Source organism: Punica granatum, chromosome 6 (genome assembly GCF_007655135.1).
Source record: "Punica granatum isolate Tunisia-2019 chromosome 6, ASM765513v2, whole genome shotgun sequence".
Taxonomy (NCBI): Eukaryota; Viridiplantae; Streptophyta; class Magnoliopsida; order Myrtales; family Lythraceae; genus Punica; species Punica granatum.
Window position 1 is genome coordinate 1396053 of NC_045132.1, and position 71024 is coordinate 1467076.

Below are 71024 nucleotides of genomic sequence, written 5' to 3' on the forward strand. Positions count from 1 at the left end.
TCAATTTCATTTCAAATAAGTCCTAGGGCATTTTCAGTAGTTTTTTTTACAAATCAGTCCCCATCTGTTATTATTTGCAAATCAGTCCCCCATCTTTCGGAATTTACAAATCAGTCCCCCATCTTTCGAAATTTACAAATCAGTCCCCCATCTCTTTAGAATTTTCAAATCAGTCCCCAAACTCTTATAATTTGCAAATCAGTCCCCAAACTTTCGGAATTTCCAAATCGGTCCCCCATCTTTTAAAATCGTTCAATTCAGTCCTCTGGACATTTTCCAAAGATATCCAATCGCTTTTCCTACTTGGATTCCCCACCGATAACGCACATGCCTCGTTTAAATAATTTTGTTTATGTAATTATGTGTATGCAACATGATAATACGTGCTCTTTGCAACATGTACTTTTCTGTTATTTGTTGTATTCATCGCGGTTCAAGCCTGAACTCATAGGAAACGATATCACGGGGTCCAACGCCCATGCACATTGAGAGCGCGCAACCCGAGTGCGGCATCGGGTCTTGCCTCGACTCAACGTCCCAATCTTAGTGATGTCTAAGTGGAAAGACAACTCGGATAGGATGAATGAGTCGTGGTCAAGACATGACCCGGGAGCTCGACCTGTCCCACGGCTGTCTCAAGAATCAAACGATTCTTCTGTTATCCGTCGGTCCGGTCGGACCCGACCACCGGCTCCATGAGCCCGCGTTGCATTATTTTCGATTTCGGTCTTTTCCAAACCATACGGTGAGCATGAGTGAAATAACGGCCGAACACGAACCAACCGGGATTCAGTCATTGTAATTTATATTTGAGAGAACAATGTAAGGGTTTTACGATGCATATTTAGTCATGTAATAATCCCGGTCGGAAAGTGGACGGTCGGTCGGAGTGTTCCTTCGAATTTACGGTGTCAAAACGCGTAAGATGAGCGGAACTTAATCATGTGGTAAATAAATAAAAGGGCAAGCCTAGCAAGCTAGAGTACCGAAAGGGCGTGTGGGATATAGGCCCACACGTAATAGAACCCCCGAATTCGGAATTTTCGGTTCCGCATGATCATTGCCTTAGCATTTAGGTGTACCCCGTACCCCTAGACCCGGGCGACTCAACGGCCCTCGACCTACGGGTCGTAAACAGTAAGTGGCGACTCCTTCTCACGTGCGTTCGTCGCGCGTCCCCGGGAAGGTGGACACTCCCAAGCCGCGTTGCAATGAGGCTTCGCGCATTGCGTGCCCCGACGAGACGAAATTCGGGTGCGCACAGCTTGGCGACTCCGCTGGGGAGATTAGAGGGTTCGGGCTCGTTCTCGCTTGCTTTGTTTGCTTGTTTATTTATCGCTTTCCGCAATTTTTCGCTTATCTACTTTACGCACTTTTATTTTCTCGCACACGCATTGCATATCATACTAGCTTATAGTTACCTATGGGTCGCGTCCCACGACCGGTAATAGGAGCATAGGTTAGATAGGGGTTCGAAGTAGGGGTACGGCGCGCAGTTCGACTGCCGCTTAGGCCTTGAAAAGAATCCCGCTCGGTTTCAAGGAATTGACACCCTTGAGTCGGGAGCCCCCATCCTTACGTAGCACGGTCCCTGTAGCACTAAAACCATGCATTCTGCAGGAGCTCCATGCCATCCTCCAACCCGGCTTCGACGAACAGTCCGTTGAGTCGGCCTGCGTGCCACTTGAGTCTTTTCTATTTCAAGAGCGATGTACCTTGTAATTTGTATTAAGCCATGGGCATTTACTTTTTCCGCACACATGCATCATCTGTTTTACAAAATTAGGGTGTCATTCATATGGATGAGTCCTAAGTCAGTCTTCATTTCGTCTTAGTAAGAGACGCCTTGCTCGGCCTCTTGTTCGTGCCTCGACAAAGTCCGTCAACACACGAGGTTCCCACCGAATCTCCACAAACCAAGACCGGCACACCTGCTAGGACACCCCCCACTTCTGGCACATCCACCATAGTCGACCTCACCAACAACAGGATCAATCACCTTCGTCGGTAAGCTGCTGAGAAAGATGTGGAACTGGTCGGCCAACCATAACCTCAGAGGGAGCTTACTCCGACCCATGCCAAACTACAAAAATGCAATCAGGAGCTCGCTTAAACTCCGAGTGTGATGGAAGACTGGATTAGGGCTTTATTTTACAAAATTTACATTGTACTTTGATCGTTTTGAGTCAATGTGAATGGCGGCATTAGTTTTGAAAAAACTCACGCATTGCATGTATCCTACTCATTTACTGTTTTGCATAACAGCTAACGTCCCACCATGCAAGTGAGTGAAGACCTTCTTCGCAGGTAGACTAATCGCGACTTTCACGGCAATGCAAGTCGTGACCCGAGGACCAATGCACCTTCCTTGGCAAAGCCAACTTCTCACTAATCTCACGCAACTAAGCGTCATCGCGTGATCGCGCACACGTCCCTTCGCGCAACTGAGTACATCCACCAGCACAACCGAGTGCGTCCTTCCGCGTCGTGCGAGCATGCTTTCACTTTACCCGTGTATACACCCCCGGCACGCTCGCACGACGCCTACCAGGCTAGTTCGATCCCCTACACTTTTGCGTTAAAATTGCGAGCATAGTTTGCTCTTTCATCGTTCTCTTTTCCCATTGCAGGAAATAACCGACAAGAAGGCAACCTGAATCCAAAACGGCCACAATCGAGACAGGAAACACTTCTCTGCTACCTCCTTGGACTCCAAACACTCAAGACCGATCCCTCCATGAAAGATCACAGGCGACAGCTCCAACTCACCCCGCATGTCCGGCGAGTCGTGCAAACCTTCGCGGAGAGCATCACCGCATGATCATATGCACATCTCTCCGCAAGGTCTGCGCATTCTCTAGCGACTAAGCGCGCCTCACACATGTCCATGCACGTTCACACCAACTCATACACGCATGCTTAACATATCAATGCATGTCTCTTGGTGTGCTCGCACGACACCTACCAGGCCCGTTCGCTTCCCTACACTCGTGCATTGAAATCTTGATCAGTTTATGCTCTTTCATTGTTTTCTTTTCCCATTGCAGGAAATTCTCAACAAGAAGACAGCCTGAATACTGGGCGACCGTAATTGAGACAACAAACGTCTCTCATCCAGCTCCTTGGGATTTCAACACTAAGTCCCCATCCTTGCTTCACAAAGCAAGACCGCAAGAAAAATCAGAGTCACCGCTTTGCAGTGCCCTGCACTGTTCCTCAGCATTGACCTTTACTTTTGCATCTCTTGCACTTTCCTATCAATCCCGCATTTATCGCATCGGGTTCCGGGCCTGCATCGGGCTCCAGCCCCGCATTTACTGCATTAGGCTTCGGCCCCGCATCGAGCTCTGGCCCTGCATCGGGCTCTAGCCTTGCATTTACTTTTGGGTTTCGGCCCTCATCAGGCTCCGGCCCCACTTTTGGGCTTTGACACCACTTTGGGTTTCGGCCCCTCGTCGGGCCTCGGTCCCGCATTTGCTGCTTTTGGGCTCCGGCCCCGCATTTACTACTTTCAGGTTTTGACACCTCGCGTTTACTGTTTTCAGGCTCATCTGAAATCCAAAATCGACTTGGATTCAAATTCATCCAAGCGATACTCCGAGGAGCAAGTCTAATCCTTCAACCGCAAAAGATCACAAGCAACATCTCCGACGAACAGAGCATGGCCCTGCCCACCCGCCGCGAAAGTCACTAGCACGGTCACATCTCCGATCGGAGAATGAATCCTGCCCACCATCCACTATGGCCATCAACTAGCCACTGGGACAACATGCACCCTTCCCTAAACTCTCTTTTACATTTATGTGCATTCCCAAACAAGCTCCCGACATGAACGAGCCCTTCACGGGCGCACTAGGATAGCCCTGAAGATGCCCTGTTGGTTCTGTCGGAATTGTTCGATTCGTCTGTCCTCATGGGATCCAGCTTCTCGAGCCTTCCCTAGGACGGCTGCGCATGCCAACCAGCAATTGGGGAAAGTACACCTATGTGGCCCCTAGCAACGGTCTGCCCACTCTGGGGTGGCGATGACTAGATCTCGAAATTGAGTGTCCCCCACGCGCGGCACCCCATGGGTCGCGCGCTGGATGAGGGAACTTTCCATGGGTCCGCCTTACATTTCTTACCACATACTTCACCGTATAATCACCTAATACATCATCTTCTTTGTCATCCTTCACAGGGGCACGCCGGCTACAGGCGAAGAGCGATACACGGGTTCGCACTTCCACGAGAACTCTTATCAGGTCTCTCTCCCTATACTTTGACAGGAAAGAGGCTTGATGTGGAAGTACCCCCTTTTAACGAAGCCTAAGACAAAAACGACTAAGTGAGCCACATGCTGTCAACCCAACCATCTCAGTCGATAGCAAGCATGGCCCCCGAAGCAAAGCACGTACGCCGACTTCAAGAGCACCTATCCTCCTAGGGGCATCCTCCACGGTCAGGAACGGCATCCGCGTTCAACACCCATGCCGGGGCAACCTCGGTCACCTGCATCCCTGGGAAAATCTTATTCTTCTTCTTAGACGATAGGGGAAATCATTTGTAAAGTTTGCAAGGACGAGCAACGCGAAGTTCGGCTTCCGAATATCCTGAAGCCAAATCTCCATGAAAGGCCGACCTTCACAAAATGGGGCAAGGCACACTAAAGCAACCACGCAATGCAAAGTCGAGGAGTCTTCAAGAAATACACGGGGCACAAAATAAACCCAGCTGCAAGGAAAAAGACACAGAGCGAAAAGAAGCGGGAAAAACCCGCCAATGAAGAGAGAGAGAAAAGACGCGGGAAAAACCCGTCAATGAACAAAACAAGGTACCGTCGAGATATAAAACTCCGGCACCGCCAATTCAAAGAAGAATCAACAAACCCCGACAAAAAGGGGAAGCAGCAAACGCAACTCCTCGACGGAGACAGAACACAACGCACTCGGAGGTCGAATTATTCGAACCCTTCGCCCTTGCAAACTCGAGAGAGAAAAGAATCGAGCCTGCTAGGTCGAAAACCCCTCGGGGCGATCTAGGCAAAAGTTAGGGCAAAAGAGAGGCACGACTGAAAATCCCGAGGCGGACAGTCTTGGCAAAAGGAGAGTTCATCCCCTTTAGGTTGAGAGGTACGGCCCCGAGGTGGGTGACCGTAGCAAAAGGAGAGTAAAACGAGAGATAAACAAAATAGTCACCTTGGGCCTTCGCACACTGCGCGGACCAGGGCTCCCCAAGGGAAATGGCCAGGTTATCTACTCCAACACGATCCCCGATCGGCTATCCTACCGAACTCAACCATCCAAGGCGGATTCTTCTTCAAGCAAAGCGGGCGACCAAGCACGCAATCCAAACAGTTCAAGACAGCCAACACTAACCGAAGGACGGAAGAGAAGGGGGTACATCTCACGGCAAGCGTGAACTCGTGTATCCTTTTAGCCTGGGGCAACGCGTTCCCCCCAAGCTTTCTCTTTTCTGTTTGTCTTTGCTTTACTCCAGAATGGGTCACAGCCACCCTTCAACAGGCTACCACAAAGCCGAAATCTCAGACATTCCTTTCTGAGGTCTAGTCATAGTATTCTGGAAATGGTCAGACCGAGCCTGATCAAATCTAGGCAAAAAAATCCCCACGCGGGTCACAAGCGCAGCCGCCCTTCGAGATCTTGACGAGAAGGGTCCTAAGTTCACAGGCGCGTCGAACAACCGATAGAGCCGCTTGGGCACCTTTGAGAACGTCTCGATATGCCCATGTAAGGCCAACAGGAGTCCCGGAGGCCTCGCATCGGGGCCTCAGAAAGCTGGACCCCCATTTGCATCCCCAAAGCAAAAACTCTTCACGAACACATCCTTTTACCTGTGCTTGTAAATTGCTAGTGATTCCATGACTTACTAATGATGCCAGGATCACAGGTACAACAAGCGCAAGAACTACGGCAGACTCTGATCCCCGGTCCAAGAGGGTACGTAGGCGCTCTCAGAGCTCGAGTCCCGCATCGCTAGACGTCGATCCCTAGCAAATGAACAACCGCCCAGCCAGTAACGAGCAACCGCCTCGCAAGCAAAGTCCCAGTGGCGAGACCGGGGCATTCCCAACAAGCAATCGCTTCAGCGGTGAGACCAGCTGCCAGCAAGAACAACAAACAATCGATCTAACAGCATGGTCGGCTTCCAGCAGATCAAACACACTGCCGTCCCAGGGGCAAAGCACCGACGAAGCAACTTCATTGCGGTAACAACGTCAGTCGACAGCAGCACCGCCTCTCAATGATAACATTCACAAGCTACTGGGGCATCCTCGATACGCATGGAACCACAAGGGACATCTCCTCCTTAACGGACTCACGATTGCCTCACACGGCCGGTCACAAACTCAAATCGAGTAGATGGTCCTCTGTGGTCACCTGATGTCACTCCCTTGCGACTTTCCCACCACGTAACAGTCGGCATCCCGCGTCGCCACACATGACTACAGTTCAACGTCAAGCGCTATCGTCTAACATGGACTCCTGCCTCCATATGCTCCATCCCCTTCCTACCAAGTTTGCATTTACTTTTTTACCGCTTTTCGGACTTCGCGTCCAGGACTTCGTGTCCACATTTATTACTCTTCGGACTTCACGTCCACATTTACTGCTTTTCGGACTTCGCGTCCAGGACTTCGTGTCCATCTTTATCGCTTTTCGGACTTCGCGTCCAGGACTTCGTGTCCATCTTTATCGCTTTTCGGACTTCGCGTCTAGGACTTCGTGTCCACATTTATTTCTTTTCGGACTTCGCGTCCAGGACTTCGTGTCCATCTTTATCGCTTTTCGGACTTCGCGTCCAGGACTTCGTGTCCACATTTATTGCTTTTCGGACTTCGCGTCCAGGACTTCGTGTCCATCTTTACTGCTTTTCGGACTTCGCGTCCAGGACTTCGTGTCCAGCTTTATCGCTTTTCGGACTTCGCGTCCAGGACTTCGTGTCCACCTTTATCGCTTTTCGGACTTCGCGTCCAGGACTTCGTGTCCATCTTTACCGCTTTTCGGACTTCGCGTCCAGGACTTCGTGTCCATCTTTACCGCTTTTCGGACTTCGCGTCCAGGACTTCGTGTCCATCTTTATCGCTTTTCGGACTTCGCGTCCAGGACTTCGTGTCCATCTTTATCGCTTTTCGGACTTCGCGTCCAGGACTTCGTGTCCACATTTACTGCTTTTTGGACTTCGCGTCCAGGACTTCGAGTCCACATTTACTGCTTTTCGGACTTCGGGTCCAGGACTTCGTGTCCACCTTTACCGCTTTTCGGACTTCGCGTCCAGGACTTCATGTCCATCTTTATTTTTTTTCGGACTTCGCGTCCAGGACTTCGTGTCCATCTTGACCACTCTTCGGACTTCGCGTCCACATTTACTGCTTTTCGGACTTCGCGTCCAGGACTTCGCGTCCATCTTTATCGCTTTTCGGACTTCGCGTCCAGGACTTCGTGTCCATCTTTATCGCTTTTCAGACTTCGCGTCTAGGATTTCGTGTCCACATTTACTGCTTTTCGAATTTCGTGTCCTTCTTTACCGCTTTTCGGACTCCGCGTCCAGGACTTCGTGTCCATCTTTACTGCTTTTCGGACTTCGTGTCCATCTTTACTGCTTTTCGGACTTCGTGTCCATCTTTACTGCTTTTCGAACTTCGTGTCCATCTTTACTGCTTTTCGGACTTCGTGTCCATCTTTACCGCTTTTCGGACTTTGTGTTCAAGACCCTGTGTCCATCTTTACTGCATTTTGGACTTCGCGTCCACATCTACTGCATTTTGTACTTCGCGTCCACATCTACTGCATTTTGGACTTCGTGTCCACATTCATTGCATTCCGGACTTCGTATCGTGTCTACTACATTCCGGACTTCGGGTCCTCATTTATTGCTTTCCGGACTTCGTGTCCACATTCATTGCATTACGAACTTCGTGTCCGAGTCTACTACATTCCGAACTTCGTGTCTGCATTCACTGCATTTTGGACTTCGCGTCCGCATCTATTGCATTTTTGACTTCGTGTCCACATTCATTACATTCCAGACTTCGTGTCCGCATTTACTACCTTTGGACTTCGTGTCTTTCAAGTATGCGTCTACATTTACTAATTTATGGTTTTTACCATTTTGCTACAGGCCTACATATTAGCACAAACAAGGAGAATGGCCAGACGATCGCCAGGACCAAACTTGGTGCTTCTCATAGTCTTTGGCTGCATCCTCCATCCGAGCATACAACCAAAGAGGGGCAAGCTGTCAGCACCTAATTTCGGTCCACCGGCTCCAAGGGGGGGCAAAATTATCATTTCCCAATTTATTACCTTTTCTAAAAAAAAAAAATTAAAAAAAAAAAATTACTGTTCCGGCCGGCCGGGCAGCCGCCTACCGGATCCGGAAATTCGGGATCTCCGCGATTTCCTCCCCGAAATCTGCGGAAATCCCGGCAAAATTGGCAATTAAAGGGAGGAGAATCCTCCTTGTTTTGGGGGCAGCTCATTTTCGGGATCTTGGGGGGAAAGAGGAGAAAAAAAGAAAACGCAACCGCCGGAAAACTCCACCGTTTTCCGGCGACCGCCACCCAACCCGATCCAAACTTGACCAAACTTCATATCCCACATGCATTCGACCCCCTGAGTCCATTTCCGGTGTTAGTTTTGCGATTTGAAGCTTCCAGCTTGCCAAACCAGCCCTGTCCAGAACCGAGTTCCATAGACATCTTCACGGTTTCCCGGGCTTCCTCGACATTTCCACCACCTCACGACTATGGCAAGTCGTGCCATCATTTCCTAAGGGTTCCTCATGACCCTCACTCTCCCCCGTGACGAGGTGGTCACGTGCCGAGAGCCGCTCAACCGCGCACCACCGCCATTTCTCTCTTTTCTCCCTTTACAGATTTTTCCAGTTTTTACCGGTTTTCTTTGCATCTCTCAGGAAAATCGACATGTCTAATCTTCATGAAACCACTGCAGGCATGATCCTCAGTCAGTTAGGGTTCTAATGCCGCCGACCTTGCCTCAAAATTCCATCGGAAGCCTCCGTGGCGACGTCCGACCCGACTTGTGCCAGTCGGGTCTGTTCCTCTGGTCGTCTTTTCTGATCCGAACTTTGAAGGGACGCACAGGTCCGCTCGGGTTGAATCTCGCTACGAGCCACCTATCACTGTGCTCCTCAGTCAGTTAGGAGTCCAATGCCGCCGACTTTGCCTCAAAATTCCATCGGGAGCCTCCGTGGCGACGTCCGACCCGACTTGTGCCAGTCGGGCCTGTCCACCCTTCCAGTCGGGTCTGTTGCTACCATTCGGGTCTGTGCAAGCCAAAAACAGCCCAAACCCGACTCGGCAACGGTCCAGCCCGACTCTTGAAGACCCTATCCCGCATCTCGGGACTAGCCCATTATTTCTCTGTTGCAGGTCCGGCCCAGTCCGCCAACTTCGGCCCATCCATCCTTCCGAAGCCCAATCTTCCATTCGGCCCAGTCCATTCCATCGGAGTTCGGCCCAATCCAGCTCAGACCGGCCCGATACTGTTCAGACCGGCCCGGTCAAACTCACCCAGCATATCTTTGACTTTTTTTTTTTATTTTTTCTTATTATTTACAGAATCACCCCTCAACTTTCCGAACTAGGTAAATTCTCAACTTAGTAGCATGATTAGGGCTCATTTCCTGAATATTATTGTTTGCTTGATGGATATGATGTGCAGTGTATGTTCTTGAGTCGCGTGGGTGATCGGATTTTTCCCGAACTCGATTTTACGAACTTTCTGTTTCGTCACATTTCAGTCCATAGGACGTATTTTATTTTTTTAAGATCTGCCCCGAATTTCAAAATCATTTTCAATCAAGCCCCGGTCACTTTATCATTTTTCAATCAGTCCTTGAATTTTCCAGAATTGTTCTAGCATTCCAAGAAACTTTCCGAGTTATTTCAGTTTAGTCCTCGGGCCTTTTTTTTATCTTTCAGATCAGTCCTGATTTTCAATTTCATTTCAAATAAGTCCTAGGGCATTTTCAGTAGTTTTTTTTACAAATCAGTCCCCATCTGTTATTATTTGCAAATCAGTCCCCCATCTTTCGGAATTTACAAATCAGTCCCCCATCTTTCGAAATTTACAAATCAGTCCCCCATCTCTTTAGAATTTTCAAATCAGTCCCCAAACTCTTATAATTTGCAAATCAGTCCCCAAACTTTCGGAATTTCCAAATCGGTCCCCCATCTTTTAAAATCGTTCAATTCAGTCCTCTGGACATTTTCCAAAGATATCCAATCGCTTTTCCTACTTGGATTCCCCACCGATAACGCACATGCCTCGTTTAAATAATTTTGTTTATGTAATTATGTGTATGCAACATGATAATACGTGCTCTTTGCAACATGTACTTTTCTGTTATTTGTTGTATTCATCGCGGTTCAAGCCTGAACTCATAGGAAACGATATCACGGGGTCCAACGCCCATGCACATTGAGAGCGCGCAACCCGAGTGCGGCATCGGGTCTTGCCTCGACTCAACGTCCCAATCTTAGTGATGTCTAAGTGGAAAGACAACTCGGATAGGATGAATGAGTCGTGGTCAAGACATGACCCGGGAGCTCGACCTGTCCCACGGCTGTCTCAAGAATCAAACGATTCTTCTGTTATCCGTCGGTCCGGTCGGACCCGACCACCGGCTCCATGAGCCCGCGTTGCATTATTTTCGATTTCGGTCTTTTCCAAACCATACGGTGAGCATGAGTGAAATAACGGCCGAACACGAACCAACCGGGATTCAGTCATTGTAATTTATATTTGAGAGAACAATGTAAGGGTTTTACGATGCATATTTAGTCATGTAATAATCCCGGTCGGAAAGTGGACGGTCGGTCGGAGTGTTCCTTCGAATTTACGGTGTCAAAACGCGTAAGATGAGCGGAACTTAATCATGTGGTAAATAAATAAAAGGGCAAGCCTAGCAAGCTAGAGTACCGAAAGGGCGTGTGGGATATAGGCCCACACGTAATAGAACCCCCGAATTCGGAATTTTCGGTTCCGCATGATCATTGCCTTAGCATTTAGGTGTACCCCGTACCCCTAGACCCGGGCGACTCAACGGCCCTCGACCTACGGGTCGTAAACAGTAAGTGGCGACTCCTTCTCACGTGCGTTCGTCGCGCGTCCCCGGGAAGGTGGACACTCCCAAGCCGCGTTGCAATGAGGCTTCGCGCATTGCGTGCCCCGACGAGACGAAATTCGGGTGCGCACAAATATCCTAACAATGAAAAAGACACCTATTCAAGTTTTCTACACATCTTATCTTATACTATTATTTAAACGAAAGTCCGATTTTGCAACTGCCGTCTTATTTATATGATGTTTTTAAAAAGTCGAGAGTATCAATTACGCTTAGTCTAAATATAATACGACTTAAAATAAAAGAGAGGAGTTGAAGAGTAATATTGTCCGCTTAATATTATTCTCCACTCTCTCTTTCATCCTATGTTCAACCTCTACTCTTTTTTTCCAAATTCCATCTTCAATTCTTAATCCTTATATTTCTTACCCTTAATTTTTTTTTTTGCTCTTCAAATTTAATCCATCATGAACATATTGAAAAAAAATCATTATAGTTGGAGCACGGTACGTGTGAATTAGGTCGTGCTCACAGGTAAATTTTTGGTATATATATAAATATACAAATAACAAAATGAATAAATGAAAAAAATAAAGAATATATATATAGACACAAGAAAAAGGAAAAATGAAATAAAATTGATAAAAGAAAGAAAAACATGAGCTTGATAGTGATCTAGAATGTCCAAGAGTTTTAGCATAGTAAAAGAAAGATATTAAACAATACCAATTAGGTATACATTAAAATTTGCTGTAAATGGGTCAATAAATGAGAAGTTCTAGAAGGTATTCAATGGATGTTTAGTGGATTGCGTTGGAGTTTAGTGGCACAAAAAGGTCGAGAGGACAAGACAAGATATATTGAGGATGGATGACCCAAATTTGCAACCAAGTCGTTCGAGTAGTGCCATGTTTGACTTTGTACAATTTTGGAAAATTTCAAAAAGAAAGGGCATATACATGCATGCATATATATGGCTTAATATGCATGTAGAGATTTTCGGGATTGGGACAGAATTGACTCGATATGATTTTCATTTTTGTGGGACAGGCCGGAGGGCATGTCTTAAAGTTGTCTTTGAACATCTCGATGGAGAATTTTGAAAGAGGATATGATTCTCTTGTTCGAAATTGGCTAGATAGAAAGAAACGAAGCATACATTAATAAGACAAAATCCATTTGCCTGCTTTTGATTTTGGACCAAAGCAATTATTTGTTTTTTGAACTATTTAGAATTTAGAAGCAATTATATTTGTTGTTCAATCCGTATTTACAGATCTGTATTTTGAATCAATAACGACATAGGTGATCTTGAAGGGGAAAAGAAAACAATATATATATATATATATATATATATATATTTGTCCTGTTTTTGACCGTGATACGATGAGCAGAATGATCTAAGAAATGAAGATGATTTTACGTAAAAGTAGCATGTCTTGTTTGATACAGTGAAATATAATATATAGAATGAAATGAGTTTAATAAAATGAAATATAACGAGCTTAAGTGAAAAATGGCAACTTTTGGATTATTTTAGGACACGCAACGAAATACAATTAAAATCTTACACCTATTTAATAAGATACCGGAGAGCTCTCGTAATGCGATATGTGATGTTCAAAGTTCATGTAATGATGTTTATATATAAATTTTGCATTTACGAATAAAATTAGACTCTACCGTGCATATGCGGTAACTATAATGATTTTTTTTTTCAATACTCTCATGGATGGATTAATTTGAAAAAGTAATAAAAAATATTAATGGTAAGAAAATTTTAAAAAAAAAGATTTGAAGATAAAATTTGAAAAAAGAAAAATAATGTGATGGAATATGGAATTGGAATGTTGATAGATGAGAGAACACAATAAGAATAGGTTGATACATGGCAGAAAAGAGAAATATGAAAAAAAAATGTTAAATAAAAATATTATTCTTTAACTCCTCTCTTTTATTTTAAATTGTATTATATTTAACCTAAAATAAGCGATACTTCCGACTATTCCACCACTCTCTATACATGAGATCGTAGCTATAAGATCGAACTTTCGCTTGCACAGTAATATAAGATAAGAAGTGTAATATATATATATATATATATATATATATATATATATCGACATACTCTTTTAATTAATAATTATAATAATGATAAGGAAAAGAGAGCAAAAATATAAATTCATTATTATATTCAGTATTTACTTTTGACTGGGGTCTCGTGAGAGAGAGAGGCCGGTCGATCGCAATTGGATAAAACCGCGTGATCTCTTTAAGCATTTTGACTGTAAAATTGTTCTTTGACCAAAGTCAACGACTTGCCCCCTCCACGTCAGCACCTACCTAAACAGGCAGTTCTGATCCTAAGCGCAAATAGAGACTTGGTGTTGATATTCAGCAAATAAAATAAAAAAAAATTGGCGTTGACATATTTATTGAATCAATCATGATATATTTTTGCCAAGAAAGAGGGGGGGGAGGGGGGGGGTTGGTTTTGTGGGATGGTGGGGTGGGGTGGGAAGGACTTGTTGAATCTACACGCTACAATGTAAGATTACCAACAAATTTCAAAATTTATTATTTCTAAATATAATAATTTTGCTAGAATTAAATAAATATATAAATAGATATTAGAATTATTATTATTTGAAAAATAATTAATTGATTTGATGGAAACAATTGCAAACACGATTAGTTTTATGTAGTTAAGCGTCACCAGTCATGGATGGAACTCATGTAACTCGTATGAATTGATTACTAATTTCTCCAAATTCGAGAGTCGAAACGTCAAAATTTAATAAAAAATTAGTCCTGTAGCCTGTGCATTGCAAGGTCATTTTCTTTTTCTAATTCTAGTTAATATTTATTAATTAAACTAATAAAATTTAATGGGACAAAAATTTAAAAACTCATTCGAAAGCGATGTCATTTTGTTGCGAGTGTGTTTTGGACACTATATAGAGGAATATCAATATCGCGAGAAAATTTTGAATGATTTTACCTCATAATGATCTGGTGAGGAAGAACCAATAAGATTACTTCAATTAAGAAGACTTACCACAATTAATTGAATGATTAACACTTATTATTTAGTTTATTGCAATTTAATTGGTTTTTCCTCATGCCATATGGCGAGGTAGGATCACCGAATAATCTATCATCCTCCTATGGAGTTAAGAGATACCAACTTAGATAACAAACAACATGCTAGACTACTGTAAACATCGAATACCTAAAATTGATTGCAACTCCTCAAGATTAAATCCCAAGAATTTGAGCTTCCATGGAAACATCAAGATAGATACAATTTTAAACTAGTTGATCCCCGCGAGTTGCGCAGTAATTTTTCATCATTTTTTACAAAATAGATAATCAACACATATGATTTACAAATGAATATAGATAGAAATATATTAAAAAAAAGGCAGTCACATAAGTAAAATCATGATAACAATAAACAAACACGTACTTTAGACATATAAAGCGAACAATATGCTTAAATAGAGACCGTAATCTTGTAACATGTATAAGTGCTTAGGAAAAAAGCATAGCAAATAGGAAGACGATGGACAAAATGAATTTTTCGGGTATTTATAGAGAACTTAGCACATTAAACTTGAAGTATATCACGTATTTCGATGAGTTCTTTCTAATTATCGAGAAAACTTTTAATTTTTCAAAAACAATTTATTATATATTATTAAATGGAAATAATCTAGATAAATTTTTAATGTTCGTTAAATATAACACCAATAAAATACAATATAAGTTCATTTGACTAAAAATGAAGATCAATTCACGTAAAGCTAAGAGTTATCAAATGAAGTGATTCGAGCAATCGATGACATATTACCAGGAGCTGAGGGTTCTTAAATAGAGCTCCCACGATTCCACTCTTCCGCTTATATATATACTATATATAGATGTCCTCTCCATCAGCCTTCTTTTTCATTCTATAAAATTTCCAAAACGATATTTCAAAAAAAAAATCTCTAAAAAATGTCTTTGATGGAACTATTTTTTTAAATTATTTAAAAAATATAAATTGATTCATTTTTTATCTTGATTATCAACATGATTTCAAGCCGAATCTAATTACCAAGAGGGTTCTATATCACATCTATCATGAAAAATATTGAGTTTTTTTTTTTGAATTATAAGATGAAGAGGAAGAAGGAAAGGTCAACTAGGTTGCGGAAATATAAAAATAAGGAATAAATTAATTAATACAATATTTTAACCAATCGAGGTAGAATATATGGTAAAAAACTGATTAAGGTAGAAATATTTAATCGATGAGAGCGAAGAGTCGGGTCGATCACAAGCAGGGGAAATTAATGCCTAAGAAGTCTATGTCAAAAATCCTCGTCACACGACTAAAATCTCTCCTTGCAGGAGAGCCAACTTTAATAACTCCTATATATATAGATAGATTGATTGATTAATCGTTTTTTCCTCCAAAAAGAAAATTGAAAAAATTATGAGTTGAACTCTTACCCTCTATGTGATGAATTATTACATATAAGTTGAATTGCTTCTGGCCAAATGGGATGAACTAATAATTTTTAAGCAATAAAATTTAGATTGCTGCTTAAATGATTATTATATCCACAAAATGAATGCAACGAAATGAAATATATTAAAATGTCGGTGATGCTGACCTCTTCAATTTGGGTGCCGACTTTTGAAAATGCCAATCAGAAATAAAAGACCCAAAACTTTTTGACTGTATTTTTGTGAAATACGACGTAGTAAATGCCAACTAATTATTTTCGACGGGGCAAAATCTAGTGATGGTCGTATTCGGTGGCAAATTATGTACCTGTAACTGCCTCTCTCTCTCTCTTTCCCTAATTACATAGTTTAATTTCTTCTTCCATTGGTTAGAGGATAAAGGATCTTTTTATCGAGGGACTGGGCTGTGCTTCCAAGACACATCTGCAAGTTCAGTTTGACTTTCGAAATAGATTCGAGACAGAAATGAAAATGACAATAGAATCAACCAAAATCAAAATCGAAACCCTGATGAAATTTAGTGATTTTTGTAGGAGGAGTATAGCGAGATTCTAATTTTTTCTTTTTTCGTTTTTTTTTTTGTGAATGCGAAACTAATGCTGCGTTTGGTTTGTAAATAACATTTTAAAATCAGATTTTGATTTTGAAAAATAGTGATATAAATGGTTATGTATAGGGCCCATCCTTTTAACTTTGTATGAGTTATGTGATTTTGATTTTGAAAAAGAGTGGTATAAATGGGGTTCATCTTTTGACTTTGTATAAGTTATTTTGTTTTGTTGTTGGTAGAATTAAGTTAAAGTAAAATTTTAAAATCTCACTTTGAATCCAAACGGAGCATAAAAATCTGTTAACAAGTTGAATAGATATTGAATAATTGAGGAGGTGTTAATTAATATCCAAAAACCGAAATGCCTTATAATAATTGAAACAAAAACTAATTTAGTTATTTATTTAAAAATAGAAAACAGATAAAAAGCAAAATATAGAACCAAAATTGTCATTGATTGTTACGAGATATTATATAAGTTTCTTTTGTGAGCTTTGTTTTGTTTAATTTACTTGTTCCTTAAAAAAATATAAATACCAACCTGGGTTGATTCAAATGATTTGACGTTTGTTCGGCTTAAGTGAAGTCTTAGATTCGAATACTTGTGAATGCAAAAAATCCACGTTGAGAGAGTTTTATCCTTTAATGGGTTGACCCGACTTAACTGGATTAGTCGGAGTCCAATTGAACTTTCGGATATGATGATTCACACAGAAAAAAATCCAAATCAATGTGAACTAGTTGAACTATTTCAACTCTTACTCTGCTTAAATAATACTTTTGATTCGAGTCTTGTTAATAGGAAAAATTATTGATCGTTGAAGTTTTACTCTATAATGTGCCGACCATATCAGAGCCAGAATTAGTCAAAGACCCATCAGACTCTTTATACCAAGTTGGGGTGCACACAAAAGGAAGTTATACCTAAGTATCTACCCCTACGAAAACCCATGTATTGGATAAGTGCTGTCATTTTGTATATATTTTTACACTATTATCGACTTATCACACTTTAAATTTGTGCAATCTATTTCTAACAAAACAAAAAAGAGTGTATTTTTTTTCCAGTAATTTTTTCAAGTCAAGTCAGTCGAGGGCCGGTAGCATCTCCATTGTTCGTCGACCATTAATATCAGATGTATGGGGATGTAAGTAAGATAGTACGTTTGTGTTGTGGGTATCCCACTTCTTCTCAAATCACATTTTAATGACACACATGTTGTATACAATGTACAGTTAGTAATTGGTCCACAGCGCTAATCTAAGATTAGAGAAAATTATACCACACAGTGCAACATTTGACATACACGTCAAATTTAATCCATCTTTTAGAATTATTTGAGAATGCCCCAAAGTTTCGATTCAAATTGTAGCCTACTGTCAATTATATATCCAAAACTGACTTTCCTTTTAAGCACCACTGTAATCCACTTAAACGAACCATGTGAATTTCCACTAAATTTTGCGCGGACAATTGACGATAAATTAGAATTGTAACGAAAACAAAATATTGAATATTTTTAGATAAATTTTAAATGATGCATTATATTTGATATAAATGATGTGAAATTTTGCAATATATAATAATGAATTATAAATTTATTATATATACCTTAGCAAGCAAGGAAGAGACATACGCCCCCATACGCATAGTTGTAGCCGACTCAGGCCAAGTTGGCTATGGCGGCGCCTACTTTTGACTGCATGCCTTCTTATATATACCCCAACAAAACCTTTTAATACAATCCTTTTGTGACCTCTCTCTCTCTCTCATCATCTTCCACACGTGACAAAATTAATTTAGCGATTCATTTCTCGTCAATTGGTTCCTTCTTCTTAATAATATCCAATTATATGTATGGATACATACACACATATATGTGTGTGTCAGCTTTGAACAATAAGGTGGCGGACCGAAGGGACAAATCAGAAGCCGACCCCGAAGAGAGCTCCGGCGACAGAGACCTCGACAGGTGGTTGTTCGGTAACTTCAGCGGCCAGCAGACTTCGCCGCCCCAGCCCGTGCAGTTCCCGTCCTTGCCAGTTCCCCAGATCGACAGAGAGAGGGAGATGTCTGCTATGGTGTCAGCCCTGACCAGGGTCGTGTCTGGCGAGAGCGCCCCGGTCGACCGGGCTGATACGAGAGAGATGGGCCGCGACGGAGGCTCTTCGTCGGGCAGCGGGGTTGGCCGGAAAAGGGCGCATGAGGATGACGATGATCAGTTGGGCGGCGTGTCGGTGCATGGCGGGGAGGGCCAGGAGGCTCTTCGAGAAGCTCCCGGTGGTGATTTCCCACGTGGAGGCTTGTCATCGTTAGCTAGTCAAAGAGGTATTCTCCATGATCTCGTAATTACTGTCCGGTCCATATTATGGTTAGTCCTTTTGCATTTTAATCCGAATAACATGTATCAAAGTTTCTTATATTGATTTTTTCTTTTTGTTAATTATAAATGTACGTACCCTGGGAAAGAAATTTTCATTTCATATGATGTGTGTGATATAAATGCATTGATCATACAAAGTATCACATATGAGAAATCAAACGGTCGTGGTAATTTTTTCCCTTCTATATGGCTGAGCTGATATCAAGTGTGAATTGATTATAATTAGAAGGTTAAAAATGTCCCATTATCCAACAAAAATAAAAAATAAAAAATCTTGATTATCTATAGAGAGGAAGGTTATCAAGACGTAATGTGAAATGGTGATTTATATCTTCATGCCTCCGTAGCTTGTAATAACATGTAGGATGTCTGATGTTGTTCATCATGGGCTAGTCACCAAGAAAATATATACTTTTAGAAAAGAGACTGAAAGTAATTTACCTCCAATATTATTGTATGTAATTCGATCCATATATTTTTGTGACGATGTTCATATTTACCTTTTCCTTTTTTTCTGGTAAAGACTTTAGAGAATTACTCAAGTTAACTGCGTGCTATATATGATTTGCCTCGCTAATCAATTCAGTCACACGCATGTATACTACGATGATCAATAAGCTAAACACATACATTAACTTAAATATTATGCGTATTATGCTTGATCTTTTGTTTTTCTTCAACATATATATCTATATATAGGTGTGTGTGTGTGTGTGTGTGTGTGTGTGTGTGTATATAACCTTTGTTTGTGTTCTCTAAATTATAAATTTTCGGCTTGGGCAGCGTTAATAATAGAAGGATCAAGTACAAGATCATCATCTGAATCTGATCCATCGCAACAAGCCTTCACACAAACGTATGAATACGCTCATCAACCCTCACTAATTAGTAATACAAACATGGATGAGCCCCGGAGAAAGTATAGAGGAGTGAGGCAAAGGCCGTGGGGCAAATGGGCGGCTGAAATCAGAGACCCTTTCAGGGCCTCTAGGGTTTGGTTGGGCACCTTCGACACTGCCGAGGCCGCTGCCCGTGCCTATGACGAGGCTGCCCTTCGGTTCCGGGGCAGCAGGGCAAAGCTCAACTTCCCGGAGAACGTCAGGCTCAGGGCCCCGCACCAGCCCCCCGAACTGATCAATCACCCCAGCGCCGCCGCCCACACGGTCAGTTCTATGCCCGGAAGCAGCGAAAGTAGTGTCAGCATTGCCTCTGTGCCCATCATTTCGACATCATCATCATTGATTCGTCAACCCATGAGTCTATCCGATCAGATGTTCTTCGCAGGCCGATCGTCTCACCAAATTCAGTCATCATTATCATCTTCCAGTAGGCCATTATTGCGGCTTCCTTCCACAGCCTCTTCTATGAGCTCATCGTCTTCTTCTCCCCTTCCGCCGCCTGCTGCCCAGTTCTTTCCAGTGCTGCGACCAGTCAGGCCCAGGCCGAGCCCGCCAAGCAGTTCTCAAACAAGTGATGAAGTATTTCCCTTGCCTCCTTGGTCAGATTCTAGCCACTATAGTTCATCATCATCTCCTTGATAGTTGTTAGGTTTTTCATTTTTTTTTTAATGTTATTCTTAGATTTTTGTCCGATGAGATCTCCTCCGCTTACCCACTGAAACCAACGATCATCTGCCAGGCGTTGATTCGGCCCCGGGCAAAAGATTGTTATTCCTAGTTTTTTCTTCCCCCCCTCGGGGGATACACATTGACTTATGATTGATGGTACACCAATGTTCTCAAATAATAACAAACTGGATGGATAAAGAAATAATTTTCTTAAAGATATATATATATATATATATATATATATGAATTAAAGTTGTTACGGTTTGAAATGTAGCATGTTTCTGGCCATGAAACAGAATGATATCCATGTTCGAAAGACCGTTTACATGCGTGATCAACCGTGCATCATCATGCCGCACTACTATTCTATTAGTATACCCTCTCCCCATCTTGAAAGAGAATAGCACAGTGGTGCACCTCTCGCTTGGTGACCAAGAGGTCTCAGGTTCGATACTCAGTGGAACTACCCGTGCCTCTTTATTAGATATTTATGATTTTTATTTCAATGCACTAGGCCAATGAGCTTTTTTTGTAACCGAAAAAAAAAAGTATATCCTCTCACCAATCCTAGGGAACAGTAAAGCTTCATAAGGTGACTTTAGGTTGAATATTTTTACATGCAATTTAGCACTATCCTGGCTTTCGTATTTAAAAGTGAAATAACAATTTATATAAGCGATCCCTAGCTTCTTCTTTTTTTTTTTGAAAAATAGATCATATTCGAAACTTAGGAAGCCTTATTATAATACATCAGTAGAGGATATGAGCAATGTAATTAGTTTGAACGGCGTCGGTCCAGCTTTGTCATATCCTCATAAAAGAATGCTAATATTATTTTAAATTGTAAAATGACATATTTTATGCATTTTTGTAAAATTCAATGGCACTCCCGCTTTGATACCATACTATTGTGCCTATAAGTAATATGGTTTATCTCCAACCTAAAAGTTCTAACTGATAAGTTGTGGAATTCAATATCATATAAATCCATTCAACTCATCTTAACTTTTAACTTTTTCATGTGGGAATCTAAATCTCAACGTCTTCTGTTAAAACTCGAAAAGATTTTCATTCTCTACTGTTGTTCTGTTAAACAAAGATGTTGTCATTTTAGAATCTGCTCGTGCGAAATTAATTTTCACAGACGATGGACATATAAGCATTCAAAATACAATAGGAATTCAAATTATACATATAGAAAGATCCCTTTAGTGCTATAAACGTTAAAATTCAAAAGAGCATACTTTGAAATGAAACCGTTAAAATTAATTTTTCCGACGAACATATGGAAGATTGCGGGAAGTGTTTTCAAAGACGAAGTATATACATGCACCTTACATAATTATTTTAGGAAAAAAAAAGTTATGACCAATTACACAGGGACTGATCGACAATGCACGTACGTTCTATGTATCGCTGCCACGATTCTCGAGAATCTGACTTCTCGGTACGATCATGATACCATCATCACATGATATGGTATTGTGGCATGCGACAATTGTCGGACACTTTAATTCCTCGCCTATTTGGTATCCACACTGATCGACGGATTCAATGTTGTGACAGAGAATAGGACATAATGGTGGTTGGCGCATTACCATTTTGCTTTAAATTAAATTACTCGAGTAGTGGGTCGCGGTTAGAGATTTTGCCATTTGCTCCTCTTATTATGGTGGCGAGTTCAAATTTCGTTAGTTATATATTCACCCAGAAGTTTTGCACATGCGAATACTGGGTTCCAGATGGCCGCTTGACCCCAGTGGAGAGGAATTGTTTCGATGTAAAAAGTTCATGGAACGCGCGCCGCACCTCTAGCTAGCAGTCTTGATCACGAAGTGCTTGGCTTTGATAAAAATGATGCATCAAATTGCTAGGTGTCTTGCCTAATAACAAATTTGTAGCAAAGACGGCCTTCGAGGTCATGGAAGATCACCGATGATAAAGATATAGCTTTCTGATATCGATGGAGGCCCGGAAGCTATGGATGTTCGGAGCATCCTCACCTCAATCAGGGCCAGAGAGCTGCCTTGACAATTGCCTTCCAAACTTCATTGAGGACTGGTTGAGCCATTGAGATCTGAATGAAGGGCCGGGCGCAATTGGAATGCTACTAATCAGCTAACATTGTAAAAGCCGGATGGCAGCTGCATGCCACTAGTCATTTAAGGTCACATCAGAGGACGGTGAGCTACCATTCGACTAAGGCCACATAGGAAGTTAGCTATTCGACAGAGACTGACGCTCCCAGTTTCAACCCAAACAGCAGCAGTACAAGACTACCCGGCCTCCCGTTCGTACAACTGAATGCAGTAATTGAATTGCCCTTTGAAATTTGATGGGGACTGTTAGTGATAGTGTCTGTTAGTGATAATCCACTTCCGTGACTAGGTGAAACTCATAATTGTCAAATGATCTGGTTTGGATAATCACTAAAGTCACACGAATCAACAGTTGCCGCATCCAAAACAACTGTCCCTAATGAAGACCAAAATTCCCCCAAAATTAGCGATTCTTGAAAGCAACAGAAGCAGTATGATGAGAAAGTTCAAAGCAAAGAATGCAGCACTTGATATCTTCATGTTACTGAGGAAATAAACCACCACCATAAATCCCCGCCTCCCATCGAAACAACTGTCTGAATAGCATACAACAGAATTTCGGAATTTTCTGACTATATATCCCAGTTCCCTAAACCCTTGAGGAAATCCGTAAAGAAACTCGAGGAGAAAGCATTAGCACATTCTTGACCGACGCCGGTTGGCGAAACGGAAAACGGATCGGTCAGTTCAGCCCACACCAGATGTCAAAGTTCGCTAACCTGCAAAGACAGCCCTAAAGCAGGTAAGCATTTTCAGTAAGGTGGCTTTCCCCCTTTCTTTTGAATAACTCGAAATGCAAAACTGGAAAGATGTTCACTCTTCCAGGAACCAAACAGTAATATAGCTTTCCTTCATTTTTATCATTGTTGAAGAACAGAAAAATGCAAAACCAGAAGATATTTTTCCAATTTTTCAACACAGAAGGGCAATCGGGATATCTGAGAAATACAAAGATGTATATTACCTGCATCTTTCCAAAGCATGCTCTAGACTCTCAAAGCAGCCTTGTGAACCATGGTCTCCTTGTGTATTTGATGGCAACTCTTCTCAACGAGGTCAAGCAACTTCTCCAAGTTCATTGCCCACGAGTTCAGAATGTCATTGCTGTCCTTTGCTGTCTGGAAAGAGATTATTCCCATCGGCCTATCAATCTTTGCCACCAAGGACTTCGAGACGACCATTTCAGAGAGATGCTTCTCAGCTTCCTGAAACAGGTAGCATGACAATAACTCAGCCAACCAAACAGTTAGCTCCAGTAAGAATATAACAATACCATCACCTACAATCTACTCAATACTGACAGAAGATACAGACTTGGAGCACTGAAAACAGGACAGGTGATAGCAGTAAGTTTCTAGAAGCCAATCATTAAATAGAACAAAAGAAACAGCAATACCAGTCCTCAATTCTGAACAGTGCATCTACACTAAAAAAAAAGATACACAAATTATCAGTAAATGGACTGTCTACAGTATTATCTACAATTCTTGATAGAGTACCACTTTCATTTTATTTTAAAAAAAAAGAAAGTAAAATGATATTAATCCCTAAGGACACGACAAGACTGGTGAAAAGAGATTAATGATATCTAATTCAAACAAAGATAATATTGACTCATGCAGGCATTTTATGAAAAAGCATTTTCTGATCCTCCTTTTCCACCTATAATATAAAAGGAATCTAAGAGATGACCTTCAATGAAAATTCAATGCTATAAAAACTCTATCTCCAAAATGAGAAACGGCGCATGATAATAAAAGCTTATATGGCAACACATGGCTCCATGACCAGCAGTCTGAATTCCCACAACAGAAATGCAAAAAGAAAATACTTAATGTGGTAGGAACCTGAATGCTAAGGCATAGCAACTCTGCAAGTCTCTTCAAGGTTATCCGCGAGTAATACTTGGAAACAACAATGATATTCTGCAAAATATTAAGAAAAAAAGAAGGATAAAAAATGATGAAATGTGATCACCCGAAACTGAAAGAAGATGAAGCTGGAACAATGAAAATTACATGTTCAATTATTCTTTGCCTGAGATCTTCTGCTGCTTTCTCACCCAACGAGCCTCCAAGCATGTTTTTCTCATTCTCGAATTCATCCTTGAAATTATCCCAAAGAGCTGTCCATTGGATAACCTCCATTGTGACCAACTGTTTCAACAACAACCTAAGGTAACACATGCAATGCAAAGAATCAGAAATGTTAACAGAAAAGACAAAATTGTTGGAGCGGAGAAGACAATTTGCTCGGACAAGTGACTTCCTACCTAAATTGAGGAATTTCTGAGAGATTTTTATCTTCAAGAGTAGCATTAAGAAGGCTTGACTGCATTGGATCATGTGGTGACAGGACAAGATACCAGCAGATTTTCCTGAGAACCTGCAATCAATTAAATATCAGGGATCAGCTGCTCGTAGATGGAAAAACCTTGTAAGTTGCTACAAACAGCATAAGAGAAGAAGCTAACTGGAATCCATTGGTCTGGGTTCTCTCTGACAGATGGAATCTCATATATTGACTTATAGCAGCGGCAAATCTCTAGATAATCGTTGTTGTGAAAATAATACCTACAGATTGAAATAACAAAATCAATCAGAAATCAAGAACCAACAATATCATGGTGAAAGGAAAATAAATACTCATTTGCACTTGCAGTGATGCTAATTAAACAAAATTCAAGGACCACTAAAGAAGCTACTGATATACGGCAAAGTAAACAAAAAGATAGCGTAGCATTAACATCTCTAAATGAAGAGATTGCATGGCCACCCACTGCTCACCGTATCATCAATTCATAGTAAATTCGCTTCAACTCCAAGAGTGACGGTATATCGGCTGGAGCTTCTTCAACAATATTTTCACCCTCTTTGGGTTTTTTTTTCTCTTTCGAAGGATCAGCATCAAACACTCTTGGACTGATCTTCCTTGAAAGGATTTGTGCACGAACATAATCCTGGCGATCTAAGCACAAACGGACCTACAAAGTTCATTGTGCACAGTAGCATGAATTAAACTTCAGATAACATTCTGAATGGAACTAACTCTATAACATTAGAAGAATGAAGAAAAGGTTTTTACTTGTTCAAGGATGAACGCAATTTTCTCTGTCTTTGCCATTGCTCCAAAAGTTTCCACCTAACCAGGGTGATGAGAAAGTCATGACGGTAGCTCTTACAAACTTCCAAATAGCATAAACAAACTTAGATCCTCCAAATAATCAACTCACAGCGATCTCTTGCATCAAATCTGCTGCTTCGGCAATCAGGCCTCGTTCTTCCTTGATTTTAGCGAGTTTCTTGATCAACCGTGCCCTCTCAATTTCAACATAAATCTACAGAAAATGAATTTAAGCATGTAACTGAGCAACTCGAGACAGATTTTACAGGCGAACCAAGTAATCAATGGGACCTATAAACTCACCTTTCCAGCAGATACAGCGTTCAATGTCTTAATGAGCTCAATACGAGTATCAAGGTCCGGAGTCTGGTCAATATATTCCATCGCTTGCTGAACCATAGCAGTCACGGCCTATATGCAAAATAAGAAATCCTAATTAACAAGAAATTCAACGTAATTACCCAGCTAAATAAGAAATTCTATGATTTTCTAGCTGAATCAATCAAATTCCCATGACTACTATTTCAGTATCACTATGACCTGAGTTAATCTTTCACAAGCACGTCCACTTACCATTCCTACTGATGCATATCAAGCAAAGTATGGCAAAAAATGGGGCAAGCAAGCACGAAAGTGTTGAAAATTGACCTGCTTGAGCTGGCCGCGTCGTTTAGATAAGAGTACAATCTGATCATTCAGGGTTTTCCAAGCCTTAGCTTCGAAGCATAGCTGCAAGATGTCCGTGACCGCCTTCTTGGTGCCGGCCACGTCGCCGGCCAATCTCATCTGCTTCTCCACATTCAGGAGCTGCTCTATCGCCGCCTCCAAATTGCCGCCGCCGTCCTGTAATTGCAGCAAAGTTTCATGGGATGAACATCGAAGCCGCGACAGTAAGCATCTAGATCTGAAGTTAGAGATGACACTCACCATAGCTGAAACAGTCAATTCGAAGGCGAGGAGGAGCGATTGGAGCTGAGAAATGAAGAAATTCTCCGATCGGGCAACGGTGGGGATCGACGAAACCCTAGAACGGAGAAGAAGAAGAAGAAGAAGAAGAAGAAATAACAGAGCGGAAGAGTAAACTGGGAGAGTTGACAGGCAGTGAACCCTTCTGCACGAAATGTGTTCTTTCTCCGCTTTCTTTACTTATGGGAAAATTAGATTTGATGCCCAAAACTTTTTAAAAATCTATATTGTCGCCGTAAGTTAAAGCTTACTTTTGTATGGTCCCTACACTTTAAATTTTGAACCAATTGAGCTCCTGCATGATCTATCAATAACCAATCCTATCCTAGCACTTTGAATTCTGCGGTTGATTTAGCCTTTCCATTGATTACTTCACCAATATGGCGTTCTTTCTAGTTGAAACAATGCTAAGAAGTAATTCATAAGATGCGTCTGCAAAGTGAGGTAAAATTTCAGAGAATAATTTGGATATTAGTTAGGGACGGACTCATGATTTGACTTAAGGGGGTGAGATCCTTAAGGTTACCAATGGTGTGATAATTTATCCTAGGTAAGTGAGCGGGTATAACGAATTTCATCAAAATTCAAATAATCATATAAAATTTTCTTAAGAGGGGAAAATTTTAGAAGGGGTGACTGCCTTCTCAATCACTAATTTTAGTGTAGTAATAAAGGACTTGATTTAATTCCAATATGAATTATTGTCTCCTCAGTTCTTGTGGCACAGTTATCGAACTCCAAGTGTTCAGTGCTCACTGCCAGTTAGCATTGCAGGAGATCGCGAGTTGAATTCCGAAAATGGTAATGCTCGTCTAGTGTCTACACCTTGACCCCTCAACTGAAGACGACATAATAATAATTAATAAATCGAAACAAATACAAACCATTTTTCTTTTGTTAACAAATATTTATTGTGGGTCATAAAAGCAAATCATAATTTGTTGAAACCATCGATATCACGAACGATCCACGTGCTAATTGTTGATAAAGAATCCCCGATTGTTGATCCAGTCACAAGCCACGAACATTTGCAACAAGGGGAACTTGGGGATGGTGTCCTTATTTTTATCTCCGACGTTCAAGTTAGATTGAATTTTATGTGCAAGGGTAAGAGTGCAAGTAGTTGATTAACCCTAAAAATATGCAAGAATCGTGTATTTATAGAGAGTTTAGAGACAGATTATGTTACTACCATGGAGATATACTCGATATATCATCCGATCCCGTGCTACGATATAATTGGAAAATGTATCTTGTAATTATCGAAATTGCCATTAATGAGTTGCCTTGTAGACATTCCCTAGTGGCGTGCCTGGCTTGGGAGGCCTTGGCTCTTGTCGCGCATGATTGGGCTTCGCTAGGCTTATCGAGCCCCATGGGATTTATGCAGTCGGGTCCCTAAAATTCGGTCCCCAACATGATTCAACCACGAGTGAAAATAATAAAGATATATAGGTAATTTTTGTGAATATCTTGAATCGAGTATGATTGGCCTGTCCCCGAGTAAATTGGGAAATTGAACTAGTTGAGGTGCACACAAGCGAGTTGGACACTTCCCAGCTACAATTTTTTTAAAAAAAAAACTTGTATAATGTCCACTGACAAATATGGGAAAAAGTATAAGGACTGAAAGGAAAAAAAGTTTTTCTTTTATTTGCTTATTATGTTTTTAATATACTAGTAATAATAGTAATAATATTAATGTTACTATTAATGATTAATGATGGACCGCAAATCAAGTCCATTGGGCCAATTTACGGCCCAACACAACTGGAATAATTTTGCCTTGGTCCGGCCCACGACCCAATGGGGCCTCAATGGAGCAGACGTACGTCTCTGGATATCTCCAGATACTTCGATGGGGCTTCTCTCTCGGGCCGGGTCCAACCTCAGCCGCCGATCGCCATGACCAAAACCCTAGGGCCCGCGCCAGGAACAAAACCCTAGATAGCTCCCTATATAACATCCACTCTCTTCCTTTCGTCCCCATGTCTCTGTCTCTCTGTCTATCTCTCTATACGCCAAGCCGCTAAGGTTGGTTTCTGATTCTGCTCTTACTCGGATGCCGGTAAGATCGTAGGTGGATGTTGTTCTGTGAACATGATCAGCTCTCGTGAATGCTTGATGTGTTTAGTTGTAATCTCTGCTTAGCTTTGCAATTGCGTCTAGTTTGATGGGATTGATGTTTCTGCTTTGAATTGAATTGTTTTAAGCAGTGAATGAATTCCATGTGAGATCGGTCGATCTTGTTTGTGTGTGCACGGGACTATACGTCTGCCCCCTGAGCAGTTTTGAGTATGGAGTTGCTCTAGGGATGAACAAGTCCCTCACATGGAACTCCCAATCCATCTGCCTCACTTTGTCAGCAGTTATTTTTCACTCTCTTGCTGATCATTAGCCGATGGAATATCCTTTGGCTCTCTAAATTTAATCTTTCACTCTCTCGATCTTGTTTTCGATTGTTGTTGCTTTGATCGGTTGGTGATGATAAATCCAAAGGCTTGTTTCTCACAAACATTCGCAGTGGCCGCCTGAGAGCTTTCGCCTTTCGCCGGGCTTGAGAGCTCGTGCTGCTCTTATCCTTCCTTGGATGTCTGAAACCTCAGCTTTGTACCGCAAAAGCGCCTTCAAAATTTCAGCTTTGTGAATCCCTTTTATGAAATTTTGAATTTTTTTCTGACCTATTTGTCCTCGCAGTGGCTGCCTAAGTGCTTTCGCCGGGCTTGAGAGCTAATGCTGCTCATATCCTTCCTTGGATGTCTAAGACATCAATTCCCTGGTCTTAAAATGTTAATTTTGAAACCAGCTACCCGTTTTTTAATTGTCAGAAGATTTTCATATTTTTTTGGTCATTGAAGTTCATATTCCATTCTTCATTGAACTATGTCACCTTTTTTACTGTATATATATATATATAAATAATTCTAACGTTACATTCTAAATGATATTCGTCTGTTTTATTTGCAATGATCACTGTCGATGATGATAAATCCAAAGGCTTGGTTCTCATGAACATTTGCAGTGGCCGCCTAAGAGCTTTCGCCTTTCGCCGGGCTTGAGAGCTAGTGCTGCTTTTATCCTTCCTTGGATGTCTGAGATATGAAGACCCTGGTCTTATAATAAGTATTTTTTAAACCACCCATCCAATTTCTTGGTTCAGTTGTCATATTTTTTTTTAGAAGATTTTGGATCCCTTTCTTCATTTGTGCTGCCTCCTTTTGGAGTTTTTGGGATGGGCTTACCTCTTGTCTGCCCTGTTAAATTTAAATTGAATTTGAATTTTTGAGTTCAGTTTGGATATTTTCTAAATGATAGATGTTCTTTTTTGTGGTATGTGTAATCATTTTTTATGATGATAAATCCAAAGGCATTTTCTCATAAATATTTGCATTGCTTGCCTATTAGAGCATCTCCAATGGTGGTAAATTGGGTCCCAATTTTGGGTGGGACCCATCAGATGAGATTGTTCCATTTTTCATTGGAGTGAAGCAGAAAATTGTGACTGGTCTCAATTTAGAGGGGACCCTTTTTTTTTTTGGGATGAATTGTCTTCGGGCCTATGCTTTTTTTATGTTGATTTTTTTAATAAAAGTAGTTGTGGCACGCTTTTAATAAATATTTTATTCTAAGAGCATGCCCTAACAGCTCTTTTTTTAAAAAAAAATTAACATCAAAAGGATGCTGTGTGCGCTTGACATGGATCTGTGTCGTTCCCAAAAAAAAAAGAAAGTGATTGGACCTTTCACTTTACGATCGGTCACAAATTCTCCGTCTCTTCAATGGATAATGAGGTGTCTCGCATTGGGGCTGTCCCATATTGCAGGTCCCTCCAGAATTTGGATTAGTTGAAGCGCCATTGGAGATGCTCTAAGAGCTAGTGCTACTTTTATCCTTCTTTGGATTTCTGAGATATGAATGATCCTGGTCTTATAATATGAATTTTTTAATAACTATCCATTTTCTTGGTTCCATTTTCATCCTTGTGCTTTGCGTCCTTTCAGAATTTTTGGATATATTCGGATGGAAGTATTTAGTATGTGTGTACAATCGATGTCGATGATGATAAATCCAAAGGCTTGTTTCTCATGAACATTCGCAGTGGCCGCCTAAGAGCTTTCGCCTTTCGCCGGGCTTGAGAGCTAGTGCTGCATTTATCCTTCCTTGGATGTCTGAGGCAACAATATTATTATTGTTTTTTTTAGCGAAACCTTGACTATGTCGGAAGCATGTAATGCTTATTTTCTCAAACTTGCAAATGCCTTGGACGATGGTTATGACTGAAAATACATTTTTCCCGAATTATATGTCACGATGTAATCTCTTGTGAACTTCTCATATTGCTCTGCTTCTGATGTAATGGAAGTCTCTTGATATGTTAAGGAAGTTTGTATAGCTGGCATTTCTAAGCATTGGCTTCAGTTACAAGGTGGTTTTATAACATCGCATACTGCTCTTGGTCGGTTTCCTTTTGTGATGTGCGGTTAACTCTGCATTTTGCGTGTGCTGTTATACCAGAAGTGTTTCTGATTTTGCACTGAGGTCTTGGTAGAATTTGTTGCATTGTGATGTGGCAAAGGAAACAAGAGTTTCCAGTGCACTGGATTGCAGATTAAGCAGAAGCTCCTCTGATAACTGGCAGCGGTCTCTTTGGTGTCCTTTACTCGGTGAAAATTTGTCAAGCAGCATGTGCTGTTTTCGTTGGCCCAGAAGTCGGGACTGTATTTGTTTTAAGTAATATATCTTTGGTCAGGCCTTTACTTAATGTCCATTATTGTATGATATATATATATATATATATATAGAATGAAATTAAATGAGAGAAAACTTGTCCCTGCTGAATTTCTCTTAGGTTGTCTTTTGAGGATTTTCTTTTGTCGCTGGATTTTCGTTGATGTTTAAGAGGGATTTGTTCAAGTTAAATTTTTATCACTGCAAGGGGAAATGGATTTTTTTGTGAAGTCCGTGTGTAGAAATAAAAAGGAAAGAAATTTCATTTAAGAGAAATAAATGATTAAATGATCTGATCAAATTATTGTATGGCTCGAGAGAAATTATTCTATGGATTGAGAGGAAGCATGTTGAATTAAGAGTAGACGGCAAGCGTTTTTATTATGGATATTATGAAAGGTTAAGCCAATACAATAGGACATTAAGTAAAGAAGAATTACTGTTAATCTCAAAATTTTGATTTAGAAATATCAAATTGTGTGGAATAAATATTCGTATTACTATCACTAGTTAAAAAGTTATCAGAGAATTTTTTGAATGTCCCTGCCCTAGGGGGTGTAGATGTAAATGAGACGAGATTATTTAATTACAGTTCAAGCTCAGCTCGAGCTTCCTTCTCCCTCTTATTAAGCTTGAGCTTGTTAGTTAAACGAGTCGAGCTGAGTTTCTAAATGAGCTTCTTTATTATTATTTATTTTAATCGTTTCATGTGGAAACTCTTAATAGTTTTTTCATATTGTCAAATTTAGTATTTTAATTGAATTGCATGTGATTTGAATTTGAGTAAGTTGGTATTTTTTAATTATATTTTGCATGATATTGTCTTTTTATAATTTAGGTTATATTCTTTTTTTTTTTGGAGCTTGAACTCAAATCTAAGTCTAACCCTGAGCCCGAGTCCAAGCCCAAGCCCGACTTTTCTATTAAACTTAGCCCGTTGGTCGAGCCTCACATGAGCGGAGCTCGAGCCTTTGATTTGTCCGACGAGCCAAGTTCAAACTCAAACTTTCAGGTTCAATCAAGCTCAAGTCGAAGTTTGAGTCTGGGAAAAATTTGACGAGGCAAAGCTTGAACCTTATATATTCGGGCTTGGTTCGACTCGTTTTCACCCTTACCTGACACCTACTAAAGGATCACATTTATTATAATTAGAACCAACACTCAAATTATGAATCACATCATTTGTAGTGGATCGCCGGACTTACTCCTCTCGGTTCATCAACTATTCTTGGATCTTGTTCGAGGGTTGAGCATATAAGGGCCTTCCACAAGTATGGATGGAGATCTTAAGTTCATAAGCGAAACATGGCATGACGACGCTCCAATGATACACGACCCTATAATTAAAATGATATATAGCAACAGCACGATGAAAAGCATAATTGAGAATTGATTCGTAGTCCGTTCTCTCGGATTGACCTGTGTTGGCTTTTTAATCATTTGGACTTTTTATATTGTTTTTACCTTTCCTTTGCTATGCTTGATAATCACTTGGTGGCTTACCTTACCTGATCAACACGCTCGAGCCGACTATCGACGAGCCAGATAGGCCTGGCCACGGGATCGGCAGGGATAGAATTTGGTGTTGCCGAAAATCGCTTTGGGGGAATGGATGACCTTGGGCTTGGGCTCTTATGCAGAGTTGCAGGGCTTGGGCTTGGATTTGGGCTAGCACTACAGGGCCGTTCCACGGGCGACTGCAAACGCTTGAAGAAATTCTATTATGCATTTTCGTTTTTGGATGTGCCCCACTTTGTAGTTGAAATTCCAATTAGCTTTAATTAATTGAGGTTCGGACTGCATCCACTGACGACCGTTAAGGGGTAAAACGTAAAATTTCCAACGGTGGATTTTCTCCGTTCACAATAACCGAATTCACACTTTACTTTAAGAGAGCAAGTGTCCAACTCTATGTGGATCCAACCTACATTGATAAATCCTATAGTATATATATAGTTAAAAGTATGCATAAGACATAAATTGAAAAAATTCTAGATAATTCAGGTAAACTAAATAAAATAATAAGCAAATTACTTGAGACCATATAATTGACTTGAACAAACACAAAGTCATTTACTTGAATGTACCACTTTTCAACCTAATACATTGAACCTAATCCAAGTAATTTGCTAGAACGTACCATGCATGCATATTTGTTGCTATATGATATGGCATGTGAGCAAACTTAAACTCCATAAAGAGCAGAAAGAATTGGAATTGAGAGTTGGTACGAACTCGCGATTCACGAGCAGCTCATTAGGTTTCTCTTTGAAAGTGAAACATATCAAATATATCTAAGTATCAAAATTGCTCTGTTGCATTACATGTACGTCATTTTTTTTTTCTGATTACATATGGAGGCTCACGAGCTTTGTATGATAAAAGAGAAACCCTCATAACTAATAAATGAGCACATGTGATTCCAAAAAATTATCGAACATGAAACCTCTTGATTATTAAGTAAAGGCGTACTCCGCTGCACTATGTTCTCTTTTGATGGGGTACGTATATTTAGACTTATCAAAAAGAGGTACGTCTATTTAGAGTACTATATATATGGGGTGCGCGACATAGCAAAATGTTCATATATCAATCGTCTAAGAAGTAGCAGCATGTTGCGACGACAGCTTGAGGATTTCAGTCATCGTCGTAGTCTATTGGAACAAGACGGATAAGCAAACAAAAGAAGAAACCGATCCCTAATCCCCATACGACATTGGATCGACTATATATAATCTCTTTACTATAACTTTAGATTCATATTAATTGCAGCAATCTGCAAATTCTGCAAAGCTTCTCCTCCCGTTGATATATCTTTCCCCTCCCCCAAAATCTCCAATAAAGTAAATGAACCTACTCATGTACATATTCGTACGTACGTGCATGTAACAAAATGTTCGGAGCCGAAGTTTCTACGCCTTACTCAGCGTCGGTTATGTATTGGAGGCTTTTTTCTTGCTGGAGTGTAGTCCATCGACGTGAAGTCGTCAGCATCAGGTGCGGATGCCAATCCCTCCCCTTTCTGGACAAACGTCAGCGTGCTCTTCTGTTTGATGGTTTTCTCTTCTTCAATCGGTGCCGGCACCGTTCTCAAGCTCCGAGCTGCATATACACGAAAGAGTAATAGTTAAGAATTTCAGCACTGCACGAGAGATATATAGACCAGTAAAGAAGTATATCGCGAATGGCCGTGTATCTTTACAAATTAAAGCTAAAATTCAGAACACAAAAAAGTGCTCCGTCCGCGAACACAACTAACTTTATGTAATCTGTCATACATATATTTTGTATAACTAGCTTCATTTACAAAACTATGCCGACGTTAATTTATCCAAATAGAGCTAAAAACCCATATCATATACAAGCCATAGCTATCATCACTCAAAGTGACTTACACAACGCCTACAATACATAGCACCAAAAGCACGAGACCGAGAAAGAGGAGAAGAAGTTTTATCGGGATTCAGACCCCGAGACCTGTATTATCCTCCCCAACATTCATGTTCACTGATGGAAAATACGCGCATCATATATATACAAAGCAGGTTCACGCCAATTGCATGTATATATACTTCAACTTGCATGGACACCCATATATATATGTGTGTATATGTAGATATGTATGAATGATTCGTTTGTATAAAAAAACTTAAGATAAATCCGATTATTATTACCACTAGTAGAAGCGATGAAGATGGAGCACAGGATGAGGAAGAGAAGAACAAGAAGTCTGCTTGGAACCCTTTCCATCTTCCGGGACTGCTTCAAAGTTTAAAGCTTAAGCTAGGGTTTGTACATATATATTTATCCCTTTCTGTATATTATACAAATATTTTGTGCATCTGATGGGATCTTCATGCACTTGTTTATATAGAATAGAAGAGAGGAGTGATGGGGGAAGTCAAATAATAATGCGATGACAACATAAATGTATCTGTACTGGAACTAAGCGAATGAGCCTTGGGAACGACAGCAGCGGTCAATTTTGGACAATAAATGTTGATGACAATATAATTCCTGCAAGATTTAATGTCTTATTCCGCGAGACAAATGCGTTCTCTCTGGGTCAGCATCGATGTCTCCATGGATGTCTTGGACTGATAATGATAGTCGCTCCAGGCTATTTCGAAAAGATTTTATATATAATTTAGTTCATTTGAGATCCGATCTTTTTACTTGTCCTTAAGCATCTGCTTTGTACAAACTAATTAGCCGTACGGAAGGTGTCAATCGATTGATATCGGCTCTTGAGTTATGAGGGACTCACATGGGATTAATTTCACCTAAGCTAATTTAATATGGTTATCCATACAAATGCTTAACATCCATTTTAATTCCATCTATAATTCTGATTTAACAAGGAGACGCGAACTACAGTACGGTTAAAAGTTTGTTAACTTATTCTTGGTGATGGAATTCATTTTTCTTGAAATCCTTCGAGTTTTCTTTATATATTTTTCGCCGATATATGAAGATGTCAATCCCCAGCTTTCACATTGCTCCGCGAAAAATAGATCTTACCTAGTAGCTAGGCGCCATTTTCAAATAAATTGAAAGGGGCAACCATTTGCATCATGGAAAACGTACATTGTCTACGAAATTGGATTAAATCACTTATGAACTTCTAGGGGAAATCATTAGAGAAATCATTAGATGTCCTTTGTATATAATTATGATTAGTTCTTACCAGCTCGCTGTGAAACATTATTAATTTTCTAGTAAAATGAAATAAAAATTCTAATAAGTAATAAATAGATACAACTAATTTCATTGCGAGAATTAAACATATAACTTCTTAATTAACGAGCGAGAGCATGTTAGACTCACTTTCTCGGACATCATTAATTTCTAAGTAGGTGGCTGAAACAAGATATGACGTGGATGTGTTCTGTTGGTCAATCGAGCTGTACAGAGATTCAGGGACCAGGGGACAAGCTTTCAAGCCGAAAGGATATCTGTGGGCCTCACCTCGGTCAGCTCAAACCAGTGCCTTGGGCCTGATCGGAAGCATCCTTGGCCCGGCCCATACTGCTTGGCAATTGACTTTTTTTTTAATCAGTTTTCTTGACCCGTGAGTTAAAAGAGAATTTTACTACAAATATAATTATACTTTCCCATTCAAACTTTTAATTATTTTTAGTTAAATTTTAAAAATTTAATAAAAATTAATTCTATAATATATAATATCTAATAATTTTATCTGAACTTCTTAAGGAATTGTGATTAATTCATATATTACTACTATAGCATAGAAGGAGTAGTGATGTAACTTTTCAAAAGTGTCTTTTATCTAATTCAAAATTAGTATCCCAAGTTTTGAGGATAATTTTGTAATTATTTTAATTTTGGAGAATATATCAAAATTAAAATATATTTCATGTCCAAACATATTTATGCATATATATTAAAATTACTGAGATTTTTATTTATAAATTCTCAATTTTTATTCATTTTTTATAATTTAGTCTTCTTAATCTTAATTATATATATTTACAATATTATCATTATTTATTATACTGTATTCAGTTATATGTATATAGACATATAATAGATTTACCTTTCTATCCCCGTGATAATACATTATTTACTTTTATAACTCTATTATTGGTTTGTAGTTAAACTTATTTATATATATATATATATATATATATATATATTATTGCTGTTATTATTACATCGAACTCACATTCGACTCACATAAATACCCTGCATACTCAGGAGATGAGAAGTTATTGTGTGATCCTATCTCGACACGTGGCGTGAGAAAGCACCAATCGTTACCCAAAGTCGTGCATGTTTTCTAATGAGGTGTAGTCTTCTGTATGACTGTTCGAAAATTAGAACTTGAATTTTTATCAAGGTAATCACGCCGTTCAATTATGATGTCTATCCCATTGGGTTGCCTTCTTTTTTATCTTTAAAAATTAAAACTAAAATTAAACGATTAGTGATGTCCCTTAATTTCCTTTTCTTTCTCACCCTTTATGCATGCTCCACAAACACAAATCAAGGTTCAAGCTAATTATAGCACATTATTGATTAGAGAATCATTAGGTCATAACTTAAGCACCCAATTAAGAGAAAATATCGGTATATATAGCAGCTCTATTTTGCGGGGTCAAAACCAGAACACTTTTAGTTCACCGGGTTAATGTTGTCATGTACGAAGACATATATAATTATACGCCACCTCATAAGTAAAGCACTATGAAATTCTCGAATCCTGCTCGTCAAACTAGCTATAAATGCACGTTAAATACGTCTGTTTACGATCTATATGAAGGGTTGGACCCACGATGATTTTGAGATAGATCATGACAGATACGCTTTTGCTAGGACATTCATATGAAATTTACCTTGCCGATCATGTATGCAGTGTTGATAGCTATTTGGGCCTTCGCGTGATCAGCATGACCTGACTGAGAACGTCCATTCATGCTTAATTAATAATTGGGGATTTGATTGAGTATCAATATTGTTGGGGCGATTAATGTTAATTAATTAATTAGGGAAGGGGTTTATCACTAAGATTAGATGAAGCGGACGAAGAGACAGGAGGGTGGGGCCACAATCATATGTCATATGAGGCAATGGACGATATTAGTTACGGATAATCACATGGGATGCCCCAATTAATGATCACCAAACTTATGTGGCCCTTCCCTCGTCCCTATGGATTTTACTGCATACATACTTTAAACATGATTTAATAGCTAATTAAGAAGGCTTACACATGGACATTAGTCCAACACTATACCTAACCGATCGGATGGCCCTCTTCATATTACGTCAGATATGCTTATATTTTTCTTCAGATTCACAAATATTAATAATTAAAACTTGGAAATCATTGGACAACTTATTTTATCATCTTCTTTTCCCATGTTGAAAGGATAAAAATACATCAATTTTCTCATATTTCAGAATACGATAAAATTGACGGAATAGATTGAAAGTATTGAAGTTCAAAATACGTATCAAGATGGTTCACGTTACGGTACGTTTATAGCTCGTTCTTTGGCGCCAGATTATCAAAGTTGGGTTAGAGGATGTGGTGAGGAAGGTGACCTTGCCCTAATGTAGCCAAGACATGAATGGACAGGGATCACTTTTTAAGTTACCTTCCAAAATGTTTGTTTCAAAAAGGTTCAATATTTTTCCTTCTTTTTCAATTTTGACAAGACGGACCTTAGGCCAATGGATGTTTGCTTGTGGGACTCGTGGTCCATCACGTGCCGCATCTCCTAAAAATGCATGAACATTAAACATGATGTTATGACGCGTGTACACGATTATTATCATTGAGACACATACTCATATAGTATAACTACCATTAATACAAGGGATTAGGTCTAATAGTTAAAGAAGAGCTCATGTATCCTCTCGATTCCGGGTTCAAAATCCTTTGGGGTCACTAGAGTGCGTTTGGCATGATTAACTATTCCAGGAGTTGCTGGAGATTCGCGGAGCCCCGAAGGATTAGTCGGACGAAATTTGAACACCCCGAGTTAGGAAAAAAAAATACCATTAACGCATACCTACCCTACACATGACTGACTTAACATAAATACCGCAACAACAACCTCCATTGCGTGAAAAGCTATAAAACAAGGTCTGAGATGACAGTGTGTTTGCTTATAACTTAATTGAATAAGTGCTTATAAATTAGTTACAAATCTAATCAGTTATATGAAAAAATGAATATGAGAAAGGGAGAGATGAAAGATATATATAATGGTCCCATCTACTAAATCAATAAGTAAAAACCACTCAATGAGTTAGGAAAAAAATAAGTCATTTTTTACTTATTAATACACTTTTTCATCGCAAAACATTTTTTCATTCTTATCATTCCTTTCCTTTTTTATACATTTTTTTCTTAATTAATTAAGTGTTTAATTTATCGAATACCATCGTAAAGAATCTAGTCAATTGTTTTTTACAAGACTCGGTCATTTATGTGTAGATACTAGGAAGAATAGATTTTGACTATATATTTATTTTTCGGTAGGGTATATATATTCATTTGATATGAATATGGATACTTGAATGCTGATTCAGTGCACATATTAATATTTATCTATTAGATCTATAAATGAATCAACAAAATCTTCTTATTTTCATTCGGATATTTTTAAGTTAATAATATGTGTTTCATGTGCTTTTTAGTCGAACCAATTCATTTCGCTTTGAAACTCATCATAAAATTTTAACATGCCATTGCCTTATCCGGCACAACTGAACAATTGCAGTAGTATAACCTCGAGTGGCATCGATAATCTTTTTATCGGAACTGCACGCATCACTCAAAGCATACATGTTTTACTTTACTCGATCATTGTTTTCCTTTCCAACACGTTAATCAGAAGTTTCACTTGAATTGTAGCTCATATACTTTTGACGTGCAGTTACTAGGAAACTATGTTGACACATTCATTTTGCATTCGGTTATTAACCTGTACCTCCATTTGATCAGGGAGACCTTTAATTTAGAACATACTACAATCATTAGAAAAATCAACGATGCAAAACATAATTGAAGTTTACGATTCTATTAATTTATATTTTGAGTTTAACAGAGTCCAACTCTTTCATAGGCCCATAAAAAATGTAACAACAATCATGTTTTTTTTCCCATCAAAATGCAAAACAATATAATGCAAAACAATTAAAAAGAATAAGGAAATTAAGAAGAAAATTCATAAAATGAGTCTAAAAATTGAGACAAGAATATCGTAGAAAATCAATTGGGATTATCTTTTGTAGCGTTCCGGATATCGGGGCACAGGATCACGTGAGTGTGTGTTGTTCATAAATGCTAACAAAAGTCAAGCCGGCCAACTTATTAGGAGAAAATCAACACCATCAAATCACACCAATTAATCATTTATTTATTTATTTATCTATCTTTTTGGTTGAAATTTAAGAAAATCGAAAACTCAGTTTGTTGAATTTTAGGCATTCTCGCTTTTTGGATATCCTTCTGATTTCTATTACAAAATGCATGGAGTGTTGAGCTTCGTGAAAGCTCATTTACTTTGTCTATTAAATATGGCTCTTTTTTTTTATTAAATAGCCACATAATTATTTAGTTGTGTATTCACTTTGTCTATTATGTAATTCTAATGAGAGCTAAATAATCCTTTAGCTCCGTAAATAGATGTGATCCGATTAATCTATGTCGACATTTTTTTATTTTGCGTGATTATGAATGAGATCTTTTCAATTTTAGTTATTTATTTCATTTATTGTGTTTGAGAAAAAAATTACAAGTTTCAATGGGGCACTCGAAATTTGTAGTATAATTCAAGTTCCGGATAGATTTCGATTACAGGTTCCAACATGGTAGGGTCTGTTCCAAAATTTTAGAACGTGTCCCATACAGAGTAGAATCCAAATATTGTAAAAAAGAAGGGTATCTGGACCCGTACACCTCAACAATTTACGGGTGCTAAGGTGATTCATTAGGTCGCTGCCGTACAAAATGGTTTTTTGGGAATTGGGCCTGGAGCTCTACCCGAGCCCATAAGAACAGGCCCGAGCCCATGTTCAAGCCCGAATTTGGCCGGCCCGTCCCTAGTCATCTTTCGACTCTTTCCAAAGCACCAATCCCGCGCTTTTTCTCTCTCTCGCTCTCACTCACTCACTGTCCCTCTCTCTGTGCGGCATTTCGCGTCTCTGCAATTCCGTCAATTGGCCGGATGTCTCACCCTATCGTCCTCTCCGACGACGAGGACCGGATCGTGCTCGACACCCCGCTTCCGACAACATCCAAGAAGCGGCGTACGGGGCCGGATGGGGGGCCAGACCCTCCGGTGCTGATCCTCGACGATGATCCCACACCCAAGAAGTTCGGCTCCAGCTCCACTCCCTGCTTCGTCGCCGAGACGCCGTATTCGGACATTGCTATCGTGAAATGCACGTCGAGGGTCAACTTACCCGATGATCCCCAAGCTAGGGTTTCTCCCGACCGCCCGAGGTTATCCGGTCAGTGTTTTCCTCAACTTCGCAATACGTAAATTCCTGAGCTTGATTCGAATTACTTCCATAGGGATGAGTGGCTTTATGCTGTGCAATTTCTCTCCTTGATGGAATCGAAATGAGCAGTCACTGGAAAAATTCATTGGAATTTTGTTTTTATCATTTTTTTTTGTCCCCTTCGTTGGGCTTTCTTCATCGATGATGCTATGTCTTTTTGTTCAATTATGTTCAGGAATTAGTGGAATGATATGCTTGGGTTCTGATAGTGACTCTGACGGCATTTCTGAAAGGGAAACACCGAAGAGAAATGAGGCAGCTGGGTCTGCTTCAGGCGCAGAAGAGGATGCTAGACGTGATTTTGGTTTCGCTGAGCCCACATATTCGGTCGGTCAGTAACTGTTGACTCATGAACTTTTGTTCGCTGCCTATTGTTGATTGCATGAGGGCTGACTGTGTGGTTGTCTAACTTTTAGTTGATTGTTGTCTTGCGGTTCATGAGCTGCCTGTTTTTTGAGATTATTGGAATGTGCTTTTCAGGGGATTCTGATTTATTTCATGGGTCTGGAAGCAACTTGCATCCAACATCTGTACCGGAAGATATACGACTGTATCAGGTACCTACACATTATGCATGTTGGCAGTAAATTTGATTTCTTTCTCCTCAGCGGCCTTTGCTGGCAGTTGGAAGTTTATCACTATCTAGTTGCTTCCGCTTTTAGTTGGAAGTTGATTAGGATAAGTAAATCTGCTAGACTAGGAATGAATTGCTTCTGAGTCTGATTTTATAATGGCTGAAGTGAAACTTGTTTACTCCAAAGACGATTGTAGATGTTTTTGGCTTATGCAACAGGAGAAGCGTCCCATTTCAAACGCATATTATGATGTTTGATAGTCATTCAGGTAGATCAAGATGACTCTCCTGACAAAGAAAATTTCAGCAAGGAGCAGATGGATGAGAGAGCTAAAAATAAAAGCAGACAAAAGCCATATTCTGATAAGAACGCTATTGTGGATGGAGGAGTCATGAAAAAGAAGATGACGAAAGAGGAAAGAGTTCGTGCAGCAGAAGAGAAAAAGCTCCAGAGAGAAGTAAGGATCCTCGATTCCAAAGACCCAGTTTTTAGGTCATCACAAAGCTGATTAACTGCTTCAATCCATTTGCAGCAAGAAAAGATTCGTGCAGCTGAGGAAAGGAAACTAAAGAGAGAAGTAAGGGTTCTTGACTCCGATGTTTGATTTCCTATGCTAATTAAAGAGAACTAACTTTGTAAAATCCATCATGCAGCAAAAAAAGATTCGTGCAGCAGAAGAGAAGCTAAAGAAAGAAGTAAGTATATCTGACAGTACTGTCTGTTTCTATTTTCTGTCAATTAGGAGTACCTGACTTAACTCCATGATGCAGCAAGAAAAGTTGGCTAAGAAGGCTGAAGCTGCTGACGTGAAGAAAGTTAAGCAGTGGGAAAAGGGAAAATTTGCGCTGAAATCCATTATCGCTGAGATTGATGCTAAAGTTGTTGAGCTTGGTTCAATTGGAGGTGTGACGTTAACATTATCAGCCTGCTTGTTCAGATTTTTCCTTTGTCAGATTTCCATTTTTCTTTTTATTTTCTCATTGTATTCAGATAATTAATTTCTTTTCAGGACATCTTCTAACAAGACTCTCAGAAAAAGGACTTTCATTCCGCATAAAGTCAAATCCAATTGAAAGATCAATTGTATGGACGATGTCTGTTCCTGAAGAAATTTCACAGGTAAATAGTACTAACCAGGCCTGACCTCTTACTTAACAAGTGATCACGGAACTTTTGCCGATCAGGTGTTTCATCTAATAGTCTGTCGGTGAGGGTGTGGAAGATCATCCTAGTGGTCTCATAATTATCTGTCTAGATATACATTCTTGTGTTAGAATTATCATCATCATCATCATTTCGTTTCTCAGAAGAATTGCTTTTTGGTCTTTCTGCATAACTTATTCTCAAGTTACTTTCTCCCACATGACATTTACAATTTAGTTTGTGATGTGTTTTCTGTCTCTTTGCAGCTTTCTTCAGAGGGTGCAGAAGTTTCATACATAGTGCTTGTCTATGAGGCAGAAGACTTTTGTAACCTTGTAAATGGATCTTTCTTGGAACATGTTGATGGTGTCCGTCGTCTTTATCCGTCTCACACAATATGCTATCTCACAAATAGGTTGATGGCATATATCAATAAAAGGTTGGACCTTATCATTCTTCTAAGTGATGCTTTGTGTTTTCCCTTTTTTGTTTTGAAATTTATTTTCTAAAGCCACTTTGTGCAACTTTAGGTATCTTAGGACAAATTCCACTCGTGGTGATCTGATATTAATAGATCCAATTTTCTCATTCTTTTTCATGAAGGATAGGTTTACAGGATTCTGTATATAGAACTAATTTTAACTTAGGTCCTTCTGCTTTAGGGAACAGGAACAGTACAAGAACCCGGCAAACAGTAATGGTTGGAGACGACCCCCGGTTGAGGAGGTCGAGCTGCCCATCTGTCTCTGCAATACATAAATATTATAATGTACTCTTTTAGTTGTTGTACAATCTCTTCTGGGACTACTTTCTTATGCATTTTGGAAATTTAAATTCAGGTATTGGCGAAATTAACCACGCATTTTGTTAGAGTACACTCCAGACAATGTGTAGATGAAGCTGAAGTAGCTGAGCACATTGTTGGCTTAACATCCAGTCTGGCCTCTTGCCAATTTAGGTAACTGTCTTGAGGAGACCCCATTGGCAATTAATCTGAAATTACATGTTTGATGACACTAGCAATGATCAGCACTTTTTATTGTAATTTCTAGTCAGTTGTTTGATATTAATAGTTACAATGTTAGACACCACTATAGTTTATTTGTATGACTTCTGACTTTCTGCTTTGGTCTTATAAAGACATAACAATGGCATCATTTCAAGTTTAAGGAAATCCTCTGGCCGAGAAGAAGAAAAAATCCACAAATCCATTCTTTGACCTATCAAAATTTTGAATGGTAGACTTATTACCTATTTAATGGCAGAAAGAAGTTATCACGCCTTTCAGTGAGTGCTAATGGATCTATTATCCCCAAAGATGCTGCTGATCGGAACTTAATGAAGAACAATGTCTGGTGAGTCCTTTCGGTAAAATCATTCATGATATAGTTTAACGAGCATGTTGTCATACATTTTTATGCATTCCTAACTTCCTTATATGGTCCATTATACTTGTATGGCTGTACATTTGTTAATATACACCCTATTTGGTTCATATCTGAGTCTATTGGCTGTGGATGCTGCACAATAAGTATAAACAAACCGATGCCCATATGACAGCAAATGTTTTTGTGCATTTCTTAGCTGCTATATATTTTCAAATATTTAGAATTCCAAATCCTTCTTGTCTGCAATATTCAGGTTAAGAGCTCTTGTTGCAATCCCCAAGGTACAGCCACGGTTTGCTATTGCCATATGGAAGAAGTACCCTACAATGAAATCTCTTATGCGTGTTTACATGGACCCAAATAAGTCTGTAAGTTTCTGCCTTGATAACTTTTATCGATGATGGGATCCTTATTTCCTAGTCGTTTCTCTCCGTCTGAAGCGATCCTTCTGAGATGATTGATCAGTTCTGCACCGTAAATACTGCAGGTGTATGAGAAGGAATGCTTGCTCAAGGACTTGGTGACCGAAGGATTAGTTGGGCAGGATAGAAGATTAGGTGAGGTGTGCTCGAAAAGAGTGTACAGAATACTCATGGCTCGGAGCGGCAGCATCAAAACAGATGATATAGAGGATGGTGCTGACTTTTTCAGATCCTAAGATGCATTTTTTTCCTAAACCCCGGTCTCTCCGTTGGTCTTGCTCCAATGTCAAATTTGTTGTACAAATTCAGTTACCGCATAATCTGTGTCAATTACCATATCTGGGAGCATTGAAAATGTATTTTGGAATATGGCAGTAGGACTGATCTGATCCAAAGTTATGAGTATTTTAGATGATATAACATGTGGAGCTAGCACTCGTCTTGACTTGACCGACTCGAGATGCAACTCGATTGACCGACTCTACTCTTGGTATGAGACCTTGAAATATAGCTTGTAACTGGTTGGAAGTTGTGGGGTCTGTTCATTCAATGGCGGAAGCGACTCTGTACCTGCAGATAGTGGGCGCTTTCGACACTCTGTCGTGATATCCCACGATCAATAGGGCCCAACAAGCCTCGTCCTCCTCCAATTACACCACTTGTGGAGGTGGCCACAGCTTTGTCTCCCAACTCTTTTGTGTGGATAGGTCCCCACCAGCAACATAACTATCCAGCCATTGTAATTGGACAAATTTTGTCTAGACATGGCTTTTAGGAGACCCGAGGCATGAAACAGTCAGTCATATGAGCATAGTGTAAGGATTTGAAATTTTCTAAAAGCATATTGTAATCAAAATTATGTCAATTTCTGCACAAGAATTAGTCTCAACCAGCTACAGGTCACGTCATCATCGATTCTTGAGCACCCCGGGGGCGTACTCAATCCGATGCGCGAACCATTTCAAGGGTCCCGATCATGTTCTCAGACAACGTATCCCTCTTAACACCATTGTCCCCCATTATATGTGTTATTTGCAATTGAATCCTTGACGCAGACCCTTATCTCCCCCATCATCCACCATCGTCACCACCACACACAGAGATTCCTAACACCCTCCTCTTCTATCGTTCACAAAAAGCCACAAGAAATTCAATTTCCCTTCCACTTCCTCTGTAACCAAACACGGTCACGTCAATCAATGGCCACTCATTCCGCACCATCCCCCAATACATAAGAAAGCTAGCCTCATGCTATATAACATATATAAGTTGAGATTATTGTATACGAACACGTTTCATTCCATCCCTAGCTAATTCCTAATGGAGAAGAGCAAGTCCTTTGCCGGCTACTCGAGCTCATATTCGGAGGTCAGGTTCGGCCTCGAGGACAGGTCCAAGTCATACAGCTTCAATGGGCCGAGCGATGGCCTCGATAGGCTCGGCCCGTCTGGGAACCCTGAGCACAAGAGGCAGCAGCGGGTGGCCTCGTACAACATGTACGCCGTGGAAGGCAAGCTTAAGTCGTCCCTCCGCAACAGCTTCAAGTGGATCAAGAGCAAATTCTCCGACAATTTCTACGATGTGTAAGCCTGACACCCTTCTCGGCCGATTAATTACCGGGAATTCAAAGCGCGGTAGCCAAGAAGGAAGAGCGGGCTCTCTTCGACGAGACTAATTTTCTTTCTTCGGTCTCTTTTATATGAATCGGTTAGGAAAAAGTATGTAAAAAGAAGTGTGAAATGTGAATTTAAACATCTGAATCTCGTCTCATCCCCATATATTCTTGTAAACGATAGGTTTTGCCCACTATATTAGCTAAAAACATGAATTAAGATTATGCATATATTTGCGTTGGGCTCGCACATTAGTTACTTCAAATTGATAGGTTCGTAGCTGGGAGAGTTCTGCCAATGCTCGGGGTATCATGGTTATCGAGTTCGTGATTAAAGCCACTTCCACCTAGCCTCACCTTCCGGCAAAATCACTAGAAATATGTAGGTTCACTTGCAAAGGCAGGTCCTTCAGGTTAGCCAGACTAGTCCTAGCATATAATAAGATACTACCTTTCTAGGCCACCCACTCAAGCCGAATAAATTGACGAAAATTGGAAAAATGTAAAGATAGAAAGAAATTCATTGATGAAGGGAATTCAAAAGTACAATTAACCATGTGGTAGAAAAATATTTGAAAAGTTTATGTAGAAAGCTCTCATGAAACGAACAGATGTATCTCGTCGAATAAGCTTTAGGAGTTTACTTACATACATATTTCCTTTATATAGTAGTATAAATATATAGATTTGCAAACTATGAGCTAGATTGCAAAACTATATGTACAAAAACTAAAATCAACCTCAACCCTCCATAAAAGGGGTGGGTGGTTCGATTAATTTAGCTGGGCCTTCTTCATGCTCCAAGCTGTCAAATTCGAGATGTGAACATCCTGGCACCCATTGTTGAAAGCATAGAGGTGGGCCCCATCTCTGGTTGCCAGTTTTGGGTAAACCCTAGCAGTGATGCAGCCCTTCCCTTCCCCACCAAAGCTCTCCACAATGGAGTGGTCTATCTGTTAAAAGTACAATTCAATCCACCCGTGAGAATATCCATTTGCTCAGAAGAAAATTAAACTTAGAATTTTGATGGTGATCCCTAGTTACGGTTTCTACAGACCAAACTGAGATTTAATATTTGTTTACATGAAGCGCAGTTTACCAATTTCATCATATTTTGTAATTTTTTTTCCACGACATTTTATGATCAAGCTTTTAAGCACAGCACAGATGCCGCGAGAGCATTAATAAACAACCTGGTCGAGAATACGAATTTTTGACCAGAAAGAAAGGAAGAATCGTTGTTTACAGGCCGTGTAGAACTCACCAGGGTCCTCAGAGACAACTTCTCCTTGGCAGGGTCCACATCCAGGAAAACTCCATAGTTAGTCTTATCGTTGCTATTGTCGAGGGACGACCTAAAAAAGCGTAAAAAACAGAATAATTGAATCAGAATCACGAGTAGTGTAATATGTAGTAAGGTTATATGAAACTCTGAACAAGATTTGGATCTACCCACTTTCGCAAGCATGCAGATATGTATGTATATACCTGCTTTGGTCACTGCACATGAGAACAACAAATTTGTCTTTGCCCTTAAAGATCCTAAAGAAGATGGCCGTGTACTCTTCCAAGCCCTCGGAGGCTAAGGTCTTTAGCCCAAATGGTCCGATCCCTCCTTTGACTGTTGCAACCTTTTCGGTACACAGATCTTGTGCATTCGTCCAACCGGGGTCGAATTTCTCAGCCTTATCGAGCTTTCCCACTTCGAATGACACCTCCACATCCGCCTAAACAAAGACAGTGATAAGAGGGGAAATTAATAAGATCGGGGTTAAGCCAGTGTATAGTGGCTTGGAGTCATTCCAACGACAATATGAAAAAATTTGTCTGTTGTTACAAATTAATAGTTTTACTCAGAGCAAGAGACAGAGAAGACTACCTGTGAAGCTGTCAGACCAGACACTTCAAGCTTAGTCCCTTTCTTCAGCAGCTTGTTGCACATGTCGACTTGACCAGTACGTAGCTTCTCTATTTCCGTGACCGGCCACTGCACCAGTTGCTTACCAGACTTGTGTAGCCAAATAGTTCTTGGAATCGCCTGCGGTTGAATTACAGTAAGTGCATAGAAACAAATCATGCATGTATATTATATTCCCTTCAAATATTTGATCGAACGAAACTTGGTTTAGGGTCTTTAGACTGGTTACCTGAACCCCGGCCCACCCTTTCTTGATATCATTGTCCCTGGTGGACGACTCGTTGATCCAGCCCCAGAGGACCCTCCTTTTCTTGTCACTGTCGAAGAAAGTCTTGGATGCATAGAACTTCCCATAGTCATACCTGAGGCCGGAGTCAAACTCTATCGAGCCCTTGGTGGGCACATAGACATCCTTAGTGGGGTTATATGTCCCAATTGTGTAGTACTCCTTCTTGGTGTCGTCCAAGCTTACCTTGAGCACGTGTTTCACGTGAGGTCCAGATGCCGATGTGTCAAGGCCGACGTGGCCAGAAGTGGAAACGGGGAAGAAGTCAGGGCATTCCCACATCCCGGTCTTCTTGGCACTGTGAAGAGGGCGCTTTGCTTTTTCCCAGTGAATGAAGTCCTTGCTCCTATACAAAATTGCCATTCCCTTTCTTCGCCTCTTGCTTCCGATAATTACCCTCCACATCCCGTCCGGACCCAGCCAACCTGTGGTCGGGTCCCTGAAGGAGCTTGCATTGATCTTGTTCGATGCAGTCGGGGCCATTAAAGGGTTCTTTGGAGACTTCACCCATTCCACGAGGTATGGGTCGGATAGGTCCTTGGGGAAGGCTATGTTTTGGACCTGCTGTTCCTCAGGGTTTATACCGGTGTAGAGGATCACAGGTTTACCATCAGGAAGGATCGTGGCCGATCCTGACCAGCAACCTTTTATATCGGCTGGCTGCGATGGGTAGATCGCTGGCTTGTGCGGGGTCCAGTTTACGAGGTCCTTAGACGTGGAATGAGCCCACACAATGTTGCCCCACACGGCCCCCTTGGGATTGTATTGGTAGAACAGGTGGTATAGGCCTTTATAAATCATGGGTCCTGCATATAGTCATTTGAACATAAAATGCATCATTTATTATACATATCGTAAGAGTGTCAACGTGATCTTATTTTTCCATTTCTCTCCTTTCTTTCAAGAAGAGATACGGATAGGGTTCCATATACTACGTGTGAATAGACCAATTAAAATCGAATAATTTTGTAAGATTATAACAAAACCCGTGGACTTGCAAAATTATACGTAAACCATCACCATATTATTGATAATATAACAAGAGCGTTCCAAATCAGTTGAGACATATGACATTCAAGATCTATATATAGGTGACAAAGCTCGAGATTTGGAGAAAATGTGAAGACTCACCATTAGGATCTGGGGATGCAAGAGAGCACCACACATTTCATCCCAATGCACCAAAATGGCAAGAACAAGAAGGTGGATGATCCATAGTTAGCGAAAGTTAAGGATAAAAGATGAACGAATAATAATAGCAAGAGAAAGTTGTAATGGACACAAGAAAATGAATTTACCGTTGATCCAATGCTTGGGAGGTTGAAAGTGGTAAGCAGTCCGGAAAGGTTGGTCCGCTGAAGAATTAACAGTTAATGATTCAGAGTTCTGGAGGTGTAGAAAGACCTGGTGGGACGCTTCGACTGTTCCATGTCTGATCAAACTGGAGAAGAAACAAAGACAGCACAGAAGAAGAGAAGCAGACCAAGAAGAAGAAGAAGAAATGGCCATGGAGGATCCTCTGTGATGTTTAGTCAATTAATTGGTAGAAATATCAGAGAAATAATCAATACATCAAGGGAAAAAAAAAAAAGAAGCTTTCTTCTCTTCTGTGAACAGTTTTTTATTTTTGAGCAAGAAGGTTGGGGGACGCAGAGTGTTCGGAAATGGAAGTGTTAGGTGAAGGAGAATGTTTAGGGCTCCCTATATAGTCAAAATCTCTCCGGATTATCAGACAAACGCTATCTACAATTTTTCTTTTGGATGAATATATAGATGGAAAGCTAATGAAGATCTTACCAATTTAGTCGTCTTAATTATCCTATTTTGGTAGATTATATAAGTCACTAATTCAATCCAAAATTAGCGACTCTATAACAGTACAGTGAATGATTACCGATAAGAAATTTTTGGACGTGGCTAATAAGAAACCGAGTGAATGGATAAATAACTGTAATGATTATTATATCCTTTTCATCACATTATTATGGGATAGGATCTTCTGGTTGAGAAATTTTTTTTGTAGATAGGAACAACAATCTATATATACATGAAAACAAAATCCGAACCGAATTTTTACGCCGTCACATCATAAAAAATAAGAAATGAGACTCTCTCGCTTTACCATATCATCACTTATGTATTAATTAAATTTTTTATCATTAATTATGCAATAGAATATTTATATATTATTTAAATATAACCCAACAAAATATATACAATATATTAGTTGCTATTTAGGAAATTTTTATATTGTAGCAATCGAATTGCAGTTCATATGAATCATATATATTATAGCAAAATATAGAGTTAGAAACCAATATTAACGAATATAAAGATAACGCACAATCTTGCATAATAGGAATACAACTAATTTTTATATTGGCAGCTATATATATATATATGTATATGAAGATTCATTATAGGAACTATAATGTTATTAAATTAATATCATATCTTTATAACCAATGTTTGGGAATCTAAAAAAAAAATGCTTTATTGTCTTCTGTGAATAGTTTTTTATTCTCTTTTGAACAAGAAGTTTGGGGGACGCAGAGAGTTCGGAAATGGAAGTGCTAGGTGAAGGGCTCTATATGTAGTCAATGTCTCTCCGGATTATCAGATAAACGCTATCTTACCAATTTTCTTTTGGATGAATATATAGATGGAAGGCTAATGAAGATCTCACCAAATTAATCTTCTTAATTATCTGTTTTTGGTAGATTATATAAGTCACTAATTCAATCCAAAATTAGTGCCTCTATAACAGTACAGTGAATAATACGGATGAGAAATTTTTGGACGTGGCTAATGAGAAATTGAGTGAATGAGTGTTAATCACATAAATAACTGTCATGATTATTATAAACGATAATAATCTTTATTTTATCTTTTTCATCACATTATTATGTGATAGGATCTTCTGGCTGAGAAATTTCTTTTCTAGATGGGAACAACAATATATATATATATATGAAAACAAAATCCGAACCGAATTTTCACGTCGTCACATCATAAAAAATAAGAAATGGGACTCTCTCGCTTTGTCACGTCATCACTTATGTATTAAGAAAATTTTTTTTATCATTAATTATGCAATATAATATTTAAATATTATTTAAATGTAACCCAACAAAATATATACAATATTTTAGCTGCTATTTAGGAAATTTTTATATTGTAGCAATCGAATTACAGTTCATATATATTGTAGCAAAATGTATAGTTGGAAACCAATATTAATGAATCTAAAGATAACGCACAATCTTGCATAATAGGAATACAAGTAATTTTTATATTGGCAGCTATATATATATAGATATATATATATATATATGAAGATTCATTATAGGATCTATAATGTTATTAAATTAATATCATATCTTTATAACCAATATTTGGGAAGAGAACGTTAGATACAGTTTTTTCATTCTTCCATTTAAGCATTATAGAATCAATACATTTGTGAGAAAAGAAAATCAAATTAAGCATTTCATAATTACTATTATTTCAAAATGTTTTACTAGTTCAGCTAGCAATTTTAATAATTGTTCCCAAACTTTATAAATTAAACAAAAACTCATAAAAATTAAAAGAAAATAATTTGTGCAACACATTGGCAAAAGGCTAGTATTTATATATATATATATATATATATATATATATGTGGCATTTGGTTATGGAGTGTAGTTTAACTCCATTACCTTTTCAAATATTAATGTATATATTTAAATGATGCTGTAATAATGGTAAGGAAAAAATATGTGTGAGCATTTATTATTAAATAGGAGAAAAAGATAAAGTAATAATGATTATATTGTTGAATTAATAGAAGAATGGAGTAGAGTGAGGAGAATTATTATTAAAAAATTGATTGTAATAATGATTATGAAAAAATATACGTGAGAATCTATAATTAAATAGAAGAAAAAGATAAAATAATAATGATTATGTTGTTGAATTTGAGAAAAAAAATGAAGTGTAATGAAGTTGTAATGTAGTTAAACTCTATTACCAAACGACCCGCAATGATTACAGGATGTACCTTATCACGCATAAAACACAGCTTTTCCCTTTATTTTCTTCACCATATTAATTGTTATACTTTAATTGTTATCGTTCATTTTTAAGAATTATATCAACATGCAATGTACAACTCATAATGACTTTTAAAGTATACAAAAGAAGAAGCATGAACATATGTTACATGAAGTACAACATTTTCGATCAATTTCTTTATTTTTCTTTTATTTATTCATCGATATCTTTTCATATGTGTTGCTAAACTTTGCTGCAATTTTACTACTCTAGTCTTCATCTCATTTGTAAAATATTCCGGCCTTACATGTATCAAATTCTCCCTCACCATAAAAAGCCCTTGTATTTTTTATGCCTTCTATCATTTTATATTTATTGAGATGTACTACTATATGTTTTTCGACATTCTTTTCCGTTGTCAATAATGATATTTGAAGGATAATTAATTTATAAAATACCTTATAGTTCAGGCAAGAATTAAGCTGCAAATATGTATGAAATGTACCCTATAATTACACACCAATATATATAATATATGAATATTGTGTGTTTGTTGTTTCAATAATTATAATAATTATCTACCATATAATACACGATGGTGTAGTGAGTCAGACTATTTTCACATGCAATGCACGCGATTTTTGCACTAGTATTCATAAGCATGTCCTCTATCACCTTATTATTTGGAAAAGTTAATTCAGAGATGAAGAAGAAAAAACAAGGAAAGGGAGATTGATTCACTGCAAGCTTTTAAGTAAACAATATCTCATATTTCCCGAGAAATAAATGAAAGTGGAACAGTAGCCCTAGAAAAATCATCATCCTTCCCCAACCTTCACGTAAATAATCAATTGATCTGGGCCTTGTTCATGCTCCAGCCACTGAAACTTGAGATCCGAACGGCTTCGGCTGCATTGTTGAAAACATGGAGGTGGGCACCATCACCAATTGCCATTGTGGGGTAAACTCTAGCTGTGATGCATCCCTTCCCTTCCCCACCAAAGCTCTCCACTATGGAGTGGTCTATCTGTAAAGTTCCAGACACGTGGACCGATTTGTCAAGTCCAATTTTATTTTACTACACAAAATTTTTTACCTTTCATACTTCAAATACTGTTAGCTCACGTTTGATAAATTAAGTACTTAATTAGTTAAGAAAATAAGTGTATGAGAAAATGAGAGAATTGATAAGGATGATGAGATGTATTTTAAGAGTTAAAGATACCAATAAGTGAAAAAATAACTTATTCTATTATGACAAATTTTTTGACTTAACTCATTAAGTAATTTTTGACTTAATGATTAATTTAGACACTCATTTCTCATCTTTCCCACATTTTTTTATTTATTTTCCCTTATAACTAACTTGTAACTAATTTTTAAATATTTATTTGACTAAGTTGAACAGACACACCATGTCTCCTTGAATTTACATTTACTGACTGCCTCGCCCAATATCAGTTTAGAAGAATCACGAGATCATCCTCAAAAGTGATGAAAAAAAGTTCCACGTAGTAGTTTAAGGTTTTTTACTTAACCTATTAAGTAATTTTTGACTTAACGATTAACTAATTTAGCTACTCATCTCTTATTTTTTTCCTCATTCTCCAATTTATTAATCTATAACTAACTTATAAGCACTTATTTGACTAAGTAAAAATAAACACACCATGTCTCTTTGAATATTTTTGTTTGAATTAAGGATCAAAAGTATTTAATTTATTATATATATATGATCATATATATATATATATATATGTGTCTATTTCTACCTCTATTTTATAGAGCCTATGAATTGAACTCACCAGGGTCCTCAGCGACAACTTCTCCTTGGTGGGGTCGACATCCAAGAAGACTCCATAGTTAGCCTTGTCTGTGCTATCATCGAGCGACGACCTACAAATCGGATCGAAAACACGACGACGTTCACAACCAGAATCCAGACCCGCATTAATGTTTCTTCACAAAACAGAAAATTTTCCCAATTTATAGGGAATGAATGAGCTAAAAAAGAAGAACACATATGTATACCTGCTCTGGTCACTGCACATGAGCACCACATATTTGTTGTTGTTGGCCTTAAAGATCCTAAAGAAGATGGCTGTGTACTCTTCCAATCCCTTGGAGGCTAAGGCCATTATCCCAAATGGTCCAATCTCACCTTTGACGGTTGCAACCTTTCGGGCACAAAGGTCCTCTGCATTGGTCCAACTTGGGTCAAACTTCTCTGCCTTCTCAAGGTTGGTCACTTTAAATGACATCTCCACATCCGCCTACAAATTATCAAACTCCAAATTTTACAACAAAAGCCATTTCACTACGAATTGCATATAAAATTTGATCGATGCAGAGAGAAAGAAAGCTAACCTGTGAAGCCGTGAGACCCAGCACTTCAACCGTAGATCCTCCATCAAGCAGCTTGCTTGGCATGTCAACGTGACCTGTGCGGAGAGTCTCCAATTCCGTTATTGGCCACTGCACTAAATGTTTCCCGGACTTGTCTAACCAAATAGCTCTTGGAGCAGCCTGCAGTTATTAAATTTGGAACCAAAATAGTCAGTTAATTAGCTCATTTCTCGGAACTTCTAAAATTGAGTGTACTTGGAAAGATTCGATTTGGACCAGTCACCTGAATCCCTGACCATCCTTTTTTGATATCATCATCCGCACTTGACGACTCATTAATCCAGCCCCAAAGAACCCTTCTGTTCTTAGCACTGTCGAAAAAAGTTTTGGAAGCGTAGAACTTCCCGTAATCAAACCTGAGGCCGAAAATATCGTCGATCGAGCCCTTGTTGGGGACATAGACATCCTTAGCATAGTCATACGTCCCGGTTGTGTAGTACTCCTTGGAATTGTCGAACAAGCTTACCTTGAGCACGTGCTTCACGTTTGGGCCATCGACTGACGTGTTGAGGCCCACAGGGGCAATAGTGGAAACAGGGAAAAAGTCGGGGCACTCCCACATCCCGGTGTCCTCGGCGGAGTGAAGAGGCTGCTTAGCCTTTACCCAGTGAATGAAGTCCTTGCTCCAGTACAAGATTGCTATTCCTCTTTTGCCTCTCTTGCTTCCGATAATTACCCTCCATCTCCCATCTGGGCCTAGCCAACCCGTGCTTGGGTCCCTGAAGTTGCTTGCATCGATCATGTCCGGGTCTGACGTGGATTGAACCATTTCAATGAGGTTTGGCTCGGGTAAATTATTCATCGGGAATGCTATGTTTTTGTCTTGGTGATCATTGGTGTAGTAATCTATGGTTGGGCTGTCAAAGGAGCTTGCATCGGTCATGTTCGAGCCATTTGGGTCGATCACAGGATTTAGTGGGGATTTCACCCACTCTTCAAGGTAGGGATCGGATAAATTCTTAGGGAATGCTATGTTTTGAACTTGTTGGTTCTCGGCGTTTATCCCAGTGTAGAGGACTGCGGGTTTACCTCCCGGAAGGATTGTGGCCGAGCCTGACCAGCAACCATTTATATCGTAATGCTGTGATGGGTATAGAACGGGCTCGCGAGGGATCCAGTTGATGAGGTCCTTCGATGTGGAGTGGGCCCACACGATGTCGCTGGCCCATACTGCTCCCTTGGGATTGTACTGGTAGAATAAATGGTACAGGCCTTCATAGATCATTGGTCCTGCATATAAAGCCATTCAAATTTGTAATTACTTAGGATCATTATTAGTGTAAAAGGACTTGACTTTTGAGGCCAACTAAAAATTTTATTTTAAATTTTAAAATTGATTTTTGAATTGATTGTGAATCAATAATACAATTGAATGAAGAGACAAAAAAGAAAAGGTCAAAAGTAGCATCTTCCTTGCAATTGCAGATGGCATTAAGGGATGGAGGAGAATCAAAGGCTCACCGTTAGGATCTGCCAATCCAAGACCAGCCAGCCCAGACATATTGTTCCAAAAATAACACGATCAGAAACCAATCATTAGCAAAGATTAAGGTTGAATGAAATAAACAAAAGAGCGGACCGCTTGCGAAAAGGTTCTGAAAAAGAAAAGGTAGAAACAGTGTCAGTAGGGGAGAAGCAGAGAGAACCAAACCATTCATCCAATTCCTGGGAGGTTGGAAGTGGTAAGCAGTTCTGTAAGGCTGATCATCCTCTGAAGAATAATAATCGGTAATTGAAGATGATTCAGAGCTCTGAAGAAGATAGAAGAGGCAGAAATAGCACAGAAGCAGAGAAATGATAGCAGAAGAAGAGGGAGACATGGCCGTGGAGGCTCTTTCTTCTGTTTGTTGTGCCTCTGTGCTCTGTATGCTTATGATATATATGGAGACCTGAAGATGGGCAAGATGAGAAGAAAAGGAGGAAGAGAAAGCTATTGTTTTTGTTGTTGTTGTTGTGAATTCAACTTATCTTATCTTTTTTTTTATTAGGTTAATTTTGCAGTTTTCGTCTCTTCTCAGGTTTATTGTATGAGGAGAAAGGCAATGTTATGCAGTAGCGTATATTTACTTATCTAAAATCAAGATATCTCAAATTCGATTCCTCCATTATCTTGAACCGGTGCTTCATGGTGTTTTTTTTTATTACATAAAAAGAGCCACACAAATAGAATTTTACTTCCATTGGTGGTGCTTGGAATGATAACTCTTTTGCGAAACGATATGAGTTAATTACTTTCAACGGTTGAAACCAAAAGATTCGAGTTCAATTCTAATTGATAATATTTTATATCTCTTTATTTTGATTTTTTCTAGTATTATACTAGTTGCATGTGCTTATTTTCCGACGGTAAAAAGTAATGCCGAAAGGTGATTCAAAACCATGAGTTCGCTAGTTAGAAAAACAAAATATGAAAACTTGGAGGTGGAGCCAACCCTTGTGAAACAATTGGATCGGCTCATGTGCAGCATTCAGCATTCTTGTAACTACCCATGTTTTGTCTCCCTTCAACATTTTTATATTAGTACTTCTGGACTTATAATAATAACAAGCAACTTAATTATAACATTATGTTTTGTAGTTATCCAGAAAAAATCCTTATAGTTGCACTTCTCCCAACACTGATACACATGTATTACTCGAGGTAAGTGAATTTTCTTTTTGCTCTCTCATTTATTAATTAGCGACTGGGCGACATATGTCTGGCTCATTTTAGCATCAACTAGATGCTCATAAACTCATGCATCTGAATGAAGGCCGGGTAGTGTAGGGATTAAGGGAGAAGGTCGGAACCTGGCCTTCGTTATCGGCCAAAAAAAAAAAAGAAGGAAAAAAGTACCGAGTGATATTAAAGAGAAAGAATATATAAGAGTCCTATGTCTAATAATATTGGGGAGATTAGCAAATGAAAGAAAATTACGAGCCCTAAAAAGTATAATCTGAACTTTCCTAAAAAGAAAATTACGATTTTATCCGAGCAGAAATTTCTATCCAGCTATTAGCAGCATCAGTTCTTTCTTTCTCAAGTTAGGTTATATAAAGTTGGTAGGGACAACCACATTATGGAAAACCCAAATTTTACTGTTGGCTGCCTCAAGATAATTCAGATGTCTCAAATCACATTGGTACGACCCAAATCCTTATTGTTGGCTGCCTCGATTGCCCTTGATCGCGGATGGGAAAACATCAATTTCATTTGTGATGCTTTCTTGCTTGTTGATGCGATCAACAGGCCCTCCCGGGCCCCTTGGGAAATTAGGACTATCATTTTAGATGTAGTTTCTCTCTTTAATCATTTGTCTTATTGGGATTATTCACGAATCCCCCAAACTGATAACTTCCTATCTCATGATTTAGGCCAATTCAGTCTTAAAGTCAAATTTTGATTCTTTTTGTATGCTTGAGGGTTATTCGGCACTACCTGTACCTTTATCTCCGGATTAATAGTAATGCTAATAACCATTTACCTATCAAACCGATTAGGTAAAACTAATCGACTTTATTACAACTATATGATAAAACTTACGTACGCTTAATCAGAACCATAATTATGAAAGATAAAAATTGATACAACAAGCATATTAAACAGATAAAATTCCTCAATGACCTAAATCTTCTAAATACTACATATTAGGGTTTGATTTGCTGATGATTAGCTTATAAAAAATTGGTACCTACAATCACATTACGGAAAATCCGTAAGAATAAATTTGGGGGTTCTCCTAATTTGTTAAAATATTATAGAATTTAAAACCTAAAATTATTGAAGATATTCCAACGGTAAAGGAAAAATGAAAAACGAGTTCCTGTTAATTGATGATATAGTTAAAATACAAATTAGTTGATAATAAAAATGTAATAAAGATCCCTTTCGTAAATATATATATATATATATATATATATATGTTTTCGCTATATACTAATGTCGAGTTTAGACTTAAAACATTTATGATCTACGTAAATTTACACGGACTTTTATATTGTATAATTACGTACTGTTCCAAAAGCCAAAAATTCTCTTTAGTTTAACCTTAATTTTCAAAAATTAGAAACAATTATAACGGAGGAAAGTTTTCGCGATATTAGTAATTAATTTAAATCATTTTTACCACATTATATTATTTTCACATACATCTTCAATTTATAGCGTAGTTTATTTGGATTAATTATTATATTGAATTCCATATTCTAACAGATAACCTTAATTTATTTATTAGATTATTATTTTTTTGGATTTTTCTTTATTTCTAGTCCAAGCGCTTCCACATTTCGAGAATTTCCCCCCTTTTTTTAATTAAAACAATTATACAACTTCCTGATCAAGTAGATATTCTTTCAGGAGCAATTCATTCCTGGGTGACATGTATGGAACAAAGTACGAAATAGTAACCTTAATATTATTCTACAGAAAAAAAATAAACTTAATGTTTATTGTAGATAATTCTTCTTATATGATATACGAATGACTTTATAATAAGTCTAATAAAAGCTTCATGTTAAGGAATTATAATAAGTCTTGGTTTGTAATTATGATGTATTTTTGCTAACAAGAAAATATAATATTTGGGCATTCCGAGAACTAAAAGAAAAACTCTCACGTTTGAGCTTAGTTGTTACATATTAATTAATTTTTTCATTAAAAAAGAGTTTCATAATCTGATACAATGAAATCGAAATATTAATAACTAATAAAGGAGTACATGCAGCCTCACAATAAGTATCAAACTTGAAACCTCTAAATTATCAAAAGTAGGCGCGCGCCAATTACAATATACCCTCTTTTATATATTAATTATTAATATTAATCCTCGTGATATATAGTTCCCTTGCTACTTAATTTATTAACAGAACATATGTAAATAAGTATGTCACACCAGAACAAAATAATAGATATTTATGAGCTATAAAATAGTGCAAAGGTTAGAGCAAAAAAATGTATTTGTCCTCTTTTGCTTCACCTACTCACTCAGCAAAACAACTTAAACACACACTGTCCTCTATTTTCGTCCTTTTCCATATTTTTATAAGTATTTTTTTGTCATTTTATAATAAAAAATGGAGATATTTAAACTCCGTGCGACATCCAGTCAGCACAAATAGTATTAAAAAGCTAAAAACATTATTTTTAAAATGGCACATCAGCATAAAAGAGGAATAACAACTGTTCTAATTTAAAATAGGATGCACAAATAATTTTTTTTAGTAAAACCTTGACCGTAGTTGTTGATCATGTATGACTCCCTCAAGAAATAAATCCATTTCCGAATATTGTAATTTCGAAGAGACTCTAATAAGCGATAATATTTATGCTTATTCTGACCATAGTTTGGTAGGGAAAAAATTAATTTATTAACTACGTTTTATTGCAAGTGCCTTATTAACTTATCATCGTAGTTTTGATATATAGGCAGAGAAGTGGTATCATATTAAAGATTTAAAGTGTTAAATTCTCCTATAGATATATATTATCGATTGTGTATTGATCCGAAGCATAAGGACATATTATCTGTACTACTTATATGTGAGAAGCAAAACAGTTCGTCTAACATTCTCTTTCCGATATTACGCTTGATGTTTATGTTTGAATCAATAATAACCATTAAATCAAGGATACAAAATGACAAAAGATACCTACCCACTAACTCACATTTACACTCATCTTACAATCCCTATTTTTTCTCTCATCTCACCCCACACTTTTATTAACGGTGCTTTTGTTCCAAATATTTTTTAAAATTAGTTATATGTTATTGGTATTATTTTTATTAAAAGAAATCACTTACTAGTGGTATTGCTCGATGGTATTATAATTCCGACCTAAAAATTCAATCATAGTTAAATATATAAAATTTAATATTAACTATAGATAAATTAATAGGTATTGCTCGATGGTTGTATAATTCCGACCTAAAAATTCAGTCATAGTTAAATATATAAAATTTAATATTAACTAGATAAATTAATAAAATATTATTTATTAAATAATTCCGAATAAGGAGCCTGAGAAGCCCGGCCCATCAATTGAAATCATAAGGACATGACCCCCCCTGAAGGCATAGATGTGGGGCCCGAACCGTTTCCTACTTCGACAGCTAAGCCCGGCCCATTTACTCAAACAGGTTCTCATTATTTGGGCCACATTCGAAATAAACGCAGCCCATACGAATAATTTTCAAATGTGGCCCAATTAAAGAGAACCTGCATGGGCTGTTTTTCGTATATACAACCTGAAAAATAAAGGCAGCGGATTGAATTTCAGAATGTGAGTGAAATTTGTCATGGAGGGAAGCAAGACAAGTCTCCTTAATTGGGAATCATTCGATAATTTGGGCTACCTATTGGTTTCCCAGCCGAATTTTATGCATCTTGGTTCATCTGCCTTCCTGTGCACAAAGAAGGGCTAGCCAAGCTCGAATCGAGATATTCAGAGCAATATCCTTGCGGTATGCTTCCAGTCGGAGACTTGGATGCCATCTATAGACTTGTCCACTTAAATCACCATACCAAACTCCTTGAGATAAATTGAATAGAATTATTATGGTAATTCTTCCTCGCACCTCATTTGATTTTTACCTTCATATAAACTTTAATCTTACCCTTAAAATATATGGTTAATATCGTAATAAATCATTATCCTTAATTTTTTTATGAGGGAGGCTCATGATCTAGTACAATAAAATATAATTTATAATGGTTAATTAATGAAAGAGCACATATAGTTTTACAGTAAGTATCGAACCTAAAAACTTTTAGTTGATAGGTCAAAACATGCTCATTGCAGTACAGATTCTTTTGATCTTCACCATCCTTTATTATTTAAATCGTTGGCTCTCGATCGTGAGATATCCCATAGGGATCGGAGAAACTTTAATTATGTGCTATTGTAAATGTTCGTTAGCTGGGGAATGGGAATGGTCCATGGGCATGATTGAATTGAATGAAAGAGTCGGCGCCTCCCGATATTTATTTTCAGAAAGGTCAGAGGGTCTTTTGTCTTTGCTCGCTTTAGCTATCAGTATCTAATAATTTATTCATTAGCTTCATCAAAATTTGCTCATGTCTTTGGCTCCACGTTTTCATTCTCGATCACAACAACGTATTCTCAATTTATTAATCGAAACTAATTTTGATTTAAATGTCCACCTAACTTTAGGCACACGAAGTGGTCACAATGAACTTTTTAATATCAATGTTGAAGGTCAAATTCATGCATTTACTACCTGCATCATATTTCATAATAGTCACATCCTTCCCTTAATAAAAATTAGTTCTTAAAAGAACAGAAACGATATCTTGGAATTTAGTGTAGTGATGTGTTCTGTGATGGGGTATATTAATAGAGATAATCCTTTTATTCGTTTGTGCTTTTCTTTTTCCTTCTTTTTTGTTAGGAGATGTTCGATTGTTCTTTGCGATCGATTCAGTTGCTTATGAAAGCAAAAGGATTTATTGAAGAAAATGACGAGAGGAACTCACATGAATATATAATCTCGTCACTACAAGAAATCTGGCTTATGATGATGGAAAATTGAGACGGAATTGATTAATTTTGTCTAAATTATAGGATGTTCTCTAGTTTTTGGGCGTGTTTTCTGGGGTCCATACATTGTTTTATCACTGATTAAAGTTTGTTAGTATACTGTGGAGGTGGCGGATTTTGCAAAGGATAAATCGTAATTTCATTCACCATCCAAAAACTCCATTTATGGCTCATAGAATTATGACAAATGCTCTTTTTATATGGTTTTATTCGTGTATTTTTAAACCTGGCCTAGCTCCACCGATTGAACCGGTTAACCTGCGAACTGTTGCCTTGTCCAAGCCGAGTTTGATGGAAACCAAATAGATGAAAAACCCGGTCAAAACCAGTAAACCCGTCAACCCAATTGGACCATCTATTACGATTGGACTGGTTATCCGGGAAGGATCCTTTTTTTCGCAATTTATGGTTAGAAAAATAAGAAGAAACATACAAATTAGAATATATATAGATATATACACTCACATCACTCATTTTTTCAAAATTTACATATACTTTGCAAATTGAACTCATACTTAAATTAGAATCTTGATATATGGTCATTACTTTATTTATTGTTCGTCACATACAGTTTTAAATTGTGACTTTTTCTTTAAAATTTAAGAAAGTATAGAAATATAGTTATGACTCAATTGGTTTGTTAAATCATTTCCATATTTTTTAATATTTGTCTATAATTCTTGAATTCCTTATAATTTATTAAAAAAAAGAATAAAATGGTCAAACAAGTGGTAGAACCAGTTAAACCAATTGACTCATGACCCAGTGAAGACTCCGGTTCGGCGATCGAGCCGGGTTAACTTTTGTGCCTTAATAATTTCAAATTCCTAACTTTAGTTAATGAAAGAATAAAAATCATAATTTCTAAAAAATTTATAGTTACATATTCGGTGGTATTTTATTCTCACTCACATTTTATATATTATGGTTTGTATATGTGAAATAGGCCAATAATCCCCGATGAGAGATTCACTTAATTGAACCTTTATAAGACTACCAATGATTTTTAAAATTAATAAATAAATTTTAGTATATTTGTGAATATTTTTACCAATGAAATAACAATAGATGATTGCAATCTTTCTTTAATAATTCATTGAATATATTTTCTTTAATAATAATAATAATAATAATTATTATTATTATTATAATTTATTTATGTATAAATTATATTTACTTTCTACATATATAAAGATGTTTTTGTATTTAAGGATATACCATATGAATTCTTTTGAATCCTGTGATGAATATATGAATTATATCATAAGAAGAAAAAATAGTTAACTCAAAAGTGAGTCTTTCTTTTTTCAAATGTACTTATTTTCTAATTATAATTACAGTAAATGTGTAAAATTATATAAAATAAAAAGTTTCATTATATTTCGATAATATGAAAAAATTTAAATAAACTAATAAACATAGAAGTTTTTATATTTAAACAAATATAAGATCACTTGTCTACCGATAATTATTAAAAACAATTACCAAAATAGATTTTCATATATATATATATATATATTTCTAAAATATCTATATGTATATATATTTTCAAAAAAATATATTTACTTTATAATCTTATTATTTATTTATTTGATAAATATTTTGTTAATGTGAATTAATTGTACATATTTTTATTATTATGCCATTTTTTATTGCACTCCTATTTAAGTTTATATATATATATATATATATATATATATCCTGACTCACGCTACGAGATTGAAAAATAATTTTAAATTATATATCATACTAGTGCGATGTTTCATAAATTATTTTTGATCTTGCGAGTTACTATTTTTGCCCACACACAGTACACGTGGATCTAATAAAACAGCACAAAGTATGTATTTGTAATTTCATGTATGCTAAAATTTGAATGCATAATTTTCTTTCTTAATTCACAGAATTAAACTCTATAATAAGATAATCACATAATGAGTAGTATTAATTGTTCGAAGATACATTAATATTTTTATGTCAAACTTATATATATATTGATTGTAGTGTGTGTGTATATATATATATAGACGCCGTGTAGATTCAATTATGATCTTCGAGGCAAAAAAATAAATGAACTAGCTTCAATGAGCATATTAAAATCATTGATTATGCTCTTCATTTAACTTTTGTCTTCTGGACTTGAATTTATCCTAAGTACTCTTTGAATGAGTTTTAATTAGCAGGCCGTTCATGACATGCTTGGCGCATTGATTGAAATTATTTCCTACATTTAAAAAAGATAATGCTAATAGTGTCATATAATCTTATTGCATATTTATTGGTTTTTCACGCAACATTTCCTTGGTTGGTCATTGCATTGGGAAAAAAATGTATGTAAAAATATTATATTTATGATGTAGTTGGATTATTAACTAGTAAACTCAAAATTTATCATAGAAAACAGTATCATATAAAACGTCGCTAATCTATATATATATATATATATGTGTGTATATGGATATATGAATTCCGAGTACTCCAATGAGAGCCTTTGAAACTTGTAACCAAAAGTTTTCACATAAACGTTCTCCGAACTCTCAACTCGTGATTTATTGACCCTTCATCTGTACCTTATGTTAAAGCATATACATAAATACATTTATTTCAACTAAAATTTATTACTGTACAAATTATTTTATTGTAATTCCCATTAGCCATGGGAGTTTCCAACAGTCTCCATCTCCCTTTCTTTGGCTCTGGCTTACCTTCTCTATCATTTTCTGTGTCTCTTTCTTGCATAACAATTATAACTAAATTTATGCTTCCATTCGAATAAAAGAAAAATAATTATCCAATAAAGCAAAATGTTAATAGCTGATGTCATATTTAGCCATATGTGAATTTTTTAGGATAGTTATGAAAGGCTTCTCAAATTTTCCATGAATACTGATTGTTGTAGAATTCTAGAGTGTGGAGGATGACACTTGATTTGCTCATCAAAAGCACAACTAAAGGAAAAGTCATGAATGCGACAGCGGTACTACGTGACAATGTCACAAGTTAATAAGGGTTTATCATTTTAATTTTTAGTATATAAACAAAAATAGAAAAAAATATATTGTTGATAGAGATAATTCATTGTTGGCAAAATTAATATTCTTTATGTGTCTTGTGATATAATTCTACGTGATATCACCGTTACACACAAGACCTTCTCTCGTAAAACATTCAAAATACAAATTTGATTGAACATAAATTGTGGTCTCTATATTTTGATATTCCAGGTTTCAATTCTTTATTTTCTCACAGAAGGTACATACTAACAGTATATACAATATGTTAAACCCACCAATAAAATGTTGGTTGAGTAGTAAATAACTTTGACTCTCATCAGGAGGAGAGTATAAGTTCAAGTTCTTGGAAGTATACTTGTTGAAAGGGGAAATAACATTTGATATTCGATTCTCCAGAATTACGAGAGCAACATCTTCTACAGTTTTCATTATCGAAAAAAATACATGCTAAACCCGGAGCATTCGATATTGAAAAAATTCAAATGAAAAATACAATTAACAGACAAAGGTCGGCAATAACAGTTAATTTCAAAAGTATTCTATCTATACGAGAAAAAAATTGAAATAAAAGTAAATTAGTCGCAAATGTTGTGAATGCCCCGGCGTGTTTATCTACGCCTAGGACCTAACGTCTAATTTACCAGAAAAAATTAAAATATTAATGTCATCTTGTCATTGAAAATGGATTGCAGCTTGTTGTTAGTGGAGCCAGTTTAATGTAACTGGTATGTAAAAAAAAAAATCAAGATTTCAAGCAAAGAAAATATATATTTTTTCATCTTGAAATCAAATATATATGAAACATTTCAGTTTTTTTGGCTGATAGAAATTAGAGATGTTGGGCGATAGGAATGTTACAAGAACTCCCACTCTTAGTGCAGCTCTCAAACATGCATAGAGAAACATGCCAAATTGACATAGATCGTGGGCATGAGGGTTGGAAGTAAAGGGGATCCAAGTACAACGCTATTTCCTAACATCTTACAGAATGTTTCTAATATCCCAAGAAATGTTACGATGATTTAACAAAGTATTAACGATAACGTTACAAGGATTTAACAAAGTATTAACGCTTAGAAGATCCCATGGGCTTCAGCTTGTTGAGGTGAGGCTGTAGTAGTCCAGGCAAATCACGAGTGGAGTATCTCTCCATTGGGTGACTGCGCCACACTAGCAATGGCTGCTTCAAAACCACGCCAAGCAGTATCCGTGTTGATCTTCCACTAGCACATGTCCAGTGGGGAGTTGAGGATTGATGAAGTACGAGTTGTAGTGTCTATATGAGGAGGAATATCAGTTTTAGGGGCTTCTTAATTGTTGCTGGTCGTGGCTCTCTGTCACTGATAGAGACACTCTTAGTGTAGCTTTTGCTCTGTGTGTACTTCGGCTTTTTCCTTATGTCTCTTTGGTCCAATCCTTTCATTTAAATTCGTACGTCGTTTATTCTTTCTTTGTGCTGTTGTGCTGTAGCTTTTTTTCATTCTTTTCTTGTAGTAGAGGCAAATGGCTGGCTCATTGATTGTGTTCCTAGTCATGGCTTCGTCCTAGATCATATGGATGTGACCAGTCTTGTTGTACAAATCGAATACAAATAGATTCATGGTTGGCCTGTGCATTAGACCAATAAGAGCCTTCGCCGTAGGCCAAACCCCAAAAATGATAGGCCCCACGTATATAAGTCATTATTTGATATTATCTTTATTTTTATTATAAATTTAAGTCTCTCATAACTTATTTAACATTCATGTCTTCCTCATTCATCTTTAGTAATTAGTCCACTATTACCTTATTAATCTCCTACAATTCCTAGCAATCTTTTTTTCTTCGGTAGGAATTCCTATCTTTCCTTTCCATGAAACCGACTTATATTTCATTTTCCCATAATATCTCATTACTCACCCTATCATTTAATAACCAATGCTAATTTCCTTGATTAATTGAATATTTCAACTCTCAATTGAAGCTAATTAGGCAACGCATACATTAATTAGCAATTTATTAATATCACAGACGGTCATCTTTATCGATTGGCCAAAACAAAAAAAAAATGTCAATTAGAAATTTTTTAGCCTATCTTCCTGATATTCTTTCATCAATTAACATTAAATTATTATTCAATTTGTTGACCGAGATCACCAACGGTCAATTTCTTTTTTCAATTAGAAAATCTAACATAGTCGTTTTATTTATTCACTCTTATTTCTTGATTATTAGTAGCAACAAAGAAAGAGGAAATTACTAGAGTTTGCGTTGAGAACAATGGATGCAATAACAATACAATCTCGAAGCAATCTCTAATTTCTCAATCAAGTGAATCATCAACTTCCACATCTATGCTCTATTGTTCGAACATTTTATTATCTCCATTTTTATTACTTTTTAATAGTAAATGCAATACCTTATTTTACCATTTCAACTTAGGTCTCAATTTCTCTTGGACCGCCCCTGCCTAGATTCTCATATAAGAGTACGTTCGAGTTATGATAGCTCTCTTTAAACGCAGCTGATATTTTCAGTGGCATAAATGGAAATATAAATTTTGAAAGGGTGAAAACCATTGTTATCAGAACTGGACCGGACCGGCTGGTTCGACTGGCCGGACGGGGAACCGGCACCATGTCCGGTCCGATTAGCCTGAAAATCGAAATTGCAGCTTTGAACCGCCGGACCCATTGAACCGGCCGATTTTAAGCAAAATTTCATTGAACCGGCCTGTTTTATGGGTTTTATGGGTTTCCTATTTAATATAAAAATTGGTTGGTTGTGTAAGGATTTGAATTCATGACCTCTTGCTTCTCATACTAGCATATTACCGACCAAGTTACCACCACTTTTTTGTTCTTTTGACTCTACTTTTAAGTACTTATTAAAATAAAATATTTATTTTGAAGTAAAAAATATTAAATATAGATACTTTCTTATACTATTGTTATATTTCTTTAAAATCATCATACTTTTATCTTAATTATCATAATTTTTTTAATAATATGAATATTTATTTTATTTTAAATAAACGTGCGGTCCGACCCAACGAACTACCGGTTGGACCCATAAACCCATGAACCCGTACCCCTTTCGGTTCATCATCCAGTCCGGTTCTGATAACACTGGTGAAAACACGTGGGACATGCTAGCAACTTTATTATTATTATTTTTTTTATTACAAAGAAACCCATGGACCTGTATATTAAATATGAATTTTAAATATCTAATAAAAAAATACAAGTAATCTCATTGGATATCAAATCTAGAATTTTTTAATCATCAGACTAGAGATACGCCACTACGATAAATCCTCTTTCCAACTTTATTGATGATTTGGCTCCCCAACAATTATTATTGTATGCACATCTTTTTCTCCAGTAGATTTTTTTGGGCAGATTTTTCAAGTACATCTTTAATGCCGCATTGATTCTGAGGACAGGCAATTTGGGACAGAAAGTTGCTTTTGATAATACTAAGAATTAAGAAATTCCACAAATAGTCAAATATATGCACAATTTTTTTTCCAATAATAAAATAGTATTAAATGTACTTTGCCCATTAACTTATGAGGTGATTTTGATCCCATCACCTTAAATTTTCTCAAAGTACCCCCGACCCTACTTTAAAATAAGCAAAGGCCCCCTTCAACCAAATTTCGGCCAAAATGGGGCATATACCACTCACATACTAATCAATGAACTGCAAAAATGTCACGGTTTAATTATCAAAATATTTGAAAGAAGAAAAAATTATAGCCACTAATTCCAGATTATGCAAACGATTTTCTTGCTTGAACTATTTTCTTTCCCTGTATAAGTATATATCTATACACAATCGCAAGCGTATATTGCTAGCTTCTCCAGAGTTTGTTGGAACTAGTATGATCGAAATATTATTTGTTTGGAATGTGGTTAATGCTCCTAGAAGGATCTTCTAAGGGTGAATATTTTGCATTATTAACTGATAATAATCTCAATGTGAAAGTTTGCGCACGTAATTTTAATCTTTTTGGTGAAGAATAGAGAGAAATCATACATTCTTTTATGTAAAGAATGGTGTTTAGGGACTTATCTATCTTAAGCCTGGTGAAGCTATATAAGAAATATAATATCTACATATATATATATATATATATATGAGAAATTTCATTCAAAAGGAAATGTTGTGACTTGTTAATACAAAATTACATAATCTGCCCCCAATAGTTGCCAGAGGGGTAGTCGTCAGAGAGTGATCGGGGAGCTGGGGTGGTCGAGCCCTGGTCTGCACTTAGCCCACAGTGTAGTTCGGCGGGGAAGAAAAAATTGAGACTAATTTCAAGCTCTAATAATTTTTTTCTTGCTCTAGATACTTTGATAATTATAGGGTGACAATTTTTTGCCCGTCATCGGTTGACATGTGAGTGGCATGTGTTCCATTTTGGCCTGAATTTGGTAGAAGGGGCGCCTTTGTTATTTTACGGTAAGATTGGGTGGAGCTCCGCAAAAATTTGAAGGTCAGGGGGCAAACCCAAACTCACTTCAAAGTCGGGGACAAAGTCCATTTAACTCTAATGAAATATGTGCACAATTTTCTTTTCTACACTTTAACTTGGATTTTAATCCGAATACTCACTCGCACATGGCGAACGACTCCTAATGTTGTGCATGTTGTGCAGGTCTTGTCAAGTCACCGCAGAGATTAATACTCCCAATTTGGGATCAGACCAATCTGTCATGCGCTTATAGGTGTTATTGTGTACCACGAGAATTAGTCGAATAAAGTCGGAATGCCTCGTGTTATAAAATACATATTCTTAATTTATTTCCCCCTTGTTCATTTACCTCTTGATCTGATTTGATTATGTATCTTTTGGTCTGTGATGCCCACTAGCTTCTTACTTGGCATATAATGTCGACAAAATTATATATTAACTCTGTGGTTTATCATGACTGATATAATAGCATATAATTTTTCCTTAAAAAATAAGCATTATAATCTTCAATAACCACATATTAATTATCAAAAATAAGATATATACATGTGACTAGTATAAATACATAAATTAGATACGTTAATTCTCAAGAATTACTTTTAAGAGTTCAATAACACTTTGATCCTCGAATTTTTCCGTTACCGACACTTCACTATCTGAATTAAAAATTTCAGGAATTTGGTCCTCAAATTTTAATTTTTTCTAACATTTGGGTCCAAACGTTAAATGGCTTAACGGAAAGTAAACGTGGAAGCTAACCTGGCACAAACGGAGTCAAATATATAATTTTTAATGCACAATATCAAAACGATGTCGTTTTATCATTTTTATAATTTTTTAAAAATTTTTTAGGAAAGATCGGAGAGGAGGAGGCCAACTGGGGCTTCCTTTTTCTACTGTTCATCTTCTTCAAGCTTCCTGAAAGCCCTAGCCCACTACAACCACTATTGATGTCGACCACCTTCTGCGGAGCCGCCGACGCCACAAGGAGGAAGACCGACAGGGCCAACCTTATGCGGAGCCAGCGACTCCACAACGAGGAAGAGGGGATAGCAACGAGGAGGAAGACCAACAGGTCTCCTCTGTTTTTTGTCCCTCTTCATCGATCACAGATCGACAAACTTCAACTAGGGAAAGCAACTGGGAGGAAGAGGGGGAAGATACCAA

The 71024-nt window shown here is 37.9% G+C and overlaps 6 protein-coding genes and 4 non-coding genes across 11 annotated transcripts; 7 read left to right on the plus strand and 3 right to left on the minus strand.

Moving 5' to 3' along the window:
• The first annotated feature begins 17909 nt into the window (after positions 1-17909).
• On the plus strand, positions 17910-20306 carry LOC116210217 (ethylene-responsive transcription factor ERF110-like). Its single transcript, XM_031544061.1, has 2 exons — positions 17910-18485; positions 19324-20306. Exons 1-2 carry the CDS (start codon positions 18011-18013, stop codon positions 20076-20078), a joined length of 1230 nt encoding a protein of 409 aa, XP_031399921.1. The 5' UTR covers positions 17910-18010; the 3' UTR covers positions 20079-20306.
• A 2281-nt stretch (positions 20307-22587) lies between these two features.
• Positions 22588-26449, minus strand: LOC116210209 (26S proteasome non-ATPase regulatory subunit 12 homolog A-like). 2 transcript variants are annotated; one of them, XM_031544052.1, is made up of 12 exons: positions 26258-26449; positions 25979-26173; positions 25634-25741; positions 25440-25544; positions 25292-25348; positions 24994-25190; positions 24681-24780; positions 24480-24592; positions 24226-24379; positions 24055-24132; positions 23172-23412; positions 22588-22940 (listed from the first exon to the last, which is right to left on the minus strand). In XM_031544052.1, exons 1-11 carry the CDS (start codon positions 26258-26260, stop codon positions 23194-23196), a joined length of 1329 nt encoding a protein of 442 aa, XP_031399912.1. In that variant the 5' UTR covers positions 26261-26449; the 3' UTR covers positions 22588-22940; positions 23172-23193. The 2 variants fall into 2 exon arrangements, with proteins under 2 accessions (XP_031399912.1, XP_031399911.1); XM_031544051.1 differs by having other exon boundaries at positions 22588-22926; positions 26258-26448.
• A 2150-nt stretch (positions 26450-28599) lies between these two features.
• On the plus strand, positions 28600-28708 carry LOC116212566. Its single transcript, XR_004157878.1, has one exon. It is a non-coding gene; the product is annotated as a small nucleolar RNA snoR99 (small nucleolar RNA).
• Positions 28709-28772: 64 nt separating this feature from the next.
• LOC116212572 lies at positions 28773-28898 on the plus strand. Its single transcript, XR_004157884.1, has one exon. It is a non-coding gene; the product is annotated as a small nucleolar RNA SNORD14 (small nucleolar RNA).
• A 372-nt stretch (positions 28899-29270) lies between these two features.
• LOC116212554 lies at positions 29271-29396 on the plus strand. The gene has a single exon (XR_004157869.1). It is a non-coding gene; the product is annotated as a small nucleolar RNA SNORD14 (small nucleolar RNA).
• A 951-nt stretch (positions 29397-30347) lies between these two features.
• On the plus strand, positions 30348-30473 carry LOC116212571. The gene has a single exon (XR_004157883.1). It is a non-coding gene; the product is annotated as a small nucleolar RNA SNORD14 (small nucleolar RNA).
• Positions 30474-40637: 10164 nt separating this feature from the next.
• On the plus strand, positions 40638-45040 carry LOC116210196 (crossover junction endonuclease EME1B). Its single transcript, XM_031544024.1, has 14 exons — positions 40638-41011; positions 41238-41393; positions 41543-41619; positions 41906-42094; positions 42170-42214; positions 42291-42332; positions 42408-42540; positions 42647-42756; positions 43047-43219; positions 43443-43506; positions 43620-43738; positions 44046-44135; positions 44422-44536; positions 44656-45040. The coding sequence occupies exons 1-14, from the start codon at positions 40726-40728 to the stop codon at positions 44824-44826; spliced, it is 1770 nt and encodes a 589-aa protein (XP_031399884.1). The 5' UTR covers positions 40638-40725; the 3' UTR covers positions 44827-45040.
• A 672-nt stretch (positions 45041-45712) lies between these two features.
• On the plus strand, positions 45713-46431 carry LOC116210252. Its single transcript, XM_031544104.1, has one exon. It carries the CDS (start codon positions 45911-45913, stop codon positions 46175-46177), a length of 267 nt encoding a protein of 88 aa, XP_031399964.1. The 5' UTR covers positions 45713-45910; the 3' UTR covers positions 46178-46431.
• A 274-nt stretch (positions 46432-46705) lies between these two features.
• LOC116210198 (beta-fructofuranosidase, cell wall isozyme-like) lies at positions 46706-50121 on the minus strand. Its single transcript, XM_031544026.1, has 7 exons — positions 49705-50121; positions 49538-49546; positions 48350-49212; positions 48082-48240; positions 47691-47929; positions 47467-47557; positions 46706-47155 (listed from the first exon to the last, which is right to left on the minus strand). The coding sequence occupies exons 1-7, from the start codon at positions 49913-49915 to the stop codon at positions 46976-46978; spliced, it is 1752 nt and encodes a 583-aa protein (XP_031399886.1). The 5' UTR covers positions 49916-50121; the 3' UTR covers positions 46706-46975.
• Positions 50122-53093: 2972 nt separating this feature from the next.
• LOC116210191 (beta-fructofuranosidase, insoluble isoenzyme CWINV1-like) lies at positions 53094-56795 on the minus strand. Its single transcript, XM_031544018.1, has 7 exons — positions 56499-56795; positions 56309-56317; positions 55071-56077; positions 54809-54967; positions 54473-54714; positions 54247-54337; positions 53094-53468 (listed from the first exon to the last, which is right to left on the minus strand). The coding sequence occupies exons 1-7, from the start codon at positions 56665-56667 to the stop codon at positions 53289-53291; spliced, it is 1857 nt and encodes a 618-aa protein (XP_031399878.1). The 5' UTR covers positions 56668-56795; the 3' UTR covers positions 53094-53288.
• Between the last annotated feature and the right edge of the window lie 14229 nt (positions 56796-71024).

What these genes read in the sequence shown, in the direction of transcription:
- LOC116210217 (XM_031544061.1), top strand. Translation starts at nt 18,011, where the DNA reads ATGTATGGATACATACACACATATATGTGTGTGTCAGCTTTGAACAAT. An exon ending in ATCGTTAGCTAGTCAAAGAG is followed by an intron (nt 18,486 to 19,323) that starts GTATTCTCCATG and finishes CGGCTTGGGCAG; the next exon opens with CGTTAATAATAGAAGGATCA.
- LOC116210209 (XM_031544052.1), bottom strand. An exon ending in TTGCGTTCATCCTTGAACAA is followed by an intron (nt 25,191 to 25,291) that starts GTAAAAACCTTT and finishes TGAACTTTGTAG; the next exon opens with GTCCGTTTGTGCTTAGATCG. An exon ending in TCAGAAATTCCTCAATTTAG is followed by an intron (nt 24,380 to 24,479) that starts GTAGGAAGTCAC and finishes GTGTTACCTTAG; the next exon opens with GTTGTTGTTGAAACAGTTGG.
- LOC116210196 (XM_031544024.1), top strand. Translation starts at nt 40,726, where the DNA reads ATGTCTCACCCTATCGTCCTCTCCGACGACGAGGACCGGATCGTGCTC. An exon ending in AAGATATACGACTGTATCAG is followed by an intron (nt 41,620 to 41,905) that starts GTACCTACACAT and finishes ATAGTCATTCAG; the next exon opens with GTAGATCAAGATGACTCTCC. An exon ending in AGAAAAAGCTCCAGAGAGAA is followed by an intron (nt 42,095 to 42,169) that starts GTAAGGATCCTC and finishes ATCCATTTGCAG; the next exon opens with CAAGAAAAGATTCGTGCAGC.
- LOC116210252 (XM_031544104.1), top strand. Translation starts at nt 45,911, where the DNA reads ATGGAGAAGAGCAAGTCCTTTGCCGGCTACTCGAGCTCATATTCGGAG.
- LOC116210198 (XM_031544026.1), bottom strand. Translation starts at nt 49,915, where the DNA reads ATGGCCATTTCTTCTTCTTCTTCTTGGTCTGCTTCTCTTCTTCTGTGC. An exon ending in CTGGTCTGACAGCTTCACAG is followed by an intron (nt 47,930 to 48,081) that starts GTAGTCTTCTCT and finishes GTCTTTGTTTAG; the next exon opens with GCGGATGTGGAGGTGTCATT. An exon ending in AGTTGTCTCTGAGGACCCTG is followed by an intron (nt 47,156 to 47,466) that starts GTGAGTTCTACA and finishes TACTTTTAACAG; the next exon opens with ATAGACCACTCCATTGTGGA.
- LOC116210191 (XM_031544018.1), bottom strand. Translation starts at nt 56,667, where the DNA reads ATGTCTCCCTCTTCTTCTGCTATCATTTCTCTGCTTCTGTGCTATTTC. An exon ending in AAGGATGGTCAGGGATTCAG is followed by an intron (nt 54,968 to 55,070) that starts GTGACTGGTCCA and finishes TAATAACTGCAG; the next exon opens with GCTGCTCCAAGAGCTATTTG. An exon ending in AGTTGTCGCTGAGGACCCTG is followed by an intron (nt 53,469 to 54,246) that starts GTGAGTTCAATT and finishes GGAACTTTACAG; the next exon opens with ATAGACCACTCCATAGTGGA.